At 36.7% G+C, this 72038-nt stretch overlaps 1 protein-coding gene across 2 annotated transcripts; it reads left to right on the top strand.

The window, feature by feature from the left end:
* The first annotated feature begins 11332 nt into the window (after positions 1-11332).
* Positions 11333-67765, top strand: TNFRSF19 (TNF receptor superfamily member 19). 2 transcript variants are annotated; one of them, XM_039718737.1, is made up of 11 exons: positions 11333-11624; positions 11810-11896; positions 22647-22735; positions 23308-23418; positions 32125-32303; positions 35041-35126; positions 58217-58381; positions 59631-59756; positions 60569-60671; positions 62715-63115; positions 65514-67765. In XM_039718737.1, exons 3-10 carry the CDS (start codon positions 22670-22672, stop codon positions 63106-63108), a joined length of 1230 nt encoding a protein of 409 aa, XP_039574671.1. In that variant the 5' UTR covers positions 11333-11624; positions 11810-11896; positions 22647-22669; the 3' UTR covers positions 63109-63115; positions 65514-67765. The 2 variants fall into 2 exon arrangements, with proteins under 2 accessions (XP_039574671.1, XP_039574672.1); XM_039718738.1 differs by lacking the exons at positions 11333-11624; positions 11810-11896 and adding an exon at positions 16329-16609.
* The last annotated feature ends 4273 nt before the right edge of the window (positions 67766-72038 follow it).

The raw sequence follows: 72038 nt of genomic DNA, 5'->3' as shown, positions 1-72038 counted from the left end.
ATGATTTTCAAAGGATTAAAGATCCAGCAAGTAGTACAATTATTTATACTGATTCAGTCCATTTCAAAGTGGTGTGACATGTTGCTCCCTATGTGTCAGGCAGAAGGAATCAAGGAGCACACAATGTGCTGCACACTGCCTTTCCCACAGCAAGGCAGGCAGCATCTGCTCCCTGGCTCAGAGTGGATCTCTGCCCTGCCAGGCAGCCCAAGCCAAAGGCAGCCCCTGCTTACTGACCAGCCACCCAGGGCAGCATCTGTCCCTACAAGCAGGGCCCCAGGGAGCCTGCACAGGCTGTGGCTGGGGAAAAGAGGATGAAGGGCTTTCTGCTGAGCAGGATATGCAGGCAAGCTGCTTTTCAGCAAAGGAGTCAACACCCCCACAAAACCTTTGTGTGGTCTGAGCCAGACAACAGTGAGCCTTAGCCAGGCTGAACCAGCAGGGCCAAAGGAAGAGCAGACGTGCAGAGCTGACCTACACAGTGTGTTGGTACTGCCCCAAACACCTGGCAATTCAGCCACTTTCCCATAGCTGGCTAAAAGACAAGCTTTTAATGGTAAGAAAATATTGTAGTAAATCATAGTGCCAATAACATACACAAATATATTTACAGCACTGAGGATCCTAAAAGGTTCTTACATCAGAACCTTTCATTTTATGTTGCTAAAGATAGGGTCTTTATTATAGCACTTGCTATTTGTAATTCTGTCTTTGAGTTACTGTAACATTATGCAAGGTCCCATACTTTTCAAGGTTGCTGTGCTGTAAGTCTTATCTGAAAATGTAGCACTACATTTACAGCAATCTGTAAATCTCTGTGCATTTTCATAAATACCGCAGCAAACCTCTTAATTGCAGATTATCATCTTAATGCAAATTTCAACACATTTTCATCTGTGTTCACCTGCCACTCTGCCCACTGACTTACTCTGTGCTAGAGATCTTTTCCAGTGATTTAGCATCTTCCACTGGCTTTCATTCCTCAAGTGATGTGTGGGCCACCATCAGGAAAAGACAGCTTTCATGGAGTTAAACTCTCTATGTAATGGGATTTGGCCTGTGTCTGCACACTCCTATCAACATAATGAGTCTAGGAAATAAGTGTATTTGAAATCACACCGCAATGCCTCAAATGACTGGTATTTGATACATCCGCATAGTAGTGGTGTTCTGAGGGTTCCTGAAGCCACACCTGTCATCAAGTATATCCTGAACCCACTGCTGGCTAAAGTTTTTTCCTGGCAGCATAAATAGCATGAACAGTACTGGGCACTTCACCATTCAGACAGGTTTACAGAACAAAAGCCTCTTGTTTTCAATCAACCAAACTTCTACCACCACCAAGCACCAAGCCTTTGAGTAATGAGATCTTCCGCCAGGTACAGCACACAGCTTTGTGGTGCAGGGCACTGGAAACAGGTTGGCTCTCTGAATGAACAATGAACAGTTGTCCTGTACATTTATTGGGAGGGAGTAAGATTCCCCCCTCATCCCTTAGATATATGAGTCTCAGAGATATCGGATGTCCCATCATTGCCTCATTACCAGTGTTTGTTCATTCTTTTTTCTGCAGCTGATGAAGAAGTATAAAATGAAATAATACTTATTATTTTTTTTAATTATTTATGTATGTTTACTCAGTAGAATATGAAATGAAATAAACAGCACATATTTAAAATGGATTGCTCTAGCTGTTCCTGTATCCCAGTAAGGTGACTATTCACCAACCCTGCTTATGCAGGTTGGATAATTCACAGGAATAATTGTCTCACAAATGCCCAGCAACACAAATTTTCTTTCTCCAACCAGAATATCTCCAGGTAGCACTTGACAGAAGCTCTTGCTGCTCAACGTGACAGAACTGATGGCAGCCTGCATGTAGCCTGACGACATGTAGCATCAGCCAACCTGCTTCTGATCACTGTTTAGCTCAGAAGATGACACAGCTAATTAAAATCAGCAGCTGGTGTTGATATAATGCCAAGTTCATAGACAAATCTGCATTTTGTCTCACCAACCCCTCACTGAATCTTCAGAGGGGAAGCCAAAGCTCTTGAAATTGATGGCCTTTCTGCCTCCTACAGGAGACCCTGCAATAAAGTGCTGCTCTTTGGCTACGGCTGTAACTCAGGTCATAGAGTGAAGTAAGACTGGGCATTGCCTTGTGTGTTTTATTGAATTTAAGTTGTTGGCATGTTACAAACACTTTCAGCATGTGAAAGGGAAGGTCAAACAGGTTCGTCCATTAGACTCTCAGTGAAGAAATTTGAATACTGGCACGATTTTGTTTGACACAAAAGATACCTCTGTAGGAAGCCCAGTGCTCAACCAAGGCTGGAGAAGTTGCTGTAGCTGCAGTTTACCAGAATGTGAGCACTCACAGAATGTAAGTACAGAACAGGTACTTACAGCTGATTTGAATTATTTCTTTTTCTTTATCTGAACAAATAAAATACTGGAGTCAGAAATACAGAAGCTGATGAAATAACAAGTTTTATTCACTTTAAGTAAGCAAAGATCATCAAAAATCAGGAAATAAGGGCAAACCATTCTCGGTAATCATTTCCTATGTGTTTTTCATGTAGTAGTGATGAGTGATACTTTGTAAACCTTTCACAGCTACCTATACCAGTATCATGAAGTATCATGAAGTATCGTAAGTACCATGAAGTCATAAGTTTTTTAGTCTTACTACAATCTTTTGCAGAAACAGTCAGTGCTATTCCAGAACTGTCACTTTTCTACCATGGAGGATACAGGATGTCTTCTTCTAAAATACTGTGCTCAGTTTTGTTCCCCACTACACAATAAAAAATGTTGGAGGCAAGTTGGAGAAGGGGCACACAGATGAAGGAAACCTGCCATTTGAGGAAAGACTGAGAGAACAGGGCTTGTTCAGCCTTGACAAAAGAAGGCTTAGGGGAGGCCTTATCGTCATGTTCAAGTATTTAAAGCAAAGAAAATGGAGAGTGACTTTTTACAAGGAGTCACATGGAAAAGATAAGAGGTAATAGATACAAGTTACTCCTGGGGAGATTAAAATTGGACACAAGAGGAACATTTTTCTCAATGAGAAAACTGGAACAATATCTCCAGGGAAGTGGTGGATTACCCAACATTGGACAATTTTATGATTTGGCTGAACAAGGTGCTGGGCCATCTTTTCTAGGCCATGCTTTTTCCAGGAAAGGTTGGACCAGATGATCCTTGAGGTCCCTTCTAACCTGGTATTTTATGATTAACTCTATGACCGAAAAAAAACTCTATGATTGAAAAAAACCACAAAGCAGACTGGTTTTCAAAGGCCTGAGGTCTCCTCTGCATTCACCTCTCCTGTCTCACAGGACCCACTTTATCATCCTCCTCCTGTTTTAGGGTATAAGAATTCTCTGCTGGATACTCCAGTCTGTTCTGAGGCAGGTGTTTCAAAAGACAGAGAAAAGGATGTGAAAACACAGAGTTTCAAGGCTCTACTCCTTCTTTTCCTAAAGAAGAGAGCTTCTGCAAGTAACAGCTGTTCTGGCTTGCAGAAGAAAGGCAGGGGCAGTGTAGGGCCAGATGCTGCAGGTTCAGGAGGAACAGAATAAAAGATGACTGTAAACTCTTACACTGACATAGCTGCAGCACCTAAAATTTCTGAAAACACTAGCTACTGATGATGGTGAGTATATAACCCAGAATACCCTATAGATCTACTCCCATTCTGCAGCTTCTTGTAGACTGCATCTTCACACAGTTCCTGCTCACAAAAGGAGTCCAGCAAGACAGAGGGCTTAGTCTGGACATTTGCTGTGATCTTGTGGAACATATAGGAATCCAATATCTCATAGATAATGGCACCCTTCAACTGCTAGTTATTACTACTAAAACTTAAAATCCCAAGTGTTGGTATGGAACAAATTTTCCCTGTTTATTTCACTATGAAAATTTGTGGGTATCAAATAAAATAAGCCACGAGATCCAGAATAAACAAAAGAAGTAATTGCTTCATCTAGCATGATGTTAAGTTGCAGAACAATGGGGGCATTGTCATTGGTTTTGGCCATGCTATGAAGTTCATTTCTTGATAAAAGTGTGTGCTTAATAAACAAATGCATAGAATAGGCCAGAAGCTGGGAAATATCCCATAAATAATGGATCCACATTTCTATAGCTCAATGTTTGGAGAGTGAACAAGTATGTCACCCAAAAATAAATCAAGAAATAAAACACTTTGTCATGCAAGAGCATGTTCCACAGAATAAACAGGCTTCTAAGAAATTACTTTTCTGTGGAAATTCAGTAAGGAATTAAAAAAAGCTGCCCTCTCATCACTTATAGTATGACTTTGAAGATATTATTAGAACTTATGATTGCTTTTCCTGAGTCATCTTCACTTAGTGTTTATAGTCTCTTGTTTTTCCATTGTTTTCAAATATTTTTTCATAGAATTTTCATTGCTTTTTAGAACAGCACAAAGAGCCTTAAGGTGAGGTAGTGTGCAAAAATATATCTAGGGAAAATATACTGAAACTTTGCAAATCATGAGCTAGGAAATGTGTTAGAGTAGATACAGAACTCCAGACTGAAAACAGATGAATGTCAGAAGAAGAACATCTGCTGTGAAAAAAACTGGCAGCAGATCAGCTGAGCCTGATGTCTTTTATAACTTCTGCTCTTTTGTTTATATTTTTCCTTATTCATTTGGTATTTTTATGGCTGTAGCTAATAGGGAAGATTTCTTAAGGACAGTAGGATAAAGATGTAAATACTTCATACAGGAAAAGCATAGTTTATCATCTATAACCAGGAAACAGGGAAAAAAAAGAAAAAGAGAAAATCTATCAACTCTTTCAAAGTAGAATATGTGAAAAAAATGATGTATTGCAACTGGGACTGCAGACAATTGCTTAGGGATTAGATCTAGTTACTATTTCTTCTGAGACATTGATTCTGTTCAGATGTCTTCTTAATGATAGTGCTATTTATCAAAGCTGCCTATTTAAGAGTGGTGACAATCTGTATATCTTCTTGTCTTTAATTTCTTCAAATAAACCTACTCTTCTCTGGGAGGTGAAACTCAGCCAAAAGTTACACTAATGCTGCTCTATGAGTCAGTTACTATATATCATCATCTGAGGACAGGTTCTTTGTGTCTGAATATCCAAAAATAACATGCAGGCTAGGCCTCAGTTAGGAAATATGCATTTATTTATGTCCTACTGGCTGTCTCCTACTTAAAGATATGGACACATAAGTGCTTTGCTATATAGATATATGGATGGAATTAAAGAAATCTCAACTCTCTCCCCCTTTTGACTTTTGAAGACGATTATAAGTTTTTTAGTGACTAAGATTAGGCTCTTGACTGCAGAGGGACTGAGTGCCCACGGTTTGGAGTCATTCCATAAGGAACTTGAATTGTTCAGCACAGAAACTTGGATTTTTGTTTGCAGTATGTGCATTTTGGAATACAGGATTTAGGCAGTACAGGATTTTTTATTTGAACTACTGAAGTGAGTTCCCGGATGCCAAAATAATGACGAACGAGGAGAACTAGAATTGTATCATTAAGGTCCGTACTACATAATTCACAGAAAGCTACAAGTATTATTTGAGCATCTTGACTACTGAATTTCTACAGGTTCATGCTTCAGCTAAAGAGATACTGAATCAAAGCTTTGGTATAATAAAAGAGTATTTTAGAACACAATTTCAAATAAAGTACTGACAAGAAAACAATTTCAAATAACACTGACCAAAAAGAAGTCAGCAAACTTGTTCTTAGTTTGTGCTTGATTACTTGTGGGGAAAATAAAGATTGGGAGAGAGGGCTGATTCTGTTTAAGATTGGCAGAAAAAAGGGAAGAGGAAGGGAGAAGTAGCATGAGATCTGTGAAATAGACTGAGAGCGTTTTATTTAAATGGGGAAAATTCTGAACTATGACGTGAGAGAAAAGCAAAACTGAACAAATGCTTGAAGACAGAAGTGTGGTGGTGTGATTGCAGTGTCTCTATGATCAGACATAAGTAACTATAAACAATATTTTGTCTAAAATAAGGGCATTCTCTTTAGTTGCAACTAACTTAATGATCTTTTAGAAATTATTTTGCTGGAGTTTCCTTCAGGGAATGCTTTTGAAACTCCGTGTTTTGATAATAATTAGGCCAGTGGCCAGCTAGGATCTCTGCTCCAGATCACTGAATTGCACATCTCAGCTTTGTTTCTCCATTCACTTTCTTTCCACTTAGCCTGATTTCATTGCATCTTCTATAGAGAAGTTAGAATTGGATTTGGAGTTTTGGGGGATTTATATTGTTTTCTGCAAAACATGGCAGCTCATAAGTGAAACCTCAGTATGTTTTCAGAGTAAAGGTTGGGTAATTAAGTGCTTTGAAGAAAAGGCTGTGCTACAAGGTATGTAATTTTTCTTTAAAGTAGGATGAGAACACAGTGCTTCAAAAAAATCTGCTGACTTCTGAAATATGAATTACAAAATCATTGAATCTCCCATTTCAGCTACATGAGCAATACTTCTAATCAAGCTTCAGCAGCCTTAGGGAAGTCAATTCACTGACACAACTCCACCAGCACCTCTGGAAAGAGTCCTAGGTTATTAAAGTTTGCATGCTGGTGCAGAAGTTCATCCACCCTAACAGGCAGAAAATTACAGTGGACCATTTCAGTACAAGTGAAAAACTCTATGTAAAAGAGAGAAGAAACTTTGTGTTTTCATTTAATGAAACAATAAAGAATGAAGACGTGGCAGAAGCTTCTTTCTTCACTTCTTGGGTGTGTGTGAGGACAGGTAAGGGCTGTGAAACTTCAGTGCACAGTAAAGCGAAAAGCACACTATTGCCCTAGGGATGCTTGTTATTCTTATTAATCTTCAAGAACACTTTCAATACAGAAACTTTTGAAGTTTTTGGGTTGGAATTCATGCAGAATTGTTTTGCATTATTTCAGGTATAGTATTACAAACAATTATTTTTACATTATTCTAAAGGGATAGGAAAACATACTGGGGGAAACTGAGGGAAAGTGGATGGCCATACAGCATAAACCAACACTATTCCTTTGATTTAATTTTAGCTAAAACTTACACAACTGAGGATCTAACACAGTGAGAAAAAGTAACTTGCCTCCAGTCATAGCCATGTAATAGAACCAGGAATAAAACCACAATTTCTGACTCCCAATCACAGGTAAATTAGCTATTACTTCCTACAGTGTGCATCTACATTATCCTTAAGGACAACCTCAAAGCCAAATTCAAAACTTTCTACGTTATCTAGATGTGGCAATGCCTGTGAGGCTTCCCTTAAAGTGATCCACCTGGTGAGCCAAGAACTAAAAATCTCCATTTTGCTTAGATCTTAAGGTACTCATAAGGGAACAAGTCAAAGCTGTCTCCTATGAAGACCCACGGGGGGAAAAACCCGCAGGCAAACTGCAATAAAAATTCAGGACCAAAGACACGCAAAAAAAGCTGTTTTCTCCACCCAAGTCATTAGGTCAGAGACCTGCTATTGCAGAACACATAAATGGCAGACAGAATTTTTCTCCCTGAAAATCAAAAACGAATGGAACTACATCCAAAGCTAGTATTAACTAGAACAAGTTGCACTGCAATTGACTGTGCAGAGTGTTGCAGATTAGGGTGAGTCTGATGACACACTAGGTGATAACAGTGAGCCAGTTTTTCAGGATATGCCAAAGGGTCTTGATTTTTCTGCCTAAAGGTGCTGTATCTGAAGTTCTTACACTCTCAAGGAGCTTGCAAGTGCTGAAGCAGGAAGTGGGAGTGGTTATCAGCAACACCTGGCCTAACACCACCCGTGTGATACAGCAGAAACAGGATGTGAGATTTTATCAGGATGGCAATGCAGATTATGCAGGTGGTTGGATTTGGGTATTCTAAAGCATCTCTCCTGACCACAGAACTGACTCATGGAACAATATCCCCCAATGCTTTAGGAGAGCAACAATCAGCATTTCTGACATCAACTGGAACAAGGATAGATAAGCATTGCTTCAGAGATAGTGCTGATCTGCCATGAGAGGTTCTAAAAATGGTCTTCCACCTCTATAAATCAGTATCTCGCCACTTATCATCAGGAGACAGCAGCCACAGTAGATGTGCACGATGAAAGCTTGTAACTGCACCAATGCTGCTTGTGTGGTGTTTATAATAGGATATCCAGCATTTATGCCACACTTGGAAAGACTGCAGCTTGCACAAGCATGGCCAGTGAGTGGGCTGTACCAATGGCACTGCTTTTCCTGTGATGACTCCTGACTTCCTCTCTGAACATCTGTTGGAGCTCCTATGTACTGAGGGAAAGAAAAGGGAAGAGGTGCAATGAAGAGGTGCAGACAGCTTGTGTATAAAGCAACATAAGTAATTTGATAAATTACTAGTATAATTACAAGTTTAGATATATTAGATATATTAGATATATTACAAGTATATAAGGCATAGCTTGAATATTAGATATGTTAAGAATGGAGCAAGGGTACAAACCCCTTTATTTGGCTTGATTTTTTCTTCCACAAATAATTTTTCCCAAGATTTAGTTATATTTAAGAAACATCTCCAGAAAGTTCTTATTTCTATCAACTGACAGTGTTTTATGGCTTTGACCCAGTTAAAAACTCGCTATGAATAGGCCTGGACTTTGTTCTGTTTCCCTAAAAATTCTTAAAGAGGAATCTAAGAGCCTGAGATCCTCAGGTGATAAAAAGAGAAGGATAAACCCACTAAATGTTTCTCAAGGAAGATTCTGTCTCCATGTAGAAAAATTTAAGCAATTAAATAGGAAGAGAGCATCTCCCTCTGCAGGACTTCAGAGACACCCCTCTGATTTCCCACAGGAATCGCAAGTGCTTCTCCCAGAAAAGCTTTTCAGATACCTAGACAGTGAGTAAAAGTTGGGTCCCCAGTTTCAGTAATTTCTGTTCCTACCGCAGTAATTTCAGTGGTTAGAATCAAGCATCCAGAGAGGAACCTAATGGATTTCAGACCCCTTGTGCTTGAATGCCTTGCTAGGTTAATGACTACAAAAGAAAGCATGAGCTGATGATCAAAAAGTGTAAAAGTGAAGTGTCATCTTATGTAGGTTCTGTTTATGGCTGTAGTCTGTTCTGTGCTTTATAGAAATCACAATATTATCCTCATTTTATGTAAGAAGAAAAAAATCATTATCAGCTTTTGGAAAAATATTGAACTATGGAGACAACTATTGTTGTTATTATTACACACATCTGGCCTAATTTTGAGGAGCCATAGAATAGGAAATAGCAGATAGTTCAGGCTGACAGACTCCACTGTGAAAAGTAGTATCATAAATGCAAAATGCAATGCCTAAACTTTAGAAAGTTAGATTGGCAATAATTAACATTACTTCTCCTTTCCATATGTATGAAATAAAGATCAAAGACCTTTAATAAACCATCAGGACTTGTTTTTGCTTAAAATCCAGAGAAATAAGAGGTACTTTCTGTGAAGAACTTTGTTCTTAAAGCACTATTGAGATTAAAGGGGTTATTTTAGTTCAGCACAGCCCACCCATAAATTTTATTTCAATATATGCATTTCCAGTTTTACCACAAAAGCTACAAATGGAGTCTTATCAAAAAACTTTCTGGTGATAGAGGATTGTATGTCAGAAGAATGCAAATTAATGTTGAAAGAAAGTAAGCATCCTGGATAATTTTCTTTTATTTATAATGGGTGGAAGTGGAAATTAGGGAAAGAGAGAAATATATGGTTGGTTCATGTTTTTTCCTAGCAGTGTATACCTGAAAGTCAGTTCATTACCTGCACCAAACTCCTTTGTACGTGCATCAGCTCTTCTCCATCTCAGTTACCAGAGCACCCCTCAAAGGCTGCCGGCACGGGTGAGCCAAACCAAGAATTAAATTCCATCCAGCTAGCAACAGAATTACGTTCTGCTGCACCTTTTGTAAGGTTCTCGAGCCTTTCTGGAAAAGTTCCTTGCCATCTCCGGGGAGCAGAGCGCTCCTTGCCGGCCGCAGTGCGCGGTCCCACCAGCAGACGGCTCCCCATCCCACCGAGTGCGGCGGGAGCGCCATTCCCGAGCGGCGCGGGAAAGGGAGCGGGGATCGAGCGCGGCCGGGCGGGAGCTGCATCCACACGCGAGGGGCAGGACGAGGCATCTCCACCGGACCCTCTGTGCTCCCGTGCTCGGCTATCCGGTGCCCATTGTCGGCTGATTGTTTGCTTTTGTTTTGACGCTTGAGGCAAACGGGTCTAGCATATCGCCTCGTTCTGCTTTTGCCTTTTAAATGAATTCTCGGTTACTCGGTGTGTAAATATTTGCATGCCTCTAGCAGTTGACAGGCTCGTATCGCTTTCATCTGCACATGTGGTACGCACAAAGCCTGGGGTATGCGTGGATGGCAACTTAGTGACATCTTCAATATGGCTGATTATCCTAAAATCCATCCTGCTTGATATTTGGATGTTTTATTAACAGCTGAAGTACAGAGGGCTGAATCAATCTCGGTGCCAAAAGCTAACTTAGCTTCAGATCACTGAATATGAAATTCAGTAGTACTTTTCTCCTGCCTTTCATCTGCACTGCAAGACAGAAAAGTCACAGAAGCCTTGGGGATTTCCCTGCTCGCCAGGGACCCTCCAGCAATCCTCAGAGCTGTGACCTGCAGCAGCACAGAGAATGTCTGTCCATATACTCCCATGACCCCAAAAGCCTCCCCCTCCCTCTGTGGAAACACAGTGGTGACTACTTCAAATCTACTCTAGCTAAAAAATGCCTTTGCACTGAAAAACACTCCTGTGAGTTACTTATGGCAGCTTCACAGCTCATTTACGTAGAGGAATCATGAGCCACAGATGAATCAAGCTCAAATAAAATGATTTGCAAAAGGCCACACAGTAAGCAGCAGGGAGGACGTGAGCCAGGGACTAAGAGCATGCTCTATTGTGCTTGGTTTTACCAGTGCAAAAATCCAATGCCAGCGTGCAAAATGCACCATTTTCTCTGCTCCAAATCTTGACAAAGAGATAAACAAAAGTAGTTTTCTCTCGTGTGTTACAGCTGCCTGGCAAACCGACTTTCATGTCTGACTTTCAGAACTTTATGGAAGACTGTAACTTCTTTTTGCAGACAAAATTATAAAGAATCCTTTAAAGAAAACCTTCTAGCCGCACTATTCTCTCTTCTCGGGAGGAAACTTGTATGTAGTGAAGACTTTGAAGTGAGCCTTGGGTTTGTTACAATGGGCTAACCTGATTAGAAATCATGCAAACTCTTGCTGCTCTTTAGCTGCATTCCCCCACAGGCTGTATTACAGCTCTCTAACCAGTCCCACAGCATTGAATGATGTCATGGGATCTGCAGCTCAGCGAGATGAAAGGGATAAAGCGGAACCCGCTGGCACTGGGGAAAGCTTCCAACACACAATCCACAACACAGCTTGGGAACTCAAAAGCTACAGATCCAGCCACTCAACCCCAAGCATTTCAGAATCGTGTGCACTCTCCCAGCACAAGCAAGGAAAGGGGGAAAAGAGCCAGTGCAGAGCACTGAAAGGCAGAATTTGAGTGCAGCTACCTGCTGGAAAAGGAGCTCTTTTTCCTCGCCAAAGCACTGCCTTTGATGTACGGCAACTGATCACTGATCAGATTACAGGCATTTGGTCTCAGTGCTCGTCTGCCTTTGATCTGCATGGTTAATTTTATTTTCCCGGATTTGGAGTTTCGTCTGGGCTTGTGCTGACATACTTTTTTTTTCTTTTCTTTTTCTCTTTCTCTTTTTTTTCTTTTCTTTTTTTTTTTTTTTTAAGGAGGTAAAAGCACTTAATACAGAAGCTCCGGCGGTGCGAAATTAAGCTGCAGAAACTCTGGCACTGGAAAACTTCATCAGATAACAGGTACTGAATTTTGGGGTTGTTTTTCAGTTTTGTGTTGCAAGAATTTAAGGAATTATAAAGTTCACATAACCAATAATACTACACGTTGTGTGTACAAAGTTCAAAAGATTGCTTGCAATTTCTGCAGCATTTTGTTTGCAGCTCTTGGGCAGAATTATATAGAGAACAGACTATCTAGAATAATAGATAGAAAAACTGAAGAAAACCCAGTATTTTTCAATGCTTTGGGGGTACATAAGGTTTTGGGTTGAACTGCTCATTCATACTGTCTATAGTTTTGTAAATGTCTATTTGAATACATGTATTACATGACTGAGGGGAATACTTATTTTCTAAGGAAAGACCAACCATATCTCCTACACACTGTAATACTTTGTTTGCTCTCAGTGCATTTATTAAACTGTGTCTCCTTCAAACAACACTTTTAAGCCTAATAGTTCCACACTTGAGATGAAAAAAAGTCTCCACTTCCACAGGTTATTAGAACTAAATTTATAAGCATAACATCCTTAAACACAAAAGGAAATGGTTTTATTTTAAGATTGAAGGGATTATAGCTCAGCTATGCCATATGAAATATTGAAAATAAAAGTAATCTTCTAACCTGATGATAGAAGTTTCCTCTAAGACATTTTAATAAATATATTAAAGAAATCTTGGGTTTGTCCAGAGCCAACAGCTAGTTTTGCTGAACTTCGAAGAAGTTTTGCTGCATTTTAGTGATGCAATTTCCACTCACAGTGTTTTGTATTCTGTTCCTCAAACTCATATTTATGAAAAGTATTGTGTTGAAGAAATTTTAAGACATCTACTCCTGAAATTCATTATAAGGGAATGATCTTTTGAAGGTTTAGGATTATTCACACATTTGCAGTTTTTAAAGGGCCAAATTTTGTGTGAGTTTGGGCCAAATCCATGAGTGTTCTGTGCCTGCAGCTGGAGTCAGACTGTTAAAATAAGACTCAAACTCCTTCTGTAGTATTTAAATATAATTTAGATTTTCAGAAGAACTTAGAACCCATAATTGGGACCAGACTTGCAAACATTCCAGACACTGAGGTCTTTGAAGATCTACTCTTAATGGTGGCTAGTAATACTGACTTATACAGTCTTAGGTCTAAATTTAAGTGTATATAAATTTTAAATACATTTATTAACAAATTGCAACTAAAAGTCCACATAAATTACAGCTGTCAAGCATCACTTGAACACTATTCTTTAAGATGTCTACCAGTCCACAGGACCTTCAAGATGTTCATATTTCAGTATGCTCCATAGTGCAACATGCAAACCCAAGTTTTGACAGTCTGCTTGCATCTGAGTAAGGTCAAGTTATCAACACTTCCAGATAAATGTAGATACCTTTCATTAGTCAGTCTGAAAAGTTTGTTTCTTCTAATTAAAACAATATTTGTATATATAAAACTTCAATTTACTGAACATCAAGAGATAATATGCCAGACACAGATTAACTAGGCCTGACTTGGAATCACTTAGTTTTCTATACCACCAATTAATTCATATTCTTACTTAACAAGTCAATTATATTATAAGGAAAGTAATTACCACTGTATGAATAATATGTGTATAGCTGTCAAGAAAGAATATCATTTAAGGCATAGCCAAAGCAAAATTTAGTATTTCTCCATAAGTAACAATGATGTACTAAAATATGTTCCTGTAACACTGAAAAGATGCCTTTATTTATTAACTCTATGCTTTGCTGATAAACTTCTCTGCCTTTGCAGTCCCCTCTTGCTTGTTACTTCTTTTCCAATATGTACACTTATTTTCTGATGAAAATTGTTTCTAAACTTTACCTCTGCTTGGTGTAAAGTAGAAAGGGGAGAAAATTTTTCAAAAATAACACAAGGAGTCTTTTTCCTCAGAAGTCAAAAGAGCTGTGCAAGTCTAATTCAATTAAACTATCACTACAAGGGTCTGACCTATCACACAAATGGGTGAAGTTGCACACAGAAGGAACACTGGTTAATCAGAAATCAGATAGATTACACTGTTGAGTAGGATTTGTACAGATAATTATTTGCAACATTTAGGCCCTGAAAATGCATTTAAGAAGCAAAGTTTTTTTGAAATTTTGTAAGAAGTCCCTAAGATTTTAGGTAATCTCCCCAGATATTTAAACAAAAATGGGCGTCAACCCAAATTAGCTGAAAAATATCTTTGCTCATCTGTATGTAAGTGAGGCTGAAATGAAAGCACACTTGAACACATTCAAGCAGGGTGAGAAGAGGATTTTCAGCAATTTTTGTTGTTTTAAATAGCAGTTCTCTGACAGTTTAGCCTGTCATTGATCTGACTTTTAAAGATTAAATAGTAATAATTCTTGGCACTAGTAACTTTGCTTTTACTAAGAGCTGTATAAACATTAATTAATCCTCAGGCTTAAGCTTTCAGAAACAAAAAGTTCACAATGCTTTTTCAAGCAGATCTGACTAGGAAACTCCCAAGTATATGATTTATTTATTAAAATAGCTTGAGCAATTTCTGATTATAAATAGAGCCATTTTCAAACAGTGTGCCTTAGATAACATCATAAACATATTTTAAGGTTTGTAATAGTTAAGATTATCAAAAGACATTGCACAGTTATACTGACATCAGTTTCCAACAGCTGTCATAACAAGAGTAGATCTATCTCACAGTTGACTGGGGGAACTGTGTTAGCATTTGAGATATGGAGATAACAACTTCCTATTGCTGTACAATTTCTGCTTCCACATCAGATATGTCACGCAACTTAGTCTTATCAAAGGGGTCAGCTGAAACTGCTTTCCAAATCTTTCTTTTTTGCTTTCTCTCTTGTAGTGAGAATCTCTGTACTAGTTCTAACAATTCACCTCTTCAATTTCCTGAGAAGCATCATGATTTAAACAAAGTAAACTCTACAGTTTTCAGTAGCTTTCAATGATGAATGGAACTAATTAAACCATTTTACATTCAGAGGAAAGATTTTACATGCTACAACAAGGATTTAAACATTTAAGTTTCAGTGTTACAGAGAGCACTGAGTTGCTCTGAATTCATTAGCAGAGTAACCCACCGTCTGATGAAAGTCTTAATGTTTCTTTATATGGTAATCCTGAGTGTTTAGTCAACACTTCAAGAACTCTGAGATATTTTAATACCTTTGTCTAACTATACTGCTTTAAAACAAGTATCTGAAACATACGTGATGATTCTACTGAGAAGAACTCACGCAATAGTTTCACTGGTGGCTCCAGAAAACAGATAGCATACAAAAGATTGTCTGCAAATAGTGAGACTGTGCACAATGCTCAGTGCTGTGCAGCAGCTGCTATTCACAACAGATGCACTGCTGTTGTGCCGCAGTATGCCATTCCTCACTGAAATTCCAGCCCCTTGCAGAGCTCCTCCTGGCAAGGGTCCTGAAGCAAAGCTCTTCTTTGAAGGCCCTTTAGAAGAGAATTACATGAAAGTCCCTGTACATTCCGAATTGTTTGGGTTTTATAATTGGAAACAACTAGTTTTGCAGCAATCATTTCTCTCTTTGCATACAACGTGCTGGATTTCAATAAGCACTCCTTGTTTTTAGAGAAGCCCTTTGGCTGGTGATCTTCAAACTCTTGTCGGTGAGGAGATCCAAAAATTCTGTTTATTTGAAAATGCTTTACCTCCCAGTATAATAATTTGTTAATTTTTTCAGGGCCTAACCCTGTTCCTTGTGTGTCCATACATTGTCTAGACTGTAAGTGGATCATTAACTTCTTCATTACTAGTAAAACTAATAACCTGAAATCCCTGCAGCAGCAGTACTTTTACCAAGGTCTCCAAGACTACTTTCACCAATGTTGGAGCATCTCCAACTTCAGAAAAGCTCCTAATTTGTGTCATAGTGAGTCACAGCAACAACTAACCTAGCAACTATGAAAAATTTACTATCCATGAGTATCCATTTCTTCATGGATACTTGCATTTGATATTGACACTGTGCTTACAACTGGGTAACTTATTACCTGCAGAATGGATAAAATATTGCAGGCTCTGAGCTAGCAGGAAAAAAAGCTACCCAAGAAAGGAGAATTTGCAGTATGTTGTCAGAAATCTTCTGTCATGATTTTTGGGCAGGAGAGGTGGAAAGGGCTTTGCTCAATTACAAGGACACATTGTACACTCACCTGAACAGTGGCCAAGAGCCAGTACCTTTAGAACAGCCGAGCAACCACAAGCCTGAGCTCCCTCTGAGGGGGATCAGCAATGCCAAGGCTGCAGTCCCAGCGCTGGGCAGCATCTGGAAGCAGAGGTGGGCACAGGAGTGCCCTGCTATCCTGTCCTCCTGGTGGGATAAAAGGGACACCAGCCCCTCACTTGTGATTCACCCTGGCTTTGCACGAGTGGTAGGAGGCCCACACCCCCACTCACGCCCTCCCAGCGCAGACACACGCCGGGCGGCTCCGGCCGTGCCGCCCCGCCGGGGGTGCGCGGTGGGTGCGCGGGGCACGGAGCCGCGGCTGCCGCTGCCGCTGCTGCCGGTGGGTTCTGCAGGTCTCGGCAGCCCTGGAGCGGCTGCTCCACGCCCCGGAGCGCGGCGAACAAAAAGCCCTTGAAAGCCGGGCTTTCATGTTCACAAGCGCTTCTCGCGTCTGCTGCGCGAATGAGCTGCTGTTTGCGTCTAACGATGTTAGAGCTGGAGTTGAAGGAATAGGTGCTCCCCACTTTTTCTTTCGGCTGGTAAGAGGTTTAAAAGCTCCAATTACAGTTCGGTTTATTGAAAAGGTTATGATTGTTTGACTTCCTTTCCTGTCTCCGTTTCATCTGACCTTGGACCGAAACCTTTACCTATGTTTGTGGAATGTCTAAATACTTATTTACCAACTTCATGTTTGCAACTACTTTAGAAGGATGCTTTTATCAAGTTTATAAAGTGGTCCAGTAGCATTTAATATGACTAAGTGGCAAATTGATTCAATCTGTAGGTAGGTTTCTTAGCTACTTCATAATCTCTTTCAAGCACACCTTCACCATCAGGTGTAAGACGAGTTACTTAGGTATGTTACCTGGGAGCTTGTTACCATAAGAGAAGAGGGTTGGGTTTTTGGAGTGGGATTTTTTTGTTGTTTTTGGTTAGTTTCTTGGGGTTTGGTTGTTGTTGGGGTTTTTTTTTGTTTTTTTTTTTTTTTGCTTCTTTTAGACCTAGAAGTAAGCTTCTTTATTAGTTTACTAGTAAGATGCTTAAAATGTCAGTTAAGGAGGTAATAAGTCACTTTTTCTCACTTTCAACAACTTGCAATCCTAGTAAAAGAGAATAGTGTGAATGAAAGTAACTCATGTCTGTGGTTTTTAAGACCTTGCATGCCATCCAAAACTGCTCAAGGCTGGCTGGATAAATGTAGCATTTAGGCATTGCACCATTGCAAGGTGTATTAACCAGCTCAATGCTTTATAACTCATGATCCCTAAAAATTACTTTGAAAAACAACTATTAGTATATTTTGGTGTAAGTGAAGTGTAAATATAATACTGGCATTCTCAATGTATTGCTTATTCACATATCTGAGTACAAAAGTACAAGTGCATCTTGACACTGAGCTTTCATCTAGCAAACCAGTGTCTCCTAGAACTTGAGATGGGTGAGATGTGTTAAACAGAAGGAGCAACATTTTTTTACCACAGTTTTGATGTTGTGTGAGTAGGCTCATCAGCTTTGGTGAGAGTGGGAGTTCTTGTGTGAATCACAGGCTCTGATCCTCTAAAATGCTTTGTTTATGTGTAGGAAAAATGTTGCCGCATTGCACCTTTGTTACAATATTTCACTCTAATGTCTAATTAATGATAAGCTGGATAAGTTGAAGAACACAAACTATAAACTGCTTTATCACCATTATTCCTGTAAAGACAAGTACTTCAATTAACATAATTTGAAGTGTGTGGTACTCAGAAGCAGCACAAATATTTCCTGGCTGTGTCTTGTGGCCCTGTCTTCTTCTCATCTGCCTCAGCCCCTAAAATAGATCTAAGTGTTTTCAATCAGTAGCAAGTTTTAACTTCATTCTGCTCCCTCTGTCTTTACAAAATTAGAAATAAATCCATAGTGGCCTAATGCCATACATTTCATGTATGGCAGGTTTATAAAATACAGATCTTTTCAACGTGATATTTAATGTGATGAATATGCCTTAGCTGACAGTATGGAGTTTTTTTCCCCACATTTTTCAGAAAAGTTGGAGCAAATGTGGTCAGACAAGACCTCATTTACTTCCCAAAGGGAAAGACTATAAGGGTTGAGGGCAGGGTGTAATGGGAAGGTGTTCTAGACCTGTGAGACCGAAACAACAATGTGCAGCGCTGTAGTAGAAGTTCTTGTCCCTAACTCGCTCCCTTGCTTTGTCTTTCCCATTGCAGCAGCATGAGTACTTTCCCTTCTCTTGTTTCTTGCCCCTGGGGCACTGACTCTGCTAAAGCCATCTGCCACTCCTTGTTTTATTGCCTGCAGTTGACAGCTGCGGGTGGGAAGTAGGTGGTTAGGAAGGAGCTGAGACCCTATTTGCTGGATACCAGAGACCTCTGTTGGCAAGATTAGATGATTATATTTTCATCCCTCTTTCTTACCCAGAACTTCTCAGAGTACTCTGCCAGTGTTATAGAGTGTGTGAAAAGTGGTCATCAAGTAAAAAGATCAGATCAAATATGGGAAATTTCAAAGACCTGGTTGTGAATTAACTGAGAATTCACAATTTCAAGTTAAGGGACTCTTCACCATTTCTAAAGTTTCCCTTAGAAGATGGATGATGTTGACTTCAAAGTTTTGATGCTTCCGTGTCTGAGAAACCTGCTAGTCAGCCATAATTTAGACATGCTGCTTTGATTCTTGAAGTGGTGTGTCTTTCACAGTGGAATTTGAAGTTTTTTGGAGAGAAAAAATAAATATTTTTCTGACATGGATTTTGAAATAAAATGATGAGTACTATTCAAGCAAGCTGGTAAATGTGGGAGTAAATGTTAGGGGGCCATGGATTCTAGAACCCTAAAAGGCTGGAAGTTCTTACTTCCACAATACATTTATTTCTATACATGTTTCTAATTTACTGTTTGATATTGCCTTCTTTATGCATATGCATAGCAGGCCCCAAATGACCTTAAAATTATGCAACTACATTCCCTAATGCAAGTTCCCTATCCTGAGTTCAGTACATTAGCAGTAATGATTGCTTTTCCTGGAGTATTTTAGGCAAGCATATTACTGTTAACCTAATAAGATGTATTTGAAATGATTCAGTGACCTCAAAAAGCTCTGTCCATAGGTTTCTTTCTTCTAATAAAACTGAGTATAACTGAACTTGACATTTTAAATATCAGTATCTGGACAAGAGCAGTCAGTCTTTAAAGATATGGAACCTCTGTTTACTCACACATGTTTTAGAGGCAAAAACCTTCTAATAACTTCTTACTTGAAAGCACGAGTTGCATGGCTGGTGTCCAACAGACATCAGTATCATGCCATTTGATATGAGAGAAGAAATTTGCCCAATAGCAACCTATTATTAAGTGCTGCAGTCTCTGCTTTTTAAGCAGGACTTTTTACCAAACTGGAGATTGAAGCAGGAAACGTGCAGCTGAGACAGTTATCTCTCCTTTGGGACTTGCATTCGATACAATGAGTTATTGAGGTGCCTTTCAATTATTTTTATCAAAATGTTGTTATGAAAGAAACAGTTTATTTGTCCTCTTAACAATTGTTATTTCTTGTACTCTGCCTTATTTCTTTCTCATGTTAGTCAGTACAGGGTCTTTGGTGTTGTTTTGGTAGGAGTGGTGACAATGGACACAATGATGGCATGATAGAGTACCACAGGCATTCATATAAGTCTGCTTAAATTATTTAAGTGTGTTTTGGTGCTGCTGAAGTGCTCTGAAGTTTAAGGTCCATAGACATGCAAGCTTCTTTTGGAATCTTTGTTGATTATAGAAGACTTGTTATATACAAGATATATCATAAGCCTGAAGCTATAAGATCTCATGAAACTTGTAATGATCAGTCAAAACACTGAACCTTAGTCAAGTGTAGGATAAGTTGGAGAAGTCCTTGATAGTTTTATGCTAGTTATAAAATGCTTGATTTTGAAAATTTACTCTGGGTTGTGGAAGTCCTGGTGAATGGATTTGCCAAGACTGTTTAAAGGCAGTAGATTTTCTTTTAAATAGAGAATATTTCACAGCTGCAATGAAATTTCACAACTAAGTGTGCAAAATGTATTGTGGTACAGGATGGTTTACCATGTGCTTTTTATGCTCTAAAAGTTTTTGAGGTACTTGCTATAAGAAAACTGAAATACAGGATGTAAGCATGAACAGCAAGATTTTTAATACTGCTTTTTCTTCTGTACTGGCATTTGATTTTTATTCCATTGTGACTTCAGAATACTAAAAGATGAGAATATGTAACTATCTTTGTTTCAGTATTGATTTTGATAAGTTGTATATATACTGATTTTTAACAGTATTAAATCTTCAAGTTATTTTGCCTTGGAGAAAAGGTATAGGGGTTACTATACCTGAATTACATTAAGCTAATATGGTTTTATTGCAGATAATTAGTCTGCAGGGCAGTTAATTGGGCTGTTCTTAATTTGCTTTATTTTTTCTGTGCTTCAGGTGGCTTGCACAGAAAAAATAGACTTCTTAGATTATGTTACAGCTCCATATTTTAGATCATTATGCTTATTACAGCTCACCAGTATTTTTTGTATTGAAAATTCTATGTGAAACTTGACAGAAAAATATACAATTGTTATACTTGTCAGTTTCTTTTTGATATGTTACACATCTATTTTCAGAAGCAAAAGCAAATATTGAAACTTAAAATGAAATTTACTTTAAACCTTAGAGAGAATCCTGGTTTTGAAGTTTTGGTAGTATTCTATAGATGGTCATAATTGCATTAGAACTGTATTATGATTTAGCTATTTTTTGATTATTAAAGAATACATATGACTCTGAGTAATCACTTGACATTGAAATCTAAGAAATTCAATTATATTTACAGCTTTATTTCCCTTTCACACTTCTGTAAAGCTTTAAGTCCTATAGCAGTTAAGGAAACATATGAAGTATTTATTTTTTCCACTAAACAATATTATGTGGTATAAAAAAGTTAATGGGGATTTTTCTCCCAAGTCCCATTAATTTCAGCATGATTCTTTGAATCAATATTTAACCAGTTTATTAATTTGACTCTTAGACTTTCAGCTTTTCTGTCTTGTCTTCTCTGAATCAAGTGAAGTCAAGCTTGTTTTACAGGATGCTTTTCTATAATGCAGTGTAGAGTTATTTATTGTATGATGATTCTTAGTTATTTTTTAATTTCTTCATATATTATGCTTGAATTTCTGTATAATTTCAAAGGGAATGAACAGCAAAATTGAACAGGATAAAAATTAAGACTTTCTTGGTACTTATTTCAAGGTTACTGAGGTGCAAAGTGTCACAATTTGTCTCTTATCTAATCTGCTTTTACTTAGAAGATATTTGGTTACTTGTTGGCCCGTACCTGATATAATGTATGGTGTGTGTACTTACCCATTTTCTATGTTTCTAAAAACAGATGAAAAATGTTTCTTGAAATTTCTGAGTTCCCTTAACAGCATTTTTACTGTCTCTGTCCACTGTTTGCTCTTACTAGAAACTGTTTTGTTCATGCATACCTATTTTTTTCCCAGCATTAGAATTGTCAGCTTCTCATGACTTCAGAACTTGTAACATTTGTTGACTCTCCTTTTTCATTTTTCTAGTTGTTCTACAGTACTTTTTACATGAAGTTGTGTTTTGGTCATCCAGAATTATTTTTGATATTTTTCCACTTAATGTTTCTTGCCTTAATTTTTTTCCCTCGGACTTAAAAAAGAAACCTATGTCAAATACTATATCTGTATCTATTCATATTCCTTGAGAGTATGTCTTCTTTTTTACCCATGTTGACATGCATTTAATCTGGTAATTGTCATTGGCCCCTAGACCATTACCATCACTAAGTGAGAAATAACTATAAAAATGTCATCTTGGCTTTCCTGAGGAGTGCTGTCTGACACATCTCTACCTGCTCTGTTCTTTCTAGTAGACTTTTGCTCTTTTTACCCTTCAAGATACAGCTTATCTTAAAAAATACCCATAGTGACAATGAAGTATACTTTCTTCTTATTGATTAGAATGTGTTAACTAGGGTATTGATGCAGTAAAATGTGGCATTGTGTGTTAATTATAGTTTTTGTTCATTCTGGTTGTATATTTTTGAAAGCATATTATTCTTGCAGTAGCTCCATGTTGCATTTTGTGACTGTTCTTAATGTTTTTCTCTGTTGTTTTCCTTTTGTTTTGGGTACCATCCTTTCATTTGTCAGTCTCTACTCTTAAATGATAAAAAACAACATGGTGTATTTGAAGAAATGTATTTTTGTCTGTTGATCACATACTTAGTTGAGTGTTTAACAAGCAAGAAATATATGTTAGGGATGTTAGATTAATAAATGCTGATATTCTCTAATCTGGACTGATAGCCATCTCTTCTTTTGAGATTTAAAACTATAGAAACTTTGTGTTTATGATTTTTAAAACATATGTTTGTTGTTTAGCAGCTTCCAGGAATCCATTTGGAAATGTTAATGGTATGACAGATTGTTTAAATTGCAGAAGTCATGTGTCCATTGTACTTCATGACACTTGGCATGTCAAAATACAATGTAAATATAATTTTTTTCTTTTTGCATTTTTCTAGGGAGAAAGGTTTAATCACAAGAAATGGATGTTAAAGGATTACAAAGAGATGATAAACTGAAGGTGCTTGTCATTTTACTAGCATATTTGGTAAGTTAAAGCTTAATATTTTTCCCCCATGTTGAAAAAATTGTACTGAACACAGAAACTGTGTCTTTTGTTTTACACATTGCTGCTAACACTAAAGGTCTTCAAATGCTGCATGTAGACAATGCTTACACATTTCATTGATTTGAGCTTAAGCTTGGTCCACTGATTCATATAATTTTTGGCTGCTCCTCATACACAATTTCAAAATTTTACCTTTTGAGCCTCTTCATGGATGAAGGAGTGGACTAGAACAGAAAATATATGTGAAGATAGTGCTGTGGAGGTGATGCTGCTTCAGTTCAGAGGTGGCCATCTCTTACTCCAGTGTGCTGTGTACACAGTTTAGGTCCTTGGAGTGTTCAGTTTATGGACAGATTGTAGCACAGCAAACAATTACCTTGCCTGCTCAGTGTACTTAGCTCTGGCTTGCTGTAGAACTAAAGGGTAATTAATAATTCAGAAAGATCAAAACACAGAATTAAGATCAAAACATGGATTTTTTTTTTCCGAAATTTAATATATTTTGATGAATTTACCTTTTTTTTGTTTTGTTGTTGGTTTGGGTGTTTTAGCTAAGTAAGGTAATTTGTGAGACTGGAGACTGCAGAGAGCAAGAATTTAGGGACCAGACTGGAAACTGTATCCTCTGCAAACAATGTGGTCCTGGAATGGAACTCTCAAAGGTAAGGAAACAATGGTTTCTTGAATTTGCTTTATTTCTGATAAGTGCATTTATGTATTTGATCTGAAATGATGGATATCTGTGCTTACATGAAAATATGTACTATCTGTACTGTTTTGGCATTTGAGCCCTCTTCAATTAATGAAAATTTTCTCTCTCAAAACATACACAGTACAAGCCATAAAACTCAAAACACTTTAGAAAACTGAATTTAAGTTGATTACAAAAAAATCTTCAAAATTAAAATGCACCTCAGTTCTCTTGATGTCTATACACCTTTCACTACCACAGTAATGTGCTATCGCTTGACCTTTGACTTGTGTATCTCCAGAACAACTCTGTTCAGAAGTGTTTCACTGAGGTATCAAGTGGAGTGACTGGTCAAGGCTGCCTAGGAATCTGTAGCAAACTAGTTAATCAAACTCATAATTTAGTTTCTAGCTAAAAATATTAAAAGCTCAGAATAATGCAGACACCTCTTCAAGAACTTAGTTGTTTTCAGTTCAGAGAAAGTAGGTGCTGTGCATGAGCAGGGATAGAGAACAGTGAAGGAAAACACAGCTGAAAGGGAGGAATATGTTGGGATTCATTCACTCAGCTACTATATGTGAAAGAGGCAACAAAATGGGTTATGTGCCTTGGGAGACTGGATGTCTTGAGGGAGCAAGAGTGTCCTGCCAAAGACGTGAGGATGGTAAGGCAAAGGGTGCAGGGTGGTGTCAGGAAGGGTGAGCAGACCTACCAAGACTCATGCATGTGTAAAACCCTTTCTTCAGTGTCCAGCTCTAAACCCCCATCGTGCCCATTGCTGGAGTGTAAAGCTGTGACCCTTACATAACTGTGCAGTCAGGTCCATACCTGAGAGGTGGGGCCATAAAGAGCATGCAGAAGGGCAAACTCTGTCTTGTACTTCTACTGATAGTGTAAAAAGGATGCTGAAGGTGAAATTTAGGGTGTTTAAGGGAATTTGAAATGTTTATTTCGAAAATTTTTTAACATGAGCCATTACTAAGTTTGGTGTGTACAAACTGCAGGGGCAAAAAGAAACTTTGAGTTTATGGCTCTGTAGTTCCTATTATGTTCAGCTCTGAAAAAAAAGCACAAGTTAAGTATCGTGGCTTGTGTGAGATTTGAAGGGATTTACTGAAATTGAGTGACACCTTTTCTCTATCTCTTGACCCCCTGTGGTGATTGTTCAGTGCATTAACAGAAATACTCAGTTTCACACTTTAGTGGGAATCCCTTTGTATGTTGGGCAGCATTAGTTAAGGTTTAGTCATACAAGCAATGCTCTTAAAGCAGAGATTTAGACATGACTTACGACATGGGTGTGGTTTGGTTTGGATTTTTCAAATTGGCCTTAAATTTGAGAACTCAGATGTTCTAGGGGGTGTTTTAATTTTAAAGGCAGTTGTAAATATGTCACTTTGGAACAGTGGGCTGGTACTATGTGCATTTATATAGTCACATAATATACTTACCTAGTTGGCAAACAAAACCCAAAAGCACAAAACCTCAGACTCTCAGTAATTACACTCAATTTAATAAAGAAATGCTAAACTAAAACAACAAGATTATAGTTTGCAGTAGTACAGTATTGAAGTTAAGGGTTTGCTTCACCTGTTTTTGTTTGCAGTCTGATAGTTCTGATTCTTCTAGGACTATTTGGGTGTTTTTGAAAATAGGAATGCTTGGTTAATATCACTATGCAAGCAATTACTTCTCACAGTAATAGACTTTCAAAAATTTTTTTTTCTTCTATACTAGAAATGAAATAACAGATTTTGTTCAAACCTAAATGATTGGAATCATATTGTCCTTTATAAAAAGAGGTACAATTCTCTGTGAATCATAGTGAAGGATGTGATGCTGTGGCTGTAACTGAAATGTGGTTGAAAGTAGTCATGTAGAACTACAGCTTGAAGCAACAAATATGTAAAGTCAAAGGTCAGAACATAAAGGGAAGAGGCATTTAATGATACACTTGAAGTAATTTGCAGCCCAGGAGAAGTTTTGTTTGCTTGGTTTTTTTACATATGAGAAAGCAATGATATAATAATGCTATAGTTTAATAACAGTTTCTTAACACTAAATAATGTGTCAGTTTTCCTATTAAATATTTAGTGCTCCTGGATAAAACTAGATGTACTGCTGGATGTGTGAGCATGATTGTGTGTCTAAGTGTATAGTAAAATGCAATCGTGGTGGTGGGGTTTTTGGTTCAGTTCCCCTGAGTGTTTTAAGCAATTGACAGACAGGTTTCATTTTTATATTTGTAACAAAACACATCAGCCTATAATGCAAAAGCCCAGCTTTTCTCATCTTGTATATGGGATATTACTTTATCTTAGTTACAATCTAAATATGTAGTTTTCTTTCTTGTCATGACTGACTTCACAGAAATAACAGGGCAAAAATCCAGCTGTACAGACTGCATATATGTATGTGTGTGTGTGTCTATACATATTTTTACAACTTCAGTTAGACATACATATCTTTGTTGCTATATTCTATGAGCATTTCACATTTCTAAATGAGGGAAATGCTGTTGCCCTGTCTCAATTTATACATGAGACACTAACATAAATCACCTTGTAGACAGAGGCCATAGAGTAGAACAGAAGCTTTCTCTTCACAAGGCACCATATAGACAAGACAAAGGATGATGGGCACCAATTGTACCAGGAGAATTTTTTTTGTTTTATAGTGAGCACATTCATTCACTGAAACAATCTCCCTAGAATCCCCATCACTGGGAGCTTTTGGGATGCAGTTGGACAGGGTGCTAGATCATCTCAGATCAGCTCAGGTCCCTGACCCATGAAAGTTTGATTCAAATGTTCTTTCAAGGTTCCTTCTAACATGTCTGTTCTGTGATTCAATGGTGAGTCTTTTAATTTTGGTTGCAAACCAATGCTCTGTCTATTGGATTGACCTTCCTGTATAGGTAAGCAACTTCAGACACCATTGTTAGCATGAAATAAACAAAACTAGAAAAAACCAACCCAGCCTTCTTTCATGTAACTAATTCTGAATCTAGACCATTCTTTTCAGCTTTTGCTGTCACAGTTTAACGGGGTTCTCTTTTTCAAAAATCTTTTTAAAGTATTTTTTTTTCCTTCCAATAAGAAAGAAATAGTATCACCTTCAGCTTTTCCTTTCTGATTGCCTATATACTGTTCTAACAACAATGCTGCAATGTTACATTAGCTTAGAACTAAAATCCATTGATCACTTATGCTAATTGTATTTTTATTAAGTACTTTTAACATATTGCCATCAGAAGAAAGGAAGCTTTGTTCTTGTATCAATAGAATGGATGGGGAAGGGAGTGAAAGCTGCTTCCCATGTTTTTTTGCTTCTTTTTGTTAATTAAAAAAAAATCTGTATAGCCTTTTCTTCTCATAAATGGGTATTTGGTAATGTCTGTGAAACCTTTGAATCACTGGATTAGATTTGTTTTCAGTGTGTGTAGTCTTTGTTTCAGGTTTGGGTTTTTTGGTTGTTTGGGGTTTTTATTAGGTTTTTGGGTTTTTTTCTTTTTTTTTTGTTAAGCAGGGCTTTCTTCTGGGGTGGGAGACTGAAATGGTTGTGTTGATTCAGAAGGAAGTGTTTGCTTCACATGGCTCAGCATTATTGCATTTCTCATTCATTTAGTAGATAGCAAAGCATCACATAGTTAAGCACGAGTCATTTAATATCTTTTATTCTTTAAGTGGCTTCAGTTTGCCAGTGCCTGACTAGTCATTGGTTTGGCTTGATAGTAACAGCCTTTCATCTGATCTCATATATGTTTCTGAAGTAAATCAAGCCTTATCTATTATTGAAATTTATACAAATCACAATTAATGCAGAAAAAAGAAAATGGCATAGTTTGTGTTTCAGCCTTTTTCTTAAAGATGGTCAAGTACAGAAATGAAAGTCCTGCCAGTTCTTTCACCACCATTTTTTTAAAGTTATCAGCTGAGCCAGTGCACTGAGCACAATATATGACAAGGAAGGAATGGAAACCAAGAGGTGAGAGTGCCTGAAGCCAGCATGCCATCAAGTAAGCCATGATAAATACTGACACGGGGAGACAGCTGGTGGGACAGAGGCAGCTCGATGGTTGCTGAGGTGGGGCTGTGTATCACAGCCTGCTTCCTTCTACCAGGTATATGATGAAGAAAGAGAAGACCTGCATGCTGTCTCAGAAAAAGGAATTGTGAATTAAACAGGCAGGTACTGTCTGAAGCTTCTCCTGCATGTGACAGTCCTCACACAAGGACATCAGAGTGCTGTGCTGCGACCAACGTGTTGTCACAGTGAAGCCACCAAGAGCAGCTGCTGCCATGTTTAGCAGTCACTCTTAAATTTTCAAAGCAATAGAGCTGCTTGTGAGGAAGCCTGCCAGATCTCAGCTCAGGAGAGGCCAGCATGTGTTTCTGGAAACTGAAGCAGCTGCTTGTAGGCATGCCAAATCATCTTCACTGAGAATGAAACTCTTCTGACCCTAGCTGTGCACTTTGACACAGCACTACGTCTGATGTTTGCAGCATGCTGTTGCAGCCTGTCCTGCTCAGAGACTTCTGCTGATAGACCCAGCTCATTATTGGATTCTAGATGAGGCTGACCCACAGCCTGAGGTACTTCAGGAAGCTAAAACTGTGTGCTATTTAAAAAGGCCATGTACTCCAAGGTATTAGGAAAAGCTTCATTTCCCAGCACCAGTGTAGTGCCGCAACCTGTTATGTGACCCGACACCAATTAAGTGTCTTAATGCCTGGAAGACTTTTTCTTGAGAATACCAAGTATTCTTGTAATCATCATGGCATAAGTGGAACTGCTTTGGCTGTGTTGTCTAGGGATTTACATAGTTTGTGGATAATCAGTGGAACTAGAAACAATTCTAAAATATACTTACTTGCAGATTATGATCTTAATGATGCCTGTAAGCATTTTTTAAAATTAAATTTGAGGTTATTTTAATTGAAATAATGTTTAAAATCTAATTTACTCTTCATTTACTGTCTGTGTTGGATTCAACTTTTAGGGAAAAACCATACCACTTAACTCCAGTATCCCTTATAGTCTGCTTAAGTTATGGTTGTTCTGTCTGGATCAATGTTTGGGTAGCACATAGTGAAAGAAAACTTTAACAGTGGCCTGGTAGTTCTTGAAGAGGTGTCTGCATTATTCTGAGCTTTTAATATTTTTAGCTAGAAACTAAATTATGAGTTTGATTAACTAGTTTGCTACAGATTCCTAGGCAGCCTTGACCAGTCACTCCACTTGATACCTCAGTGAAACACTTCTGAACAGAGTTGTTCTGGAGATACACAAGTCAAAGGTCAAGCGATAGCACATTACTGTGGTAGTGAAAGGTGTATAGACATCAAGAGAACTGAGGTGCATTTTAATTTTGAAGATTTTTTTGTAATCAACTTAAATTCAGTTTTCTAAAGTGTTTTATGGCTTGTACTGTGTATCTTTTGAGAGAGAAAATTTTCATTAATTGAAAAGGGGAAAGTAGAAAGGGAGGGTGTGCTAAGTGTTCTTCACAGCAAGCTTTGCAACAGTAAAAATAAAGGCAGCATATATTTGTGCTCTTTTTTTCTGGCACAGAAATAAAAAATGCTCTTTTGAAATCTAGCTGATTGCTATTACAAATTTTATTTCTCTTTTCTGCAGTTCTGAGGTCAAATGCCACAGGAGATGAGCTCTCTTTTAAAGTTAAGAGTGGGAGGATGGAGAGGGTGAGGGGGAGTTGGGAACTATTCAGATCTCATTAGCCATATAACTTGACAGCTTTGTAAATAGAACACAGAGAAAACTGGTGTACTTCAGTTTTGCACATGCACTGATAAAAAATGAGCAGTCAATTGTTTGCATCTTTGCTGGACTGCTAAATTATAAAGTCCAAGATTTCAAAGGATTTGAATCCATCATCTAAATCATATCATTCAGTTTGGGGAATGTGGTTAATTATGAGTACAGATCTTTTTGAAGTTTACAAGATTAAATATTTATTTGCACCTGCCAGGCAGTTAACTACCTCAAATATTATGTGAACAGAAAAAGCACATAAATAAAGTTTTGGTTGTTATGAATTGGTATCTGCGGAATTCCTGGCAAGGACTTAAAAACCATCTTTGAAAGGATGGGAGACTGTAAATTCCTTGGGCAGAAGATTTCTTTATGTTGCATCCACCATTTTTATAGCTTTAAAGTAAACTATTCCATGATGCAAAGAATCACTAGGATGTGTCCATACATCCAGCTATAGAAGCAGATCTGATCTAGAAACAATTTACTCAGCTTTGGTAGTTTGGGCCAGTGAGTGAAAGCATTTATTTCTGACTTTTGTTTCCTGTTCTTTTTTTGATCCAAAGTTTCAAAGCTAGTCTGGAAAGGAAAACTTATAATTAAGTTAATTCAAGCCTGATATTTGAAAGTTTGATAGAACTTGGGAGGGACTGATTCCAAGTGATTTATCAAAAGATCCAAATGTAAATGGTTTAACTGAGTGGTATAATATATTCCATAATGCTACTGTTTTGATAAGCTAACTAGAAAGAGTAGGTATTTAGAAAGAGTGTGTTAAAGATTAATGATATTCAATGAAAAAGTTTATTTATACTTAGGGAGAGCAAAATCTAACACGTTTGTCTGGTTCCAGTCCCTGGTGGTAATCATGTAGCTTTGTATACAGTCTTACAATTACATAAATGAAATGGAGTGTAAAAATTAACACAGGAAGGTACAGCTAAAACTGACATGGCTTTGGCATTGATTCCTAGTAGAAACTTGTCAATTTGAAATAAGATTGTATGAAATGTTCTGTATCCAAAGTAAGTAGAAAAAAAGAAAATAAATATTTTTATATATTTTTTAAACTTTTTGCCTACCAGCTTTAATATGGTCCCAGTATATCACAGGAGGACCGTGCTGTACAGTACATGAAACTGTAGGATGTTTTTTGGTTTTGTTACTAACTGCAATGATTTGCCTGTCTGCTCCTTGATCTGAAAAATACTCAATAGTAATAAACTACATTTCAGCTAAAAGAAAGCAAAACAAAAACTAACAATTATTGACTAAGTTTGTGGATCTAGAGACTTAAGTTTGTGGATCTATTTTTACTGTCTTGTTGTAGTTACTTTCATAAATTGTTCATTTTCTGCATACTTGAGGGCTTGGTCTTCAGAGGAGAGAAAAGTTTATTCTTAACATAAAGGAAAATTTAAAATTCTTAGAATGTCCTGTAAAATGCATCTGAAGTTGTTTTTTGTTACTTTGTCATTTCAGGTTAGAGGCCTGTTGGCCAGCTTGATCACAAAGCTTCTCCCATAAATGCTTTCTCAGCACAAAGCCTTGGAGAATCCAAGTGTGTTGGATCTTGGAGAATCAGAGAGTGTTTCTAAAGTTTAAAAGCTTGTTTTTTGCAGCAGATTTGGTTAGGTTGGTGACTTTGGAAAAAGTTTTTCATATTCATCAAACACATGCATCATGCATGTTTATATTCATCAAACTGGTAGAAACCTCTGAAGTTGCCCTAGTTGAAGATTTCCTGCAGCTTTCCCACTGGGAAGATGCCCTATTCTTCCACTGAAAATACATAGGAGAGCAAGGTCCCAATATCGTGCCTTTCCTAATGAGTTCTTTCTGGCAATTTGTTGTGTTCCCCTTGCAGTTTTATGGTGTATCACTGATGCATCAAATCGAACTTCAAAGTACTGAGCAAAATTCATAGGATATTTGGATGATAAGAGGGAATAGCAGTTCCTAGTAACTTGATAACTCCTAAGAAGTTGATTGATAGTTCTTAAGAAGTTGATTGATAGTTCTTGGTAATCAGTTCATAGGAAATAGCAGTTCCTAGTAACTTGATAACTCCTAAGAAGTTGATTGATAGCTCTTGGTAATCAGTTCACAGGATTCAGTCCCCAAACTTACCTATGGCTTGGTGTTTATCTTTGCAGCTTGTCCATTGTATTAGGTTCCCTTTTGCAAATGAATAGAAATAAAGCCTTTAAACTGCTAAATTTGGCAGAAATAATCAACCATAACAATATTACTTGTATAGTAAAATATTGTGCCTCCCTGTGATCTGCAGATCTATTAAACTTTTCCAACAGTCTGAGAACTGTTTGAACTGTAGTGGATTGAGTTTTTGAGATTCTTAGTGGCTAAGCAACATTTTGTGCCTAGCTGATGGTCATTAACCAGCTCTGGTTTATTTGGTAACAGAAGTCCTAAGCTTTTGAAGATCAGTGCACTCTCTTTGGCAATTAACTTTGTTCACCTTAGCTATGAACCTTAATATCAAAGTGCTTCTTTGCTGTTTTTGTAACTGAGTAAGTGCCTTCATACTTCACTTGTCCCAGTTTCTTCTCTTTCACATGACTGACCTAATTAAAAAACAGACAGCTCAATAATTCTACCATAAGCTAGTAATAATGAAACTGTGGGAGTCCTTGAAGCCCTTTATCATTCAAATGCACAGTGGTTTCATGAATAAAGTGGATGGCTAAGTATTACTTATAGAAGTAAGGGAGATTATTAGCAGTGGAAGACACATTTGAACTTGCTGAAAGGCTGGCTTTTGTCTCGAGAAAGACCTACTCTCAGTAATAATTACACCAGGTCTTCATTTTATCCCAGCATTCTCTTCTTGTTCACGCATTCAGTGACTGAATAGCTTGCTATTGCTTGTTAATCCCTGCAGGAATGCGGCTTTGGATATGGGGAGGATGCACAGTGCATGACATGCAGGCCAAACAGATTCAAGGAAGACTGGGGCTTTCAGAAGTGCAAGCCTTGTCTGGATTGTGCCTTGGTTAACCGCTTTCAGAAGGCCAACTGTTCTGCCACCAGCAATGCACTATGTGGGGACTGTTTACCAGGGTAAGATCATTTCTGAAGATGAGATTTGAACGAATTCTAACCTAATTTACATTAAAATTGCTTGTTCATGTTTCCTGGATAAATGTTGGTACCCTTTGTGTATGTATGAAGGTCCTATGTTCTAATCTTGGCCTTACTGTATTATCTGAGCACGTAATTTCTGAATTGCAGTAATAATTATCTACAAAAATGGCTTGATAATTACCAACTTGGTATTGTCTGAGAGTATTGTCTGTAGAGCACCTGAGCAAAATACCTCAAACAGTGTTACTGGTGACTTAGTTTATTGTTATAAATGTTTAAACATCTGAAAACATACACTACTACCCGCTTCAAAAATTATCACGTTATTTGCTTGCATTTTCCCCCTCCTTATGTCAATGTCTAATAATTCTCATGCACACAGATTCTTAAGTCAAAAACAGTGGCTGTGGTTTATTGTCTGAAATTTCTTTCACCTTTCTTTTCTTTAAAATTCATAAAGCATGATCCTAGCTGAAAATCATAAATTAATCTGAAAGAATTGTTTGCCAAAACTGCTGTTATAAATCAAGAGCCATGCTTTGTTTGTTGTCCTGTCATCCCAAAACTCTGTTAATAATTTTCTCTGTTTGTACTCTTAAATCTTAAGATCTCTGAAAGGCTATTCTTTACATTGTTGCCAACTTCTGATATTATAAACACCTGCCATGAATTTGTAAAAAGACATTTTGGTTGCTTTTTTGAACTGGTAATTTAACTGATAGGAGTAGTGTGTGAGAACTGATTTGCAATTGTTACAGCCTTTATATTTTCAGAGTATATGCTTCAGACAAGCTTAAAAGTTCATATATTTGTTTAGTATCTACATTTCAGCTGTTTTATTTTATATATATATATATATAATTCTTTTTAATGCCAACTATCAAATACCTGAACACTGTTGAAGCTGTTTTATTTTATACATATATATATATATATATATATAAAATTCTTTTTAATACCAACTATCAAATACCCGAACACTGTTGAAGTTTCTGCCATTATTTCTTCTCAAGCTAGAGGTGAAATCTCTTCATTTAAAAGCACTTAATGCAGGTTTGGTAGCTAATCTTCACTTAAGTCACTGTAGAAGAAGGTGCAGCCCCAGGCATTATAGATGTTACTCACAACCACTTTTGATACTACTTGCAGCCACATGGTAAATTGATTTATGCTTTTATAGCATATTAATATATAAGTATTGTAGGGCTTACTTGGTTGTCATCAGGGAGAAGATTTTCTTCTTCTGTAAACAATATAAGCTGAATTTTGGAAGATGAGAAAGGATTAAAAAAGAAGCCACATTAGGAAATTAATTAAAGGTAAAGCTAAACTGGAGGACATGGGAATGCTTCTCAGTATTCCAGTCAAGAATGCCTCCTAGATAGGTGTGTTGAGTATGTTTTCAAATGAGAGCTGCTTGCACAACCTGAGTTTTCTGGCAGCAAAGCTGGAAACAGGAGGAAGGAGGGAGGGAGTCATGGCCATGGCAAGGGTAGTCACGGGACAGCTGCTCTGGATGTTCTGAGTAACAGAATTTTAAAACACACCACCACTCAAACTTTTGTTTAGATGCTGCCCAAACAAATGGAGGACACAGCTAGCCTAACCAAATAGTTTAACTGATGTTTTACCTCTCAGCAGTCTTACTGATTTCTGTTTTGCATGGATTTCCAACATGCCATTCTCTATTGTTCAGCTTCAAAATACTACAGTGAGCATTTCAGCTGAAAACAAATATTAACACATTTTGTTCAGAGTAAATGATCACAGTGACCCCTCAGTCTGGCAGCCTATGGATCTGTTTCTGTTCACATTGATAAAGTGGGAGTTTCTTGAGCAGTTGGAAAGCTGTTTGCATTAGCTGATAAAAGCTTCATACTTTAATGGCATTTGCAGTGTTAGGAATATAACATCAGTAGTGTTAGTACCTTTTATTTAATGCGCACTACCACTACAGAAAAATGTTCATGTACTCATCTTGAACAGGCCACTGCTGCTGATTCTGTCTTAGTACTAATGAATGATTGAAAAATAGACCTATTTGGTCAGAAGCTGTAGGTAAGTTCTTCAGAGGATGTCATACATAAAAGTTTGAAATACAGCATTCTAAAGTTCTGCTTTTTCTTTGGTGCTACTCTTGTTCCCTGATTGGGTATGTAGGGTTTTTCCAGTCACTGTAGTCAGTATTATCTTCAGACATTAGCTCAGTAATTAAGTTCTTGAAGGGTCTTTAAATAAAATGTCACTGATATCTGGCCTGTTAGATATTTTTAGAGGTGATAATTACCTTGTAATATATAGATCAATCGCTTCACTTTCATTTTTTAGACATGTAAGTAAGGTTGCGTAAGGTAAGTTCTTAATGTGTGTCATGTATGTTGTGATCTGTGTGGAAAATGGGATATTGATTTCTGTCTGAAATCTCCAGAACTGTTTATTTCTTCTCTGAATATAAGATTATAGTCACCAGGCATTTGGACTAACAGATCTAGATGTTTTCCTCAATTTATTTTCGATCTGTCTTGTACTATTAATTAATAGCTACTGTACTTTTATTTACTTTTATTTTCTTCTATTTCCTGATTGTTTACATTGAGACACAGATTGACAAAACTTGCAATTATAGAGATTTTGTTAAAACATCTGAATTATTTTGTGAGGAATAATAACTGGTTTTGATTAACTATTTTTTTTACATTCTTCTGTCTTCTAGATTTTACAGGAAGACTAAGCTTGGAGGCTTTCAAGACATGGAATGTGTTCCTTGTGGTGATCCTCCTCCTCCCTATGAGCCTCACTGTAAGTGCTGGTTTTCCTTTACAGTGTTTTCTCTTTTAACTTTAAAGCCTGGCAAAAAAAAAAAATATAGTCACAGTTACAAACTCTTTAAAATTCATTTTCTTGTTAGTAAATTATTTTGATCTTACATTTCAACCAGTTCAGTACCCACAAATAGCCAGTCCCTTGCGGCTAAACATTCCTGTCACACCACATGGTCAGGGAGTCTTGACTCCATTTCTGATCTTGTCTTACAATTTTTTAATTTCTGTGTTAATGCCAAAAGAAAAGCAATCTTCCTAGACCCTCTGACAACTATCAGGTAGAGTAGTATCTTTTCCTGACACCCAAAAAGGTATTTGTTGATACGTTTAAAAATAACTTTTATACTAAGGTTACAGTGAGAGAGAACAATATAGACAATAACGTTATATTCTTGTATACTGTTAGAAGGAAGTAATTAATTGGTTTCTCTATTTGCTTTTTGTCAATGTGAGAATTAGAATCTCTTCAAAAGGAGAGAATTTCTTTATTCTGTAACAGAAACCTTGTTAGCACTTCTTCCAAAACTGCTGGTGGTCTACATTGCATCATGTTTTTAATTCAATGAAAAGAGTGAACTATTCTTTTTCTGTTTATTGCTGTCTACTTTATAAAATAAAAAAAAAAGCATGTGATTCAAAATAATTATGTGGAAAATCTTGGGTTTACTTGTTTTTTTCTGTAATGGGGAAATTATGTTTTAGCAGTTTTTTCCCCTATTTCAAACCAGAACATTTGTTTATAGAAAGAATAAATTGTCAGGTTCCTAAAATACTTTGTGCTACTTTGATAAATACAGTCTCTTATAAATATAATTTCTTTTTTTTTAATTGTGTAAAATTAAAATGGAATCAAGAGTATACTATTGTTCATTAAACCCATACTTTTCAATAGTTTTATATTGTATTAACTTCAATGAAATAATTCTTCTTCAGCATTTCGTATATTGCTTAAATAGTCTTTTTTCAAATAAATCAAACTTTCTTCTTTTGTTTCCATCCTAGTTTTAGTGCCTTTTGGGTAATAAACTTCTAAAACCAGATTTTCAAACATTTTCCACTTCTATGAAAACTTTTAAGGACTGCAACACTCAAAGCCGGTAAATCAGAGAATAAGTCAAATAAGTTCCAATGTTTGCAGCAGTAACTCATGCCCATGTATAACATAAGCCTAGAAAGTAAATTCAAAAATGTTCAGCTATTTTGTAGTCTAGACAATATCTCACAGTGTTTAGAAAGAATGTTCTTCATATCAAACACTGTTGAGTTCGATGCCAAGAATGAAATGCTGATCTCAACTTACTGAAGTAAATCACTCAAATTCAATGAGTTGCAGAAGTTATTTTGAGGCAGAGTATAGACAGGCCATTTCATATCTGTATGCATTTTAATTCCTTCAACTGGGCAAATTCAGTATTATCCCCTTCATCTGTTTTTAATCTTTTTTTTAGCTGCAATAAAACAGAAACTTAGCGAAATGTAAAGTGGAACAATGTTATTCTAATGGAGGATCTCTAACTCATAAATTCATTTTACATGTTTTTTCTCTTTTCTTGTTTGTTCCCTTCTAAGAAAGTGTGCTCTTCATACATGAATTCTGTTCTGTAGCATAATCAAAGACAGGGATTAGGAAATTATTTGCCTTATCATTCGGCTTTGACTGTAATTAGGGTCTTGTGTATTTCATATTTTTCAAAGTCACAAATTATTACTTTGAAAAGCTGATGAAAGACCAGTTGCCAAGTTTTCTGAAATAAGTCAGATTGTTTAGTTTATAGTGATTTGGCTTTTGTAATTGAGCCTGAGCTTGGATCCTAAATTGAACCATTAGGAAGCTATTACTCATTTTAAATGGACAACAGGCAGCCCCATAGAAAAGAGCATTTTCTCTGGCACAAGCTGCAGTGGTAAATCCAGATTAGAGACATTTTCATTCCCTACTCTCATGGCTGGCACACCACCTTTGGCTAAATAACAGAAGTGGCAACAGCAAAGTTGTGAGAATTGGCAAGTATTTCTAGCTTTTGCAGAAGCAATAATAAAAGGTTTGAAATCATTAAAATGTTTGTTATTTGCATAGTAACCACCCATTAAAATCCTAAATAACAGAAGTCCTACATGAAGTACAGTTGCCATATGTTGCTGTGGTTTTCAGAAGGCTTTTGTTCAGAATTTGTGTGTTGATTCTTCAGGTACTAACAGCAGCTGCCTCAGTTTTGGAAAGTGTAAGTGCTTTCCTCAAGCAGCCTAGGATGCTTTTCCTACAACAGTCACTAAATGACCTGAAGTACTTTTGAGTTTTACTTAGCATCAAATAGGGGGAAATTTAGGTCCAAGTAAAAGCCATGGTTCTGTAAGGATACATAAATAATGTGTGGAACATTTTCCATGTCATGCTGAAAATGTTAGTGGTCTATTTCAATAATGGATGTCTTTTGATAGTTTAGACTGCATTACATGAAGCTAAGTGGAGACAGACCATTGAGTGTGTGGGACAAGCTCTCAATGGTCAGAGAACTGAGTTCTAATTCTCTGCCTTTCTTATCCTTCTCTCTTTCCACTGTGAAACAGAAAGTCAAATATTAGTGCAGCTAGCTCTTATGTTACAGATGAAAAGGAAAAGTTTAAATGTCCTGTTTCAATGAATTAATTGTCCTCCAAGGTGTGTGGCAATCTTTTGTTTGCTTAAGAACATTACCATAAGGGCACAAAGGCTCACAGCCCCCTACCTGGACTACAGGTTCATGTTAAAGCTCAGACATGGATCAAATTCTTTCTAGTAGCAGTTGATTATTACCCAGTCAGCTATAAATCTAAATACTTGCTTTTATCTCCTTTCTGTAGACATTTTAAAACAGATCTGGTTTAAATATTTACTCATGAAAAAATGAGTTTGTGAATTGCTGGAGGCAAAGTTGAAAGGATTCTATAATGAACAAGTAAAGAGAGTATTAGAGGCCAGGAGGATTGCTATCACCTTTGTGCAAACTTTAAAGGGGGACACAATGACTTATGTGTGTTTTTAAAATGTCAGAAAATTAAATACACAATTATATAGTTATATTTTAATTTACTTAGTTCAGGTAAATAAACTGTACAGACCAATCTTATGTATTTGGTCAGCATCTAAACATTAGAAATGAAAGCATGTTTTTAAAATTGTGATTTATGCTCACTTTGTAAACTGAAGACGTTTTTCTCACCTGAAGACATTTTTTTTCTCATCTGAATGACAGAATATGAATTCTTTCAACTGGGAATTAGAGTGGAATTAGAATTTATCATAGATGTAAATTCTGAAATAGAAAGTAATATAGACTGACCAAAAGTGTTGAAACAGTAATGCTGATACAGTTCAATGATTCTTTTTTTCTTAGTACCAATTTAGATTTGTAAGGTTCACTCCCTGTCTGCTCAGGCCACTGTTGTGTTTTGCCCACAGTTATGCTTAAACTGTTACTGAAACTGCTCAGTAAGCTAGGCTGTGACTCTATCTGTGATAGAAAAAGAATTAAAATAACTCCCTTCTAAAGGTTATTTTTAAATCTAATTAGCCCATTGACCTCAAAACACTTGTGGTGGCACAAGTTAAGGAGCGATATGGGAATGGTTCAGGTAATGAGCAGATTTTCCGAAGATACCATTGCTTCCTTGGAACAACCATTATGTTTTCAGCTGGTCTGTCTTAGCAAATAAACAAAAAAAAAACCCACCCCACCATTAGAAGTCATACTGACCTTCTTTCAGTCATAAGACGATGGCCGATTAAAATTGAAGCAAGAGAATTATTATGTCAGATATTCTTACAAGTGGTTCCTTTTGTATTGTTCAACTCAAAATGCAGAAAAGCCCCAGAGTCACAAGAATCCTTTGTTTCTGGACAGGCTTTCTACTAAGCAGAAGAGCCTGTGGCATGGAACTTTTTTGAGATGTATTACAAAAATAGTTCCTAGAACTTCCACATTAATGTTCTTCACTCTATCAATATAAAATCAGTGATGTTCCACTTTTATGCAAATTCAGTGTAGAATTTGGCTGTACAAACAGTTAATTTGGAATAAATTGAAAGAGTCAATTAGAAAGAGAAAATTAGCACCTAGACTGTTCTTCACTCTATCAATATAAAATCAGTGATGTTCCACTTCTATGCAAATTCAGTGTAGAATTTGGCTGTACAAACAGTTAATTTGGAATAAATTTAAAGAGTCAAGGAAATGAGAAAATTAGCACCTAGATACAAGAGAGTATTTTACAGCCAATCAGCCACCAAAAGAACAGACTTGTCCTTTTTTTTCCTCTGGTAACATACATGGAAATGTATGTAAAATACATTTTTATAAATGTATTTTACATTTATAGAAATACTAATTTTTTACATCATGAAAAACAGATCTTCCGGCCAAATTCATTCTTCCTTCTCCATGACTATTTCTGCTTGTCTTCATGGCATAGATCAAGGAGCATGGGAATCTGGGGGAGACAGGATGGGGGAGGGATACCATTCCGTGTGGAGCTTGGGAAACTAGTCTCTACATGTTCCAGGAAATAAACACATTCTTTGCTTCAATGAAGCAGAAATGTTTTGTTGAGTAAGTCACAGCAGTAGACATATCTGCAGTTTGATTGTAACATCATGTGCATTTGAAATAAACTGCCAGTCAGGTCTAAAATTGCTGCTTTGCCATGAACCAGGTTGATTTCAATTATAAAGAATGTCTCAAAGTAGAAAATAAACAGTTTTTTACTAAGTGTGGAATAAAAGTAGAGACTATGGCTTGTTGAGACAAAATACATAAAGAAGATCATTAAATGTGAAAACATTACATTTTCTTGAGGCATCCATATCTTACCTGCTTTAAATTTTGTTCCTTTAAGGAACTCCTATGACATTTTGACTGCCTTAACTAAGGTTGATCACAAAGTTCCCCTTACAGTTTTCTTGTGTAGATTTTTTATTAGTTACTTTCTGTAGGTTTTCAGTATTGTTTTATCTGGGAACTAAATGTAAGTGTTCTGGAGCGGAGTGTCACTCTTCAAATCTACAATCTGTGTTGTTTCACTAATGAAAAGTACTATTTAAGGGACAAAATCTGGTGTTATTTCCTTCTTCCTGGTGTTAAAAGTAGATGGTGTAGGAAAAGTAAGATTTCACATAGACGTACTTATTTACATTAACAAGATCAGGATCTGTGACTTTGTAAACTTTCATATGAGTGTAATGGGTATTGGGGGTATGTAAGGACTAAACATCAGAGCAAAGAAGCTGAAAAGGTAAAAATTGCATTCTGCAGGGTTATAACTTACATTGTTTTGTAAAGGGGGACCTGGAAGATTGCTGGCTGCATGTATATTCAGTAAAATAATTTCACTAGTGGTAAAACAGAAAAAATCCCACTGTCTCAGCTTTGCTGAAACTTTTTTTATTATTTCACTAAACATAAATACAGCTTTTTAACTTAAGAGTAACTTTTGGATGACATTCAATTCCACATTAGTTCCACTGTTTATATAGTGGATTTTTAATTTATTTGTGTCACTTTCTTCTTTTTGTTTAGAGAATTTTGTGACTTTAAAGCTGTCAGGCTCCAGATAATGTTTTTCCATCAACTGAGTTTTTCTGTAATTTTATTTGGTTGCTTTGTATAGTAAACTTTGTATTACTAATGCAAAGCAGCCTTTCAAGGAAGGTTGCTTATGTGAATGAGGCAAATGGCTTCTGAAAGTATATAGCAAGTGAAATTATTCTTAATTATTTGTTTCAACATATATATGTTCCAACATATATTCCCTTATTATTTCAGTATTTGTTCTGATTTGAGGTTACCTAACAGCATCTCTCATAGACCTCTTTGCTATTTTGAACACTGTGATAGAAAGCAGCTGGAATATTGCATAAAACTTTCACAACATTCATAAGCAGTGACAGCTAATTTATGTACAGATAATAGCATCATGAGCTTATAAATATCATTACTGTTTTACTACAGAGACATTGCCTTCCCATTATTTAAAAACTGAAATGTAGACTTTTATAAAAATGTAGTAAGTCAGTCTGATATTTTCCATATGTGACCTGATGATAGAGTAACTTATCTTCAGGAAGTCTGAAACAAATTCCATGAGGTGTTTAAGAGAGATGTGAATTGCTATTCATGTCTTAAAAAGTTTTATTACAATTTCATTTATTTCACTCATCATAAAGAGAGTTAACCTAGGAAACCTAAACGTTTTTAATTTATTGTCCTTGGTAATTGAGTTGGTTCTGACCCATTGAGGTTCATGTATAACTTAGAGTCAAACAGGTCCTTTTCTTACTGTTATGAATTTACTTTATATGTTGGGCTATTCTTCTAAAAATGTTAAAAAAAAAGAGAGGGCAGATTTTTCTTTATTTTAATAATAGAGGTATTACCACTAAAATGAGTTTAAATAGTTCTGAAGTGTTACTTAATGGAGAGGAAATTCAAATACATTGCAGTTTAATCATGTTCTAAAACTTTCCCAGCTTACTCTCATCAACTTTCCTTGCATGTACCTCTCATTTCTTTGCCTATATGTATGGAAGGCACTTCATTATGTAGCTTGTTAACACTACATATGTATTCTGGTTAGAAGACATAAAGGGTAAGAATTGTTTCCTTTGTTTCTATCAGCTATCCTGTCTACACCTCTTAAAAAAAAAATTTAAAAATAAAACCAAGCCTAAACAAACAAAAAAACACCACAAATTTTCCATAGAAGAAAATTTAGCTTTATAATTGAAATTATGTTGCAAGAAGTTGCAGCTCCCAAACTTAACAGAATTTCTGTTAAGTAAGCCAGACACTTTACCAAGGAATTTACCAAGGAATCAAGATTTGGAAGCTGAAGCTCTCAGGGCATCCAGTCAGTTTAAAATAGTGAACTTCTGCCCACTTTGTTGCACTATCCTTAAATGTTTTCAACCATTCAGTTACTTTTTTTACAGTGGAAAATGTGTTTTATCAGAAAGATTTCTACTCACACCTATTACAGCTTAATTCTGCAAAACTGTAGGTGTGAGGGCTCTTCCAATGAATTGATTCACTTACTAGTAACTTCTGTAGAACAGAAGTACTCAGTATAGCATGTCTTCTCCATTATGAAATCTACAGTAACCTCAAGTATTGAGTGTTTGAAATTTCTTTATCTTCTTTGAAGCTCTTACAATGCCAATAAGCAGGGTCCTTATTTTGTACCTGCTACCTAAAGTCTAACTTAAATTTCTTTGCACAGTGAAATTTCATTTCAATAAGCGTGCTTCGAGTAGCCAATTCAAGTTACAAACTGAAAGAACTAGGCTAGTAGCAAATGCTTTAGGGGCATCTCAGTATAGGTAACATTAGCCCTGTCAAGTATCTAGAGGTATGTAAGGTGTAAATATTCAAAAAGACCCAGGATTCTGACTCCAAAATTGCATCACCAACTGTCCTGCTTGACAGCTACCTAACTGTGCAAACATTTAAAAGCCCAAGGGACCTCAACAATTCGTTTGGTCTCCAGGAGTATTCCACTAATTCTGGGTCCAGGAGGCCTGGACACATTGCAGCTTTAGTTTAGGCTGAAAGGTTTGATTTACCTGCTTTGCTGTGACTGCCCTGGAAGGAAGTACCTATGCATGGACTGAGCAGGATGCTCTAACAGGTGTATGACTGGACAATACAGACCACTTTCTCTATCACAGAGATCCAAGAGGTAATGGAATTGGAATTTAAGGAGGCACCTCCAAATTTCTCTGTACCCTTCAGTGGTTATCCAAAGGCTTTTGCAGCACCAAGCAGTTACATGTGCAGCTGCTGCCAAAGCCATCAGGATCTACGAGCTAATTGCTCTGTTGCTCATCTCTGAACAGTCTGATCTGTGATGCCTTCTGATGGCAAACTCAGCAGAGCAGGTTGGGATAATGTCTGGGTGTCCTTTTCTCGGTGACTCCTTCGAGTGCAGAATTCTTCCCTTCCCATGTGTACTGATTGTGTGTTGGCTGCCCACCGTTACTCTTTGGTTCTTACCTCAGCAGTGTGTTCCTGTCCCAGGTGTGTTCCCAGCACTGAGGATGCTGCCCAGGTGTTGCCTGCTTGGCACTGCAGGGCCTGGGCCTGTTTGAGATGCTGGTTTCATGCCTTCTCAAATTAGCAAGTTGCAATAGAGCTCAATGGCTCTAAGATCGCTTGCTGAGATAATTACACTGTTTATAATTTTCACATTCTGACTGCAGCCCAGTCATGGTTAAATAATAGAATCTAATTTACTACTCATAGCTTTTCAAAATGAGGCGAAAAGCTTATCTGCTCTGTTTCCTGTTTGGATATCCTGATGAAAGTATACCAGTAAGACTGTTCTTTTTTTGACTAGAAATTGTTCAAACACTTAAGAATTTGAGTTGTGTTTTTGAAGTAAAACTCAGGCTATAAGTTAGTGAATTTCCATTTAAATTATTATCTGACTAATCAACTCAACTCTATTCCCTACTTCCTGCATTATGTGTGTAAAGTACAGGTGATTGGGTCAGACTTTCTATTTCAATTATTCTGCTCTTTAATCTCAAATTTGTATTATTAGATGCATTGAGACTGACCAGCAAGTCATAAAGGACATCTGTTGATAACATCCAATGGAAACTTAAAAGCTGAATATGACACTCTAAAGGCTTTGCAAAGGTATATAGTGCATTGCTTCATGCACTATAATGAGTAATCCTCTACATCAGGGAATGAATCTACACAAAAAAAATCACTAGAAGACATTCTGCTGTGTTAACTGGTGTGGGTTTAGCCCCTTTTAATTCAGAAATGTATTGTCTTCTTGTCTTTCCCTCATTATAATTGCATTTGCTCTTCTGAAATGCAAATATTTTCTGTGTAAAAAGACAAAATATCCTTTATATACAAATAAATATTTTTGTGGAGTATGCAAGACCAGGATATGGTTCAGTAACAGAGTTTGCAGTAGAAGTACAAAGCCAAACAAAATTTGGATTTTAATGCATGAGTCTTGGTAGTGTTTCTTTCTGGAGGCTTTAGAGAACTTGCTTTGAATCTCCCTTTTCTGTGTGTCCATTTCCCAAAAAATTGTTAAACCTTCCCTTTAACTACATATGTAATTATAATATGTGATTTTTCTTTTGACAAAACATGGTTTGTTAGATTGATTTCACACAGGTTTCCATAATTAGAGCTGTGTGAGATGGATTGTGACACGTTCTTCTGGATCAAAGTATATGTAAAAAGTTCCATACTGAGGAGTTTTTATATATGAAGGAATGCTGTAGCTTGTGCAACAGAGGAAAAATCCCAAACTGGAAAAGCCTAGTTCTTTCCTAGTCCTTTCCTGCTGTTATGGACTTTGTGCAGGCTTGTGATGTAACACAAGTGGGATGCAGCCATAAGGTTTTCTCTTCCAGAACTGGATGAGCTTGTGTCCCACACTGGTGCTGATGTCTCTCACAGACACTGCTGCAGTTGCAAAAGGCTTTCTTGCTCACAGTCAAGCATCTCCTGTCACTCCACATCACTCTCTTTACTCTCTTTTAAGTTCTGAGTTAAGAACTGAGTTGGCTTTGTTGATGGAACACCTCTCAGGTGGTTATTATTGAGGACATGGATCATTTCTTTAATGCCTGCATCACACTATTCTCTGGATCTGTACAAGAATTTTCCTTCCTGACAGTTTTTTATTCTTTGTGGGAAACTGCTTTTTTCTTCCTTGCCACAGAAGGCTGGATTTCTGAGAACTGGGAATTTGCCTTCCATTGCTTTTAGCTATTGTGTATTTAAGCATGGTAAATGTTGCCAGTGGCCCATAGGTGTGACAGTTGTCATTTTTGTCTGCTAAAAATAATTTCAGAATTGTAAATTTAAGTGTTATTGTAAACTTTTTAAGACACATGTTAAGAACAGAATTGCGGGTTTTTCAGTTTGCTTTCCTAGGTGAACACAGTGTATCTATATTGTTGTCATTTATCCCATTTAATCCTTTTTGACCATGATGACTAATTTGTCTGTGCTGACAGAGTAACAGATCTCGGACAAAGAATTCTCAGATTTTCCAAAAAAAAATGAAGGAGTAGTGAAGAGAGAGCACGTAGTGAAGTGCACGTTAGTGCACTTGCTGAGATGAGAAGGTTGTGGCATAAACTCCTACCACATTTGTTGATGGCAGAAAGTGTACAGAAAAGAAAATAATGGAAAAAAAAATGGAAAAAAAAATTTATAATTTCTGAACCTCTTGAAACTGTTCATTTATTATGACTGGAGGGAAAGAACAGAAAAATTTGAATACTAAAATTCAAAACTTTAAGAAAACAGTCTATCTAATATAAAATCTAGATTAGTATTAGCAGTCTCTACTTAGTAAGGTGTTAGGAATATAAATATTAAATTATTTCAGAGTGAACAAATATAATGTAGACAGCTCCCTAATATACATGGAAATAATAGAATAAAATAGGAATAGAAATGTCTGTTTTTAATACTACTTGTTTATAATCTCTGGAAATGTAATATATAAAATATATACGGTCATAATCCAGTAAATCTTAAAGTAGATGAAGTTGATGTGAAGTTTGACCAAGCTGAATTGCTCAGAGTGGCCTTGGCTGTCTAGTTTCAGCATGAGAATTGCACTAGTTATATGTAATCCATTTTTATCTTCTAAAGCATGTATTAATGTATTTTGGAGAGAACACAGTATTCCATAGTGTTCTTTGAAAATACAATCCTCATTTCTTGTTAGAATATGATTGAAAGTATATATCTTAAAATGAAAGTAGTAATGTCAACATGTGATTTTTAAAATAAATCAAATTTCATGTATTTCATGAATTCCCATCCCAAGCTCATGCAGCTGGTAATAGGAGTTCCCATAAGCAGGACCTATCTGCCTTCAGAAGGTTGTATCTGATCAGTTCATGACAACACACAGAGCATATTTTCTATCTTTCTCCTAACTCACAGCTGGCACCTCTATCTGCTAATCCCAGTGAAAGCTGCAGCTGGAGATACAACTTTTGAACTCACATATCCTTTCCCAGAGATGTCTGAAGCCTTAGAGATGTTGGAAACTTTCTTTTATGATTCCTGTTAAATTAGGGAATTAATTGTTGCATTAAGAGTGAAGTCAAGCAATGAATCCTTGAATACCCATTGTAAGACCATGTTTTATATAACAAAAGAAAGTTAAGAATGACCAAAAATACTGAATTTTGAATGTTTTCATGTAATAAAAAGTCACTTGAGAACTCACTTCTTTATTACATTTTTAAAAATCCTTATTATAGAATGGTGAACAAATCACTGTATTCACTTCTAACTTGTTCATCTAAAATGTGAACAAGCAGTTTGCAAGCATATTTAGTTTTGTTTCTGAACACTGTTAGGTACAGTTAGGACATTAAATTCTCAACTGCAGACTATGAGAATTTCAATGTGTTTTTTCAAAGCAGCTTACCATACTTCAGTTTCTAGTAGTAACTTGTGCAACCTTTCATCTTATGAGTCAATCCTATAATTAGTATCCTTCTTTGCCAGAGGCATACTGCATGTTTGTTTTAGGTACAGAAAGTCTGCAAGAAATTTAACTTAATCATTACTTTTTAATGTAAGAGCTGGTTAGCTCAATTACACTAGATTAAAGTGAGCTTGAAATTCCTGAGTTACAGAGAAGGGGCTAATCTGTGACCTGCAGTGAATAAGTACTATTTCCTATGGTTTTTGCCTTGTGTGCACTTACTAATATGGGTAGCCCTTCAGTCCAGGCTTGCAGTAGCTATAAGCAATTATCTATTTTCTGTATGGAGTGGATTTGCAAGGTTCTTATTTAGCTTGGACATTAGGTTATTCAAAATTATTCCAGGATTGCATGCATTGTAGTAAAGCTGCAAAACTTTTTTTTTTCACTTAACTTTTGCTTTATTGTTTTTAGGGGCAATCTGAAAAAAAAAATAAGTAGTAGTAACAGCTTTTCAGTACTTTTTAGACAATTTCTAATAACAGAAGCCTTAGACTGTTTTAAATATATTCATTTGATAACAAGCTTTTAAGCTGTATTCAGACTGAAAATACTGGTTCAAATGTATCTCTCGTAATCACACAGGGAATGATTGCATTAGCACCACTTCAGGGGCACTGAGTTTGGTCACTCTGGTATAAATGCATGCTGATTGCTGTGACTTTGGGTACAGAGTCCAAGCTGTGACTGGCATGTGAATATAAAATACTGCTAAACAAGTGCCCAGCAGTGTGTTGAGGTTTTTATTCTCCTTGGTGCTGGTAGGTACTATTTGACTCAATGATCTTAAAGGTCTGTCTCAACTTCTAAGGATTCAATGATTCTAAGTTGCTCAGCCACAAAATTCTTTGGCTGTGTTCCACTTAATTTTTTTTTGTTTTCAAGAAAATACAGAAGAAAACACGGAATCCATCTAGGCTCAAACTTTCCATACTGCCAACTGTCTATTAAGGAAATCATTGTCAAGCAAAAGAACACTGAAATACCACAGCAGAGGACTGGAATTACCTGGAGGACTGGAATGTATTGGAAGTAGGAGAGACTGCAATAGCCTTATTAACAAGAGTTGTGTGCTGAGGACCTTAGCAGTAATGATTCATTATAAACCAACACCTTATGAGCTGGGAGCAGCCTTATAGCAGAAGGGCCTAATGTTCCTACAGATCACTTGTATCCTTCAAATTATTGTCCTATACTTTGCTCACCCTTAAGTTTTTGGGTGATAGACCTCACACATTCTCACTCTTACTGGTTCACTTGTGCTAAAGCAGTGTTCTGCCAAATTCCTCTTTTGCAAAAATCATAGAATAATCTCACATGTTATTTTGGACAGTGACATGTGCCTTTGACATATAGTCTGTGACTCTTTCCTAAACACATGTGCTTTTTTAACTGAAGGGTTGCATCCACCAGTTTTAGTAAAGTTTCATTTTAGTCCAGTGGTATGATTCTATATGCTTATTACTGAATGGGATTTATAGTTACCCTGTCTGCATGTGGAAATTTAAGATGGAATTAATGCACCCTAATTTGGGCATCTAAAAGTTAATGCTTAGCACTGAAGTTGCCACCCAAACTCCCAATCAGGGGTGAGAATTAGGTACCTCAAGCCAGACAAGGTAAGCTTCAGTGACTTACACTAAGCAGTCTTTCAAGCCTTTTCAGAATAATTACTTCTCAGGATATTCTGTTCCTAGCTTTGTTTTAGAAAGAGAGCCTAAGGTGCCTAGCTCTGGCTTTGTCTTCAGACTTCTATAGTAATAAATTTCACCTAGATGCCAGTATCTGGTGAGATGACAACTGCAATTCAACATTGAATGATTGTGTCTGACTCCCTAAAACCCAATCCTACTCTTTTTTTCTTTTTAATTCATTTTAAGGAAGAAAATTATTTTTATAATATAGATTTTTTTTTTCACTGCTGCTATATAAGTAAAAACACAAATAAAAAATTTAGAAAAGTTTGGGTTTTTTTTATTTTTTGATGAAATATCTCACAAACCAAAGCCCATATTCTAAGAGAACTTGCTAAAGTTAGAATATGCCAGAATTGAGGCCTGTAACCATGAGATTCCCTATATATAGTTACTGTGATACAGGTTGTATTTACATTGTTGCATGTTATTTTCCACTTTATTCATTTAAAGCACAGGATAGGCAAAACGTGTAATTCTTTAAGTCTCACTTTATTTGCTGCACACTCTTATATTCCATGCAGACTGTGAGGTGTTAAATACTGCTGGACTTTTCTGGAGTTCTGCCATTGTGAAGAAGTTGTTACAGATTTTGCAGCTGTGGCTGACTTTTATCTTTTCAATGGAAGCAGCATAAAATGTTTAACATCTGTTAACAAACTGAAACAGAGGAAGTCAAAGGCCCTCAAAACCCTTCATTGTTTCTTGACAAAACCAGAGTAGGATGCCACCTTCTTGACTGTGAATATGTGTAATGGCTACATCTGTGAGCTGGTGATCTGAAGTTCTCTCAATATGGAGAGATCAAGGGTGGTGTTTCAAACAAACCAGACTAATTTCACCCTAATTTCTCCTACCCACACACCCCCCAGCCCTCCCCATCCCCTGTAGAGAGAGTTCAGGTGATTCCCTCCAAAGAAGATCTTTGCTTTGCTCAGATAAATCTCATTTGCAGAGCTTGACTTTTCAAAGATAACCTTTCGGAATGTCTCCTGTAGTCTATGGCTGATTCCTACTGACTCCTATTAAAGAGGACAGATGTTATGTTTCAGATTAAGTGATATAATAAAGCAAGGATCTGGTATATAGCAGCCTTTTGTTCTGTATAACTTGACTTTATCCCCACAGCTTTAAGTGGTGAATTAATAACTGCTTTTCATAAGCTATTGTTATTTCTGATGTCAAAGCTACAGCTTTTTCATTTGTAATACAATTTGCATGTGCATGCACACTGATGCACTGTAGGTAATTTCTTTGCAGTAAATTACAGCATTTGTGATTTCTGCAGTAATTCAACAAGCTGGGGATGCATGCCAACTTCTAAAGGTGTTAACTTCTATGTTACAGAATTTTGAAAATTTATATTTAATCCCATGTATTTTGTGTTACTTGCCCCCCCAAAAAAGGGGTTTTAAAGGATCTTGGGATTGCAAAGTTAAAAACTTTAAAATATTAGTAGCATTGGTTATGCAACTCTTAACCTTAATTCAGAATTGTAATTCAGCTCAGTGGAGTGTATTATGAAACTGTCTTAATTATATAAACATACTTTTTGTTTTCCCTAGTGCAGACTTATTTCTCTCCCCAACATGTGCCTTGTGTGGAGAATTTAAGGTAACTTAGTGATATTTAAACATAATTGTAAACAGGAATAATGTAATTGCTGAGCAAGCCTAAGTCTAGTTTATTTAATTTTGTTCTGGTCTGCATATCATGTGACTGTCGGCTGTGCAAAGAGGGGCCCTTGCTCCTTCTGCCAAAGCTTTACAACTGGACAGATTCAGCTGGAGAGGAGAAATAAGCTTTTACCTTGCTCAGCCTAGTGGCTAAAACAACCTCCATGAAGGTGATAGAAGAGTCTTAATTTCGTACGTCTTGGCAAAGAGCTCTTAAGCTTTCTCAGAAGGCAGAAACCCCATCATTACCTCCTCTTTCAAGAGCTGCATCTGAAAGGCATTATAAGCCATGCTTCTGATTTGTCTCCTAATTTAATTTTAAAATAAGAGCATAGATTTTTGTTCTCCATAGAGTTTTAAGAGAAGTGCAGGCTCCTCTCTGCCTCTGAGTAATTTATGGGAAGAGCAAAGTACATTATCCTTCTCCAGGTTTCTGTATCTATAGGCTGAGCATGGTGACGTAAGGAACTGTGTTACTCATATGACAGATATTTCAGATTCTATTCTGTATTTAACCTTTTCCTTCACATGGCATAGGAAGTATGTGACCTAATACAGGCCTCTAGCTTCCAAGGTAGATTTGGATTTTAAAATTACAGGTTTTACAGCTTAACTGTTGTGTACTTAAGCCTTGTCCCTTGGTCACTTTTCAAAATGGATACCAAAATACAATGGCATCAATACTTTATGTGTATTAATTTTTAGATTACCCTGAATTATCTGCAATCTGAAAGTTGTGGGTCTTCTTTATTTTATTGCTCATACTCTCAATTTGGAAATAACCTTTTTAAATGTTAATGTAATAAATAGTCCAGTATTGAACACACATGCACAAACTTATGTAATTCCAGATCTCTTTGACTACTGATTTTTTATTATTCATATAATAACTAGGCTCTTTCTGCATGGGATTTCTATTACTTGGAAGAATTTCCTTGGCATTTATATTTTTCATATTTGGTAGCAAAAAATATTAGTACATTACAGAGAGTTTGAAGAGTGAAGATGTTTCTAACTATCAGGATTTTGTTTTCCTTTCCCAGTTGTTTCAGATTTTAATTTTAGGCCAGGGGGCAAGAAGGTAAAGATACTAAAACTTTATTGAATTTTCTGGTAGCTGCTGGAACATCTTGATGTCTGGACTAGATAAGTTGTTTGGCCAATTCAAGAAGCTGCTTTTTGACCAAAATAAGGAAATTATTCCTGCACCAAATTTGATATTCAAATAGAGTAGTTTTCCTTAATGTATCACTTACCGATATATTTGTTTTTGAATATACAATCATTATTTTCTAAAGCTTTAGAAACTTTATGAATGAATTATATCATAGTATCCTCTGCTATTCTGATGACAGAGCAGCTTGCAAACAGAAGTGACATAGCTGAGTACTGTTACCTTTACAAATAATTTTTAAAGCAAGAACAAAAGCCATAGTTCTTTAAAATGTGTTGCGTAAACATATGCAATACATATTGCATAGTGATGTTTATGGAAATTTGTGTCAACAAACTTAGGGCACACTTGCAATCATTATGAAATCTTTTGCTTTACTCCCTGGGTGTCAGCACAGCTGAACCAGAATAAGGAGGGAAATATTTGGGATAGAAAGTGAAGTATTAGAAATTACTTCTTGTTGAATCAGAGACAAAAACTCTTTTAAGACTGATTTACATATAATTTCTTGCTTTACTGGTATTTGTACAATTAAATACATAGATGTATATGGAAGAGCACATATGTTCCCTGCCGAGGGGAAGGCTTAGCTGCTCTACCAGCCCTCAGTCCCTCAGTCATGCACATGTTCCCTGCCTAGGGGAAGGCTTAGCTGCTCTACCAGCCCTCAGTCACGGACACAGGACAGAGCTTTGCTCACTGGCATTTCAACCTACTGAAAACCAATCTATGCCCCAATGCAACCTCATCACCCAGCAGCTTTAAGAGCTTGTTTGAGCTTTTTGGAACAGTTCTGTAGCCTGTATGCATGTGATTCACAATGTTCAATTACAGTTTTGATTAATGAAAGTGGGTTATTCTCTACTGGCTAAAGAGACAACCTTCAGATGTGCTTTCTCGTCTATTTACATATGTGCCATTGTCACTTAACTGGTGAGAATGCAGGTGGATTCTGAAGGGTTCATGGCCCCCTCTCCTCCCTTAGCAAATGGGTGATGGCAGTAGTTGCCCCCATGAACACGATTTGCTTTTCAGCAATGCAAACTTCTCCTCTGCTTATATGGGCCACGTCTTGTGGAAGTGTTTTGGGACTGAGAGCAACAGAGTGTGTACAGAGACTGAATAGAGCAGAAACTGTCATAAACAGACCAAACTGACTCAAAATTCTGCGCAGGGATATTTTGTTCTCCAACTGGATAGTCCTAAAAATTAAATAGGACTACACATACAGAATACAAAGTACAAAAATACAAAAAAATACTTCCTGCTTTCATTTTCTGTTGAAAAGATGAAACAACTTCCATAGCCTGTGTGGGATGGAGAAATTCTAGAGTTGGATTTGAACAAGAGAGTAGGCTAAAATAGTGTGTTCTATTTCACAGAACATATCTGGCAAAGAATGTGTTTAAAAGTAAAAGTTAGAGGTGATGTAACAAAACAGATTTTCATCTGTATGAAGCAATCTCATATGTTCTGACATAAGCTTTACGGGGCATTGTTTTAACACATGAAAACACCAAAAAAAGAAGTCGCATTTTCAAGAAAATAGGTGTTGCCTACCTTCAGCTGTCAGCGATGAAAAGTTGGCTTCTAGAAGCAAAAGTCAGAAAGGAAATTGTTGACACCACCACAGTCATTAACACAGTCAGCACAGACTTGGTGTGTCTGTGAAACACAGATCACGCTGGGTGTTTCCGGCTTATGGAGGAGAGATCTGTCTTTTCCTATCAATAACCAGTTATGTTGGGGGGTAGAATGTGTAGTTCAGTGGTGACACAGATTTCATTCTTTCATTCCACTTCCTCTGATTGTAGTTCAGTGGTGACACAGATTTCATTCCACTTCCTCTGATTTTTTTTTCTTAGGTTTTTTCAGGTTATTTGAGAGTAGCAGTGGTTGGTCTGAGCTGTTTCTCTAATGAACTTTCGTGTTCACATGGCTAGACAGTTCTTGAAATTGGAAGTTTTTTGTATGAAACAATCTTACTTTTGTGCCCCTATAGTGGCTCAATTTAGATCACCACAGAAATACAAAAAGATTTCACATCTCTGAATTGCTAGAAGAAAAATGTGTAGCAGAGGTTGCCTTACAGACATTGTGGTGTGTATCCAGTACTGTGGAGTTCATATATATTTTTAATTCACATACACAGTGCAATTGTTCTACTATTTTAAACATAAAAGCCTGTCAGCAGCTGGAGTTCATGAAAATACACAGTGCAAGAGAAATGGTCTTGGAAATGAATAAATCAAATTTCAAAGATTTTAATTTATAAGCATATTTCTCAGGATTTCCAAACAATGGATAAATACTTGAATAGTCATTTTCTCCCCTAGGGCTTTTTGGTCCATTTATTAAAAAATGACAAAACCAGCAAAATAAAACAAACAAAAAGAAAAAAATTGTAGTCAGCACTTGGAGCACATTTGAAAAATGTGGTTTGACATGATGAACTTTGGGTGTAGGCCGTGCACGCAAAAGGCTTTTTACAGATGTTGGGAGACTCTGTCCCCAGTATTTACCACAGTCTCCAACAGTAATGTTTAATAAAGTTTCTTACCTCCTACTTGAAAGACCAGGAGAAGGGAGGGAATCTGCTGCTTTGTAAAGACTCAGAGATATCTTCGGGGAAACTTGTTTTCCATTTGTGTTGATGCTCAGTGGTATATAAAACATATGTATTTAATCTATGTATACAGATCTTGTACATGTAGTGTCTGAATTGTCCATATAATATGTAAGGCTATATAATACATCCTTTTGCTTGTTTGGGGCTAGGTAAACATACTGTCTTCTTACTTTTAAATGAATATAAACGTCTTTTTTTTTTTAATGAAGGAATTTCAAAGTGAGCCACATTGCCCTACACTGGCCTGCCTTTTCCATGGAGCAAGGGCACATACACACAGATAGCCACTGCAGTGCAGCTGACAGGCAGCAACTTGTTAAATTACATAACTTGAGGGTATGTCTGAGCCCTTAATTCTTGTCAAATTAAGGTGGATACCACTGAGTTGGGCCATTCAACATAAAGGTAATGGGAAAACAGTTTTTGTAATAGACAAATATTCCTTTCCCCTTTTGACCAGGAATACCCATATTCCAGGAACAAACAACATTTTAAGCTTTGCATCTTACTTCTAATCCTGATAGTAACAGATTACCATCTGTACTGTCTGTACAGTGCTAGCATTTTACTGCTTTTTAAGTGCAGTTTGGATTAGCTTTGTTATTTTGAGTAAACTCTCTTTAGGTTAGCATTGACTGGACATGTTAAGAAAGAAACCCTAATATTTAATTCTCAACTTTACTGGTTAGTATATGTTTCCTATATCCATGGAAGAAACATACAACACTGCAAGTTCTGTTTTCACATGGTTGATCTACCAAAAAAAGCTTTCTTTTAGGTTTGCTGATTAATTACAGTAGCAATTGTAATTAATCATGGTTCTAAAAAAAAATAATAAATTGGAGAAAAGAAACATGAAATCAGTGACAAAGGAAGTATTTTTACATTTTGCCCTATCCCTTGTTGTTTGGTATAATAGGCCAAATATTCAGCTATTCTGTTTATTGGCAGAAATTGTAGTGATACAGCTGGGATTCATATGTTCCATATTAGCTGAGTTACTGCTGTTTAGCTGTCTTGGATTAACAGAAACTTTTCTTGCTTTTAAGGACCACACCTCTGCATATAATGTAATATTGGTTAATTAAGGGAAAAATGTGTATTTAGGCTTACTGCTCCAAATTATGCAGGAGACAGTTTGATATTTTGGGTAATTCTCCTTCAACATTAGCACATTTTCAGAATATGTTAGAATTAAGATTTAAAAAAGGAAATCAATTTCTTAAATAAAATATAGGTAATATGCACATGCTTTCCACAATCAGAAAACAGTGTGCACCTCCTCCCTCCTTTCTGAATGTATCCCATCCAGTTCACAGAGTGTTTAATTGCATATTTAAATTTAATCATGTAATCATCTAATAGATGTGAGTACAAGTTTAAATTTAAAATGCAACTCCTTGCTTTACTGAAGTGGGACCATTAAGTCTGTGAAAAGAAAGAGTTTATGAAAATGCATACATGTCTGAGTAACACTGAAAGCAGAGTTCAGCAATGCCCAACGGGCCACTTCTACAATAGCAATCCACTTCTGAAATGTTGGTCTCTGCAGGGAAGATCACTATCATTATAATTAGAGCTAGACTACAATGGACTGCTCAGAGTAGCTATTCCAAAAGTTCTTTGAAGGTGAAGATGAGTGGTAGACATTCTCAGGAATAGAAAATTGCTTTCTCAAGTGAAAAAAAATCAACAAAATAAATCTTAAATAGCTAGATGGCTAAAAAAATTTTCAGTTTTGCCATCCCTATTTAAAATGAAATCACTGTATTTTTAGTTTGACTATTGCTGGTGGACGTTAAAGAAATATATAATTTATAATTTCTTAGAATGCGTAATATGAAACCATACTTGAAAATAGATGTATTTTGTAAGCAAATGAATAGAGACAAAAACATAGAAGCTTCATCTCCTGTGCTTTTTTCTTTTTTGCCCTTCAAAGTTCGCAATTCTTTTTTCTGCAAATTATGAAGGCCTAATTGCTAAGAACTGTTTAGTGCTCTTATGTACATTCATACAAATAGGTGTATTGATATGAAAACTATTTGAAGATGTTCAGATCAGTTTTTTCATTGTCTGGTTTTTAAATACTTGTCTAGTCTGTCTTTAACCTTCTAAAGACTAGATCAGGCAGTTAACTAAAATTGAAAACCTGATACCAAAGCACAGTCTGATCTTCACACCAAAGTCAGCACACCTTGCTATATAGACAGGATTTTATATATATTTACTGCTTCTCCCACATATCCTGGAACTTCATGCAGAAGTTTTTGTCTGCTTACACTGTAAACTGTAAACTACAGCTGCAAATACCCTAGAAACTGAGTGAAAAGATTTTTCTGTGGAAGGCTGAGCTGTTCCTTCCAAGACCATTTAAGTTATGACAAAATTATTATGACATTTATTGCATTTTCTTTAAAAGTACCATTGGACATTTGGAAAAGAGGCCATAGAACTTAGCTCTGACTGAGAAGGGAGCGTGGCTCTGTCCTCTCTGCATGCTCCCTCCAAGGATTTATACAAACTGATGAGGTTCCCCTGAGCCTTCTTGAGCTTGAGCCATCCCAGCTCTCTCAAACTTTGATCGTAAGAGAGAATCTTCAGTTCCTCAGTCATTTTTGTGGCTCTCTGTTGTACTTTCTCCAGTTGCTCCACTCTGTGCAATTTGGCAAGTTGAAAGCATGTAAAAAAGATCTGCTATGAATTTGCTCTTCAGATTTTGATGTGACAGTGGAACATAGTAGTACAAATTGAAGGTAAATGGAAATATTCAAGCAGACAATGCAAATGCAATAATACTTGTTTCTCTTCATGCTGAAATCAGGAAATGAGCAACTAAACTAACTTTCTTCTGTATAATGTACCCATGATCTGATCTCCTTGCCATTTTATATTACCCTCTTTACTAGCAACTACATGATACATGACACTGTAAGATGCAAAAAGTGTTTTTATTTAATTCATTTGGTGGGTTGTTTCTTTAATTTTCTGGATTCTTAATTTCATAGGAGTGTTTTCTTTGGCATTAAGTGGTCTAGAGTCTTAAAATTAAGTTGATGTTTCAAAATGCCTAGGTTCTGTCAATCCCTATACGGGATATAACAAAGCAATATGGTATCACAGACACTTCAGTGCCCGTGTTTGATGTGTGTAGAGGAAATACCATAACTATTGCAGAAAAATATTCCTTAGTAATACAATTCCACTGATTACACTACTAAGCTAGGAAGTTCTTTCCTGCCATCATGAAATTGCAGTAATAATATTGAACATTTGTATTTATGTACAATTTGATTAGAGGTTTTTATATACTCTGGCAGACATCTTACAATTTAAACTTATGACTGCATGGACCATTTCTTAGGATATTATAGTCTTTAGGTTTTAACCAAATATCTTCTGGGGTAAATAGGCACAGTAATTTCTTTTTGAAAGTCAGTAAAATATGGTTTGTGGTTTCTTAAAATTTTGCCATCATAGAAGTACTGTGTGTTTTATTCCTTTTTTCTTATTGAATTTAGGAAGAATTCACAGTAGATTGAAGTAGATGGGTTGTCAAAATTTGTAGATGGTTTAAAAAATAATGTAATTTTAAAATATATTATTTAAGACAGTTTCAACAGTTGTAGTTAAAGTTTTTATCTTTTAAAAATATTTTTCACTTTCTACCTAAAGGTGAAAACATTTGTAGCTGGAAACATTGCTTAAGTCTTCACTAATTTGGGTATAAAGTTAATCTGTTGAATGTTGACTATAAGTATTATCTAGTATTTTTTTTTAAATCACTGAAAAAAAATAGTTTGCAGAGTTGAAATCTTGGGTTTGATCTTGGAAATGACCATGGTGTCATGACATATGCGACAAAGCAGGATGATAATTTTGACAGCATTTGAACTTCTGTGGGTGTCTCAGTGCCCAGAAAGTTTTCTTATTAAGGGAAGTTCATGTATTTGTGCCTCCCTCTAGTGGATCACTCTCTCAACTCTGCCCTAGAAAATGTTCTCCATATTAAATTCATGTGGCATTAAACACACAAATATCTTTGTTTTCATGGTGAGGATGTGATTCCATTCTCATGGACAGTCTGAATGTGTTTGTGTGCATCTCCGCTCATTATGGCACATTTTGCAATATATCTTTTCTAAGACTCCTTTTCATACTGCAGGTGCTGATGATCATATCTGTCTATATGTGCAATGTTAATGTTGCACTTGCGTATGTTTAATGTTGCACACATAAATACATTTTCTTTTTTTCGAAAAACATTCTCCTTTTTTCTGTGCAATCCTCTTCTGTTTCCCAGACTTTGAATTACATGACTACATTCTGGAAATGTCTGCAGTTTCTCTTAATTATTATTTAATTATATTTCAGGTACTACCAAGGTAAATCTTGTGAAGATCCCTTCAACTGCGTCCAGCCCTCGAGACACTGCTCTGGCAGCTGTTATCTGCAGTGCACTTGCAACAGTGCTCCTGGCTCTTCTCATCCTTTGTGTTATCTATTGCAAGAGGCAGTTCATGGAGAAGAAACCAAGCTGTGAGTTTCCAAGTTTTACTGTTTCTTGGTAATATTTATAGAGTGGTATTAGTTTTCAGATCCCTCTGTAGGTAAAGAAATTAAATACCTACATCATTTAAGCAAGTCTAGCATTGAGATGGTCAATGTAGCAGAGCCCAGGACTCCATCCAAGTTTGCCAGCTCAGTGTGAAAGTTTCAGCTGCTACTGAGAAAATGCTGTGTAAATGCCCAAAAATATTCAAATTGCATCACTCACATGCCATACTCTGCTAGAGGCTGCACAGATACATTTGGACTATTCCTTATCCAAGATGGGACATTACAGAGTTGCAATGTCAATGTGGAAATACCAGTTTGGAAGATCTGTGCATCAAATACTATTGTGAAACACAGATTAGGTCATCAAGATAATGAATGTGGCCAGTGTAGATGAGAGATTTGTCCTTAACAGTTTTGGTTTTATGGGCATATTCAAGATGAATTAAATGCCTGAGACAGATCTGTAAATTTCTTTTAAATCCTTAACAGCTCATCAATGTAATTTGTTTATAATAAACATTTTTCTGACTCTTAATTTAAATTAACCAAGAAAAAAGTGAAAAAGAAAAAGTTTTATAAAACTTTTATTAAAACATGTTTATAGCATCTAATGAACCCTGGATGCCAAACAAGAATACTATCTAGGATGAATTGTTACTGCTGCTCTCAGCACAAGCAAAAATTTACAGAGGTTTACAGAGGCATTGTCAGAATTGTTCCCAACCTAGAATTTGCTTTACACATGAGTTTTGAGAAATTCTGACACAACGAGTTCAGACTTCCTTTGGTGAAGTGCAGTAACTTGTTTGCCTTGGCCTACAATTATAGAGATTAAAGGTAGTCTGCTGTTAATATAAAGTTCTTTAAGATAATATAAACAAAATCCCAGTGGCCGAAAGCTGACTCTGGAAAATTTCAGATGGGAATCAGTGAGAATCATTAAACACTGCAAAAATGTAACAGTGAATAAAATATACTCTCAAGTCATCAAAATGGGAGCAGATGTCTTCCTAGAAGAGGCTGTAGTTGAACCAGCTGTTCCAGGCTTTGTTGCAAAGTCTGTGGTTTACATTGTTGGAAGCCACATGGTCACTGTGGGTCTTTCAATTGGAAAATGTATGGACATACTTTATAGCATGACAACTACACATTTTGTAAACATAGAGGGCTCTGAGCAGGAAAAAAGGTAACACTTACTGACATGGATTTTTATTCACTTTTTTGAAAGGGTCTCTGAGATCACAAGACATTCACTACAATGGCTCTGAGTTATCGTGTTTTGATAGATCGCGGCTAAGTGAATATGAGCACAGAACATGTTGCCAGTGCCAAAGAAGTGCATCACAGACATGTGGTATGTTATGTCTACTGAAAGGTGACTTTATTTTATCTAACACTTGAGTTGTGACAATTCAACTGCAGAGCTAACACTGTCAAACTAACCTTTGTCCTAGGCTAATTTCTTAATAAGCAAAAAGGATTTTTAAGTAGCTATTTGGGGTTCTTTGTTTCTTCCTGTATAGTCATTTCAGTGACTTCACTTGAAAAAGAAAGCAAACTGTTTATCTCATTTATTTCTGATAAAAATAGCACTGCATATGGCTTTGAGACTTAAATTAGTGTGAAGGATTTACCAGAGAGTATCTAAGAATGTGTATGAATGCTAAAGGACATTAACAACCTGGACAATTCAAATCATTGCCATTTTGTGAAGTCATATCAGAACAAATGCAGTTATGACATTAAGAAACAATAATAAGAAGAAATAATAAGACAATCAGAAATAATAATAATATTTAAGAAATGCATAGTTTAACACAAAAGTACAGGCTTAAATATCATCCTGATAGCTTTAGTCAGAACGCTTCCACTTATGTGTATTCTATTGAGAAGAAAATTAATTTTAAAAATGGGTACTCATGACTGGCTTCTATGTTACTATTAGAGGAAGGACTTGGCTTTTATAAATATTTTAATATTAAAGGAATAAAGATGTTTTTAAAAATGTTTTTACAGCAAGAAATCTCTTGCTGTAAAAACATTTCTCAATCCATGTATTACAATGTAACTGGAAAACTAATACTCAAGTTTGAAAAAGATGAGAGAGTAAGTTTATACAGAGGTTTGATAGTTTTAACACTATTAAAATTAATTTTCATTCCTTAGGACCAGTTCACTTGATTCCCTCACTGTGCTGTGATGAAACCTGTAGCATGGAGCACAGCAGTCACAGTTGTGCTTTCCACTCACAGACCACGCTCAATGAAAGGTAACTTAGTTTTACAAATGTGTATTAAATATGAAATATTTTTATGCAGTCAAATTAATATTTGTGCAGAGACAACAGGTGCTTGAAGTGGAATGAGGGATTTTGATGAGCTGTACCCACATCATCCCATGTTGTGCAAGAATAGGTTTATGGTGAAAAAATTAAGTGTTAGTTAGTAAATACTGACTTGATCCAAGGGTTTCTCTGAAGAAGTGGCTTCTCTCACAAGCAGATAATGTTCCTTTTTCTCTCTGGCACCTTACAGGCTTTGGCCACTCCCTCCCCTGCTAATGGTTAACAAGTTGCTGCATAAATCCATGAATCAGGGGGATTGCGGTACAGTTCACAAGTGGCATGATGATTTTTTTTAAAGGAATTCTTTAGGACTGCAAGATTTGAAATATGTATTATTTCTGAATTTTTAGCAGGTTTTAACTTTTATTTTCTCCCAATCAGCTGAATATAAGTATAGTAGTAGTTATTTTTACAGCACAGCCACAAGCTAAATATATAAAATTTATGGTGTCCTTCAGAGTTTCCTGGTTACAGATTTTAATACAGGATGTATTTATTTCTTTTAGCTAGAATGATTTTCCATATAAGGTTTAAATTGGTCTTCAGCTGTTTTGTTCTTATGGCCACATGTTACTAAAAATGTAGAGGCGGCTTCTTCATAAGTATTGTTTGTGCAAGGTGACTTAGCGACCTAAGTACAAATATCTAAGTTTTCAATAACAACTTGTTTAAATACCAACAAGCTTGAGTCATCCTTGTATACCACCAAGGCTGACAAATTGAGAGTTGTGTACTTTTTGAGGAATCTTTTGGTTAAGGCTTTAAAAATAACTGTAATATCCATGCTATGTGGACATCAAAGATCCTGTGGTTCCTTCCAGTAGAAATGGAGCTTGTGCCAATTTCCTTTGCCAGAATAATGTATTTCCTTCAATTGTGGTGCAATGTCCTGACTTTTGGCCTCATCTCTGAAAATGCTTTTTGTGTATAGTAAAGCTAATAAAGTGTCATGTTTTGGAAATTAGTAAGGCTACTTAAAAACTGTTCTAGGCATGTTAATATGGGACGAGTTTTGTCACACTGCATATCAGACTTAATATAGCCCTTGCATTTTTAAAAATCTGTAGACGGTTTTTGGAAATAAAACATTGGTGTAACTTCCTGGTTTTGTTAATACTTATTTTGGTGTATATATAGTGAAAAACACTACTGGACTTTCAACAGTGTTTGGCACATGTCACTATTATCATGCACTTTAAATACACTTGAGGTAGATAATACTGAGTTTCCACTTACACTTTCTTCCATTTTCCATAAAATAAAAATAATGCTTGCTATTCTTTAACATTATGTCCTTTACATGTAAAAGAGAATAGAAGAAAAACTTTTTACATTTTGGAGGCTAGACAGAACAAACTGAAAAATCTAAAGTGAATGCATTTTCAGGTTTAAAGCAAACAGAGTTTCAAGAAGCCTTGTGGCCTATTCCATTCTCCCAGTCTGAAGCCACTTTACTTCTTTTGCTTCCATTAGATATTTGTCTATCTACAATTTGGGGGAGAAAAAAAACAAACCAACCAAACCCCCCCATTGTTGAAGATTCTAGACTCTACCCAACCATCTTTGTTCCTGCACTTTAAGCCTGTTATATCTTGTCTTAATACTCTCCTATCCATGCACTGAGAAAAAAACCCCATCCTTCTTCTTTGTGACAGTGTTTATACCTGAACACTACTATAGTATTTTTTGTCATATTTCTGACCCTAAACAACCCCAGCTGTAGTTCATGTTTTGTGGAATCCTGGATTCACTGTCCAAAGTATTGACCACCAGAGCTTTTGTCATTTCCAGCCAAGGAACAAATTGTATTCCTTCTCAATAGATTTAGTTTGTACAGGATGTCTCTAGAGTATCAATATAACCCTGTTAAACCTTCTTGAAATGCCTGTTACAAATGATCAGCAATTAAAATACTGATAATATTTTCTGGAATGCTTTGTAAATTATGTGCCTTTTATCCTTCTGCAGAGCTTCTGATTCTGTTGGAGAAATGATTCCTGCTTTCCTTGGTTCTCTTTCACGCTCTGCCTGTGGAGACATTCCAGATGCTTGGCCTCTTATGCAAAACTCAGCTTGTTGTGACAGCATTTCTATCTGTGAATCATATTCAGAACTGGCTGGAGGATCTGCAGAATCCTGCAGCCCTGAGACTGAAAATGCAGCCGCTGTTGAAGTGGATAATAACCAGGAACCAAGTGAAGTACTTATTTCAGCTAAGTCTCTTGCTGGAAATGTTGCAAAGCCCTTTGAAATCTCCGAACATAGAACATGCACAGAAGTTTCATCACTTCAGAACTCGGTGACTGCTGAAGGCCAGCCAAAGACAAAGTGTAATGGAACAACAAATGACTCTACGGACTGATAAAGAGGTAAAAAACAACTACAAAGGAATCAGAATGAATGCTCCAGGCATGTAGAGCTAGATAAATATAGAATTGTAAGAAGTTCTAGGGTTATATTTCTCCATAGGTTACACCTAGCTATTGCTGAAATAAATTAAACCTCTACAAGAGATCCAGTAGTTTCACATTTTTTAATCATTAACTAAATTTGAAAGGTGTAATTACACAAACTGTGGTGTTGAAATATTACTCAGAATACAGGGGTAAGTCTGTACATCAGTCAGCTTTTATAAAGGATATTTTTTCATTAAATTTTAAGAGAAAAATTCAGTCAGCCTTGTGACCAAACCATTGTGTGAGGCTAGCCTTTGTTTATGAGTGAGAACTGAGGAATTGGCTTTGCTTATTGCAAACAAAGCATAAAAGACGTACGAGTGTTCATCTAAAAATATTTACAAGGCCTTTCTGTGGAGTTACTGCAGTAGTACTAGAAACATAAGAGAATCTCAAATGACTCATAATGCCATGTCATCAGATAGAATGTAAGTTAGTCCATAAAATGCAACTTTATCTATAAAAGCTCAGAGAAAATGCGGGTCTGAGGTCAAAATGCAAAGAGGTGATAAACAATTGTTTCAACTATGTAACAATGGAACTGTTGCAAAAAGTCACATTGCTGCTGCTTCATCATTATATCTTTTTGAATATTTGCTGTGCTCCATATTTTTAAAATGGAATTTTCTGGTTTTGGAAGTAATCCGGAGCCTCAAGTGACTAATCTGTGAAAGGATCCCAAATTATGGCCTATGTTCTGACAGCAAGTGGTGTTGCTACTCCAGGCCTGTGCAGGCTGTGGCTGGAAAGGTGAAACAGTCTCCTGTGCATGAACTCAGAGGCAGAAACACAAGAAGTTGCCACTAATATTAATAATGCACCAAACTTAATTAAGAAAATTATGCTATCTGTAATTATTAACATTTTGGGCCATCTGCAGAAGTAAAACTGCATTCCTTTGATCCTCTTCCATTTGGTTTGCATTAACACTTTTATGTTGTTCCTAAATATGAAGCAGAAAGTAATTAGTATTTAGCAAAACCCACACATATTCTGAAAGTGTGTAAGTGCAGTAGTTTCTTTGTGAATACGGCCTTAATTGTTTAGGTGCCATTGTCAAGAGGAGGAAAGGGAAGGGAACTGACTGTTAAACCAAGAATGGTTTTGCCATTGACTTCAGTGGAACTTGTCACCCTAAAAATCTGCTGTGTCACTGACCACATCAGCCTTATCCAGGTGGCACATCTTTCTCTCAATGTGTTATGTACAGTGTCAAGTTTTGTCTGTAATAATGCTGGACACTACCTGCCCATGTGTCAGACAGCAGCACTGACACTTTTATTTTGGTAGAGCCCAATATTGTTTGGTGACAGTCATATTCTGTAGCTGTGTGCAGGAGGGGGACAGTGACATGGATACAACTTCAGATCTCAGCACTGCTAGTTCCCAGCAGTTTGTGATGTTTTAAGGGAGTGCATTTCTGTATTGACAAGATGTTAAAAATCAGAAATTTGTGGGTGTTTTCCCACTAAACCATGCATCAACTTCAGAGGTATGCAACTAATATTATTTAAGAATTTTCTTGGATCAAAAGAACCACAGGATTTCAAAATATGACTACAAAAACTAGCTTTTATTTCACTATACGTGTTATGGTATATGAACTGTAAATTTTCTTATTGATTCCTATATGTATGGAGACAGCTTTTCTAGCATCTCAAAATCCTGTATGCATTAATAGTTTTCTGCTGTCCTCTATTACTACTGAGATTTGTGTATAATTTTAAATAATCAAGGTCTTCAGGAGGGTTAATTTTTTTCTTCATTTTTTTCCTATAATAGACCCTACTGATTCATTTTGTACAATTTCTCCCCATTCAGACTCTAGAGTGCATCATTATGTGTGCATTTTTGGCAGAGAAATTTCAGTAGTGTTCATGGGACAGGACTAGGACTAGGCTTACTTGAGATGTATTTTCAGGATGAACACGGGCCAGCTGCACAACTCCAAGACAAATAATGTCATCTCAGTCTATATAATTTTTTCCCATCTGCTCTTCATCTTTCATGTCTTTTTGAAATATTTTGAGGCAAGGATGGTCTTTATACTGCCTGAAGATGTATTACAGTCTTTCATAGGCCAATGTTGTTTTATTCTTTTGAAATACAATAATTAAAAATCAGAGTATAGCATATTTTATATATGTACACACAAGTCTAAGCTTTTTAATGTGGGTTTTAATAAAGGTTTAGGTGAATTTTACAGCAAGCAGTAAGTATACCTCTACTCTTTTAGTGTTTAGTCAAATATAGAAGTGCATACAGGTTTCTTATGAATGTATATAACCACTCTTCTGTCTCTTTGTTTTAGGGACTGGAGCTGTTTCTCTCAGCACTAAAGCTGAATGCTTCCCTTACACTCCCCTGCTGATTCTCATCAAACATAGTCTGGTCTTCAGTGTTGCATGGTTTCCAATCCAGCTGGGAAAAAATGGCATCATTTCACACCTTCTGAGCAGTTGTGTCTGAGCTGGAACAGCTGTGAAGTTAAACTTCAAGGAGCATCCTATGAGGACCCTGAAAGTGGATTTATGACTTTTTAATCTCTATTTCTATTTCCTCAGAGTCTCAAAACATCTAATGGACTTAGCTTAATAGTATGTGTAAATACAGCAAGAAATAAAAATACTTCAATGTGTTTTAGTGGGGGGGGTCTCAAATATGGCTACAGGTGTCAGAAGATGTGGGACAACATGGTGCCAGTTACTCTGCCTGCAGATTTGTGCATGCATTAGGATTTTTTTTTCTGCTGGTTCTCATTTTAAATAGTATTCCTACTATTGAAGGACGTACAAAATCAATTTCTGTTTATAAAAGGATCACCTATTAATAAACTGAAGCTTTTATTATGTATTACATTATAGTCAATAAGCAGTTTGGGGAGTTAGAGAATTAGCATGTTACAGGATGTGTGGTTCAAGCCCCCTCCATCCAGTTATTAGATTTTTGAGAGGTGGCATTGTTCTGTTAAGTGTAGCAGGAGATTAGCTTTAAATTAGATTTAGTTTAATGAAGGTTAGACATATAGATAAGGACATTGTGTTTAATTAGTAGCCTCAGTATTGGAATACAGCACTTCTTGTTATAGCATATAATTTTGAATGTTGAAATAATTGTAATCAATGTCAAATCAAAATGTCAGACTATAGCAGGTGTGCCATGAAAGTATTTATACAGTGAGACTGTTACCAAGATTTTTTATTAATGCGTTATTTTTAAGGATCAAGCTCTGTGGTGAACTAATTCATTCATTTAGGAGTCCCTTTCATTCAAGACCCTCTGTCCTTCTCACTGTAGTACTGCATCAACTCAAATTTTCCACACAGAACATAAGAAGTGGTTTGCTTTATCAGATCCCTTAATATAATTTTTTTCCAGCCATTTTCCCCTAAAATAGTTTTTGCTTCTGTGGATAATGCCAGTAACCTCCACTGATTCATGACACTCAACAGGCTCACACTTGCCTGTGATGAACTCTAGCAATTATTCCTTCAAGTACCCAATGTGCCTTGACTAAAGCAAAGCAATCAGCAAAACTGAGGCCAACAAATTGGCAATAAATATTACTCATCTCTCCACACATGGTTTGTGTGGCAATGGAAATGTTGAGACAGTATTCAGAATCCATTATGGAAAAAGACTTGCTTTGAAGCACACAGAAGTTTGGACCTGCACAAAAATAGCTAAAAACAGTGCAGGCAGTCATGGCAGAGCTCTTCACCAGTGAGATTATTCATTTGTGCAGAAGCCATGAATAACACTTCCCAAATTGAAACCAAAGTGAACAAGTTACACAAGTGATTTTCTGGCTTGTGTTGGGTTTGGTGTTTTAAGTAGTAGATACCACCTTTTGGTCACTGATGGAATAATAAGCAGTTATACAGTACAATTACTCAGATAAATACCTTCACATATATATTGAAATATGAATAGTTTTGAATAATTTTTGTAGACTTTCATACTTTTAAGAAGTTACAAAACATTATTTTTCACTACATGTGCATGAAGAGATGTGTGCTTCTTTGTATATACTTTGTAAATAGAAAAAAAAAATCCAATGTGCATTTCAGTATATGGCAAAATATTTCCAGAACATATGGAGATTTAACTTTTCACTAATAACAGTTCTTGAAAAATCAATATTCAAAGATTTTGCCAGCATCTGCCACAGTATGTTTTCCCATTGGAATTTAAACTTTGTATAATTGTTTTTATCCAGCAACCCTAGAAAAATATACTTTTTTTTTTTTAATGAGTGAAAGCTTGAGAGCAAATTGGGAGGAAAAAATTAAGAGAGTGTTTTTTAGTTATATGTGTATATTTTGTATATACTTTTTTCCTTAATTTAACCAAATTGGTCTTTTGTATATTGCCTGTGGCAAGCAATGTTGTACATGCCAATAGAAAACATCCACTATCACTGCATTTAGACTGCCCACATGTCATGTCTAGGGACTTACAGTGCTGTTTTAAATACTCCTTTAACAAATGTAAATTAAAACCTTGTATAAATTGTTTTGTAATACTTTTTCTACTTGTGAATAAAATGTTACATGAACCAGTCTTAGTTTGTTGACCTCAAATTAATAATAGCTTTCTGTACAAATTTAGTGATGAATTCTTCTAATTCTTTTAGAATTCCATAATGGGGTAATTATATTAAGGTTATGGTAGAATTTGGTGCATCTTTGTCTTGAGATGTTTGCAGTTTAGCAGTAACATCATTCTTCAAGCAGGAGGACCCTGAAGAAGCAGTAAATTAACATCAATGCTTAAAATCATAGTACTACAAAACTGTTTAAAAATTCTGCTTCTCAAGAAATGGGGGAAAAAAGGGGAGAAAAAAAGTCAGATTGCTGTCTTTACAATGTCTTAGAAAAGAGGACCTGGTGCTCCACAACACTAGGTTGTTTCAGACAAGACAGATAAGCAAATAATGAGAGGAGCTGTATTTTTGAAGAAGGATTGGAGTTGTGCCTCCAATTTAAATGAATACGAAAGGAATGGCACAGTCTGAATGACAAGAGTAGAAGACTGAGAAGAAAGAGTAATTTGATAATTGCATAAAATTGGTCCTTATGATAAAGCCATAAGCAGTGACTGGAAACTGAATCCAGATAAGGATTGCAGATAACATAAAGCCAGGGTGCTTGTGCTGGAGTGTGGGATTTTTGGGGGGAAGGTTTGGGGGAGACACAAAAGCTGCTCTGTGCCTGTCGCTGGTTTAGTTGAGCAAATTTCACATTGGTTCTTCTTGGTGTAATGCTGTTATTTCTACATTCTTTGAAGTACACAATTCAGAGCTTAACTGGGGATCTCCTGCCCAGAACAGCAAGGACCCCTTATCCCCCTGTGTCCATGTGCTGCACTCCTGAGCAGTCTTCTACTTGTTTTCTGCTGTGACTGCCACATGCCCAGCCCACCTGAGTGTCCTTGGGGTTCACCTGGAGGTCTGCAAATCTGCACAGCAGCACGTGGCGTATTTGGGAGGTCACTTTGTGCCAAGTCAGGGATCTTCACGACTCCCAGCACTGCCCGGCTTGCAATGGAGTGCCCCTGACAAATTTTTTTAAAAATATAATCAATAAACAGGAATTGAAAACCAGATATTTACTCCATCTGGAAGCAAAGTGCAACTGAGAACACATGACGTACCTGACCACCAAATCTGCACAGACATTTGCTCATATAAATTACTGTATTGATGCCATTAACCAGGCTGCAAATTTCCATCCAAGCTTTCCAGAAAGCCTACAAAAAAACCCACCCACCCCAAAATCTTTTCCCTGCTTGCATTCCTATTCAGTACAACAGTATTTCCTGCCTTTTCTACAAGGTAGACCAAGCCTTTAATCCAGTCCTCCTCATCCTACCAGGAGTTTGAGATCACATGGCTTTTCCTTTGTTGTGGGCTCTTTGAGGGCCTTTGGTTTGCATTCCTATGAAGTCCCTCCAAGCAACAACCTCCATGCATTAAATTAATCCTCTCACTGTCTTTGGTGATGGAGGTTTAGATCACTACCTGCAGCACATTCCAGCACAGACACTGCTGCTTTGTTTTGCCCTTTTAAAAAAAGGGGGATTGAAGGAGGGCGCAGTGTTTTATCAGGCATGGAGCAAGCTGAGGCTGGGCACTGCAGAGCAGAGCCACACAATGCACACTTTGTGCTGGCAGGGTGCAATTTAATCCATATTTAGTTTTGGCCTGAGTGATGGTAAAACCCACTTGCTCTTCACACAGCAGCACATGAGCCATTCCGACTATGTCCGATAAGGTGGAGCTTTCAATAGGATAAAAATAATCGTGGGTGGATTTGCTGGGGAGCCTGCTGGTTTCCACAACAGCAGTGAATGATGGGATTAGAGGAAATGTTTTCTAATAGCCAGCTGACAGAGAGGGTGGCAGATTGGGGGCACACTGAGGCTTCTAGAGAGCACCACAACTTCAACAGCAGGGTCAGCTGAGGAGGACTGAGGGGGTTTTCCCATCATTTGATTTTCTAAATCCTTATCACAGTTGGATTTTTTTTTCCTTTTGGTTGATCTGACAAAAGGAGATTTGGCTTGCTCAAAAGGTTATAAATGACATTTTTCTAAAGCATTGGTGGAAAAGCAGACAAAAAGAAAAAGCAGCTTTTAGAAACTGCTTCTCCTGAGCCTCAGTCTTTGTGGAGTTTTCCATTTCTTTTGCCCAGGTTTTGGTCTCAGTTTATGGATGGCTAATTCACATGCTATTTAGCATGCAAATATTCCCTTAAGTATAGCAGCTAGTATATCAAAATCTAGTTGTAGTAACCAACAGTTTAAGGAAGAGCACTGATTTACATCTTAGAAAAAATATTAAACTATTGGAATTCCAGAGATCCTTTTGATTTGCCCAGATCCGTATCACAATCCAGTGAACTGTGGTTCATTGGAACATAACGATAAACATATATAAATACAGAATGTGCACAAAATCATGAACTTGACATCTTGCACATGACCTGAGGCAGGGCATTGTCCAGGTCAGTCAGTAATTTTATTCCTAAATCCTTAAACTTGAGGAAATTACAATGTGGACCAATTCAGGTGGCCTGTACATCCACCACACAAGCATTTATTCTGCATGTGGTAGAGATTACAAAATGAACTGAGAACATTAAAATAAAATACTAAATGTTGTGTTTCTGTTTTTTAATATGCCTTTCAGCCCAGGCATCCAAGCACTGTAGACATTTCACAGGCCAATATGGAAGCCTTAGGGGGGAAAAGTTGCACACAGTGGGTGTTCTATAGACCAATATTGAACAAAATTGCAGCAGCAGAGGTTATTTGTTATTAAAATAGGAATGAGAAAAGAATATCTAGCTTTTCGTGCACAAAAAAAAAAGGCAAAATGGGCCATTACATTTCAAAACATATTTTAAAAGCCAAAGTAAAGCACTAGTCTACAGCCACCTTGCTTCTCTAATTTCATGTTCACCTAAACACACATAAACTCTGCAGCAGCCCAAAGCAAAATGAGGCAGATCTGGAATCAGCAGAATAACAGCATTTACCATGCCAGTTTTTCCATACCTTGCAAATGTGCTTTTTGCATATTGACCTTGGTTCCAGCAACATCTGGTAGCTGAGTTTAACGTGAAGAAATTCAGCAGCAAGTATCAGCTTGGCCATTTGTTGTCTCTCTGTTGTAAGAGAAAAAAGAAAAGTTTTGACCAACCTGGTGGTGGTTTATGTTGTCAGATACAACAGTAGTTGTATTCCTTTATCAGAGTTTCAGCTTAATTAAATAAACCTTTTCCCTAAGGATGTTCAACAATTAAGATTAAGGGGACACAGCACCAGTGCAAGAGTGAGAATATCTTTCTGGCTGTAATACCAAAACAGACCCATAATAGTCCAGCAAATAACACTTGCATTTTGTCAAAATTCATCATACTTTTTTGATATTTTGGGACTACAAAAAGACAAAAATCCTTGATCAAAAAAATACATACACTTTGACAAAATGCTGTGAAAATTTACATAAGGAAGCTTCCTCTGGGAAGGTTTGTGCAGCTACTCTCCATGTTAAACCCTCAGTCTAATGAAATCCCCAATTTAAATATACCTTTAAATAGACTTCAAACCTTGGAGAATGTGTTGTTTACTCAAGGAGGACCAATCAATTTTTTATGGGCAAGAACTACCTCAAAGTTATCTTCATACACGGTTTTTAAACTGGCAAAACAGATGGACTCAGGCAGAAGACACTCTAAATCTTTTAGGTGATAAAATGCCTATTGTATTGATGGGTTACTAGAAACGAGCCCTGTGGGCTCAGCCTTCTCATTATTACAATGAGAAAAGCTGTGGGATCTGCAGGGAAGAGCTAAAGAATGCCAGAAATTACATCTCCTGTGGCTTTCAACAACAAACTGACAGCATTGGAGTTTACTCAAGGTGCTGGCAAGTGCTGTAGAAGCAATTCCTGAAAAATATCTGAGTGCCAGATGATATTTCCTGATACACAGAGTGTCACTGAAGAGGGCTTGTGGCATTTATGGCCCAGATGCTTTCTTTTCCTAGAGAAGAAATCTTTTAGTTGCCTTTCTGCAGCGAGGGGACTCTGGGCAGTGGGGACATCAGGAACAGCTGGAGGAGGCAGGGGAGCACAGTGCTGGCATTTCCAGCACATGGCAGCCCCTTGCAGCTGATTTCCTTCTGCACATCTAGGGGCACAGACATAAGCTGTAAAAGTGCTTGGAAGCCCAAAAATCCCCAAAGATGCAATACTGCACCTTCTGCAGATGTATCAGTGTTGTAAGTGCAGCAGCTGAGAGAGGTAAGTGAAAAGCAATTATTATCATCT

The sequence above is a fragment of the Passer montanus genome, unplaced genomic scaffold (assembly GCF_014805655.1).
Source record: "Passer montanus isolate IOZ18808 unplaced genomic scaffold, ASM1480565v1 scaffold4, whole genome shotgun sequence".
Lineage (NCBI taxonomy): Eukaryota > Metazoa > Chordata > Aves > Passeriformes > Passeridae > Passer > Passer montanus.
Note: the sequence above shows the minus strand (reverse complement) of the source record. Positions and strands in the feature narration are given on the sequence as shown.

Excerpts from the sequence above, each read along its gene's own strand:
- TNFRSF19 (XM_039718737.1), top strand. The coding sequence starts at position 22,670 with ATGGATGTTAAAGGATTACAAAGAGATGATAAACTGAAGGTGCTTGTC. Across the intron at positions 22,736-23,307 it reads TCATTTTACTAGCATATTTG|CTAAGTAAGGTAATTTGTGA; the intron begins GTAAGTTAAAGC and ends TGGGTGTTTTAG. Across the intron at positions 60,672-62,714 it reads CAGACCACGCTCAATGAAAG|AGCTTCTGATTCTGTTGGAG; the intron begins GTAACTTAGTTT and ends ATCCTTCTGCAG.